Here is a 72,089-nt window from a genome sequence, read left to right as displayed (position 1 = left end):
GATTGAATCTGCCTCTACACTGTCCCATCGAACTCACTCATGTTAGATACAGTATTATTTAGATGCAGAGTTAAGCTCCCTCCAAAATGTTCCATCGAAAACTCCCAGGTCAAGTTCGGCAGAATTTAGGTACAAGCAAACCGCCATCTACACAGTCATATCGAAATATCCCAGTGCATCTACACTTTCCCGTAAAACTCGTCAAGATCAGCAACAGCACTTGTTAGATACAGTGTAAAGATAATTCTACACCGCCACATCAAATCCTCACAACTAAGTGCAGTAAACGTTATATACCGAGAAAATCTTCCCATACAATTTCCACCAAACACTGCCAGGCCATCGAATGTTAAAGAAACGTTTTAGTGTAAACTACCCTCTATTTGGATTCCAATTCATGTAATTAGATCCATTTGGTTAGAAGCCCATGATTGGGCTGAGAGAAAACATTGGGTGGAAGTTAACTTCATGCTGCGGAGCAAAGGCAATGACCCATCGTGAAGAGACAAGACATAGAGGAAGCATAAAGCGCCAGAAGCGCAATCATCATCAGGGTGAAAAAAAAACTAACGTACAAAACGCAAGAGAGGAAGAAAAAGAGAAAATGACGAAGTGCCAGTGATCCAAAGTTGTTTACTCTGATCAATCCTGGAGACTGTAAAGTGTCTGATGGAAAGGTGAGGAGCTGTTCCTCGGGGTTACCTTAAGATTCATTGTAAGAATGTAGAGGTCCAAGAACATAGGGATCAAAGTGGGAGCGGAGCTGAGAATAAGAATGTCAAGCGGCAGCTCAGTGTCACACCTGTGGGTCGAATAGACGTGATCCACAAAGCGGCCAAACAAACTATCCACTGCAGGGCAGACTTCATCTTGAGCAGGGACCTTTGCACCTTTAATTGAAAGGAATACAAGTAAATCACTGTTTCACCGGGCATGTAGATACGGAGACTTGGTCTGTGAGAAGGGCAGAGGTCAAACAGCAGGAGTTTCTATAACTTTGATTGCATGCGAAGATGATGTGGGTGGGCGTGTTGTTGCTGTCGTAATTAGGGAATAGGCATGGGTGGCCTGGAGCGAAGGGTTCCTACTGAAGGCTTAAACAGTGAATGGTCAGAATTATTTAGTGGTGACATTTATAATCAGATCGTTGAACTATTGACCCAAAATAGATAAATGGTTTTGTGTTCAAGGCCATTATAGAGTCATCGTTATATGGTTCCCATAGTTGGGAAGTAAATATTCCAGGTACACAATATTTCGAAAAAAACAAAGGCAAAATACAGCGGATGTTGGAAACCTGTTACAAGAATAAATAGTGCTGGAAAAATCTCAGCAGGACTGGCTGCATCTGTGGAGAGAGAGAGAGACAGACTTAACGTTTCGAGTCCTTATGACTCTATTTCAGTTCGGAAAGACAGACAGAATGGCAGAGCAGGAAGGATATTCCTGAGGGTAAAGAATGACATAAGGGCATTAGTGAGAGACGATCCTGTTTCAGAAGGTCATGAAATAGAATCAACATGGGTGAATATTAGGAATATCCAGAGATAGATAACACAGGTTGGAATTGTTTATAGACACATGAAAAGTTGTTATGTCTTTCGATAGAGCAGTGAAGATTCAAGCGTTAATATGTGTTACAAAGGCAAACTAATAATTATGATGGGCATTAATCTTCACATATATTAGGCCAATCAAGTTGGAAACGGTGGTCAAGATGAAAAGTTTGTAGATGGTTTCAAAACAGTCCCCTGGAGCAGTATTTTATGGAACCGTTTTGGGAAACGACCCAATTTCTCCTCAGACGAAAATACTGCCATCGAAGGAATCAGCCTGGCGAGCCTTCGCTGTGCTCCCTCTATGGCAAGTATATCCTTTCTGAGGCAAGGAGACCAAAACTGCATCCAACAGTTCAGCTGTGGTCTCACGCAGGCTCTGTGGAGCTGCAGGAAAACATTATATGAGCAATCATGTGAAATGTGAGCAAAATTACTGTGACCGTTTTATGAGTGACCTGCATTTCCTACAAAAGCAGAGTGCAGTGTTTCAACTCTCAGACTCTAACAATGTTTCGTTCCCCCGATTAGTCTCTTCCACGTTATTAGCTGCTGTCTGTTCTACAGTGCCTTTTGTTGTCTGGATTTCCCTTTTGCCCTACTATCTGGCAATGTCCCGCAATCTTCCATTCTTCATTATTTTTCTCCACATTGTGTTTCTCCGCATAATTCAAGGTATCTGTCGCATGTGAGGCACGCAGTTGTACTGTCAGCACCTACTATAGGACGAAGTTCGTGATCAATGCCAACGGTGCAGAGCAATATTGAAGATGTAATGCCTTGTGGGAGGGGTCTAAATCCGAATGAGGCCTCAGTATCTGTCAGTTTCACTCGGTCAGTAGGACTTTAAATTTCATGTTAACTGTCTAAAGATCTCACTGTTGCTACTCAACAATATCGCTCCTCAATGTCACAAATACAATGTTCTGATCTCTCCTTTCTGATCGGGGATTTATTGAGCAAGCTTAATGTCATATTTCCCATCAATTAGTAATTCTACGATAGTTTAGGTGACGAGAGGTTTAGTGACCTCAACGTTCTTGTAAGTTTCCACGCTTATTGTTAAATGTTTAGTTGTCTATTATCTGAAAATGTTTTCTTTATAATGCTGAAGTAATCTTTTTTTTCTGTCTGACTTTAGACCCCGCGTTGAGTTCGCAGCATTTACATTTTATTCTTCTTCTTAGCTAGTTGTAACATTCCAATTTCATTTCTTTATCTTATATTTTATTTGGATAGTTATTTTAAGCACAGGAACAGGCACACACAGAGAAAGTGATAATTTTCCAACTCAGTAAGGCGTCTCAAATCTACAAAGTTGCAACAGATCTGGGAAAATGAATCATTTTGCTGAGTCCTCCTGAACTTTTCTGTTCTCCGTCCTCTGTCTCGCATTCCTACCATTTTTCTTTCTCTTTCAGCCTGTCGCTATCTTTCTGTCCCTCTTCCAGCTAACTTTGCAGTAATTGTGATCCTCTCCCGAGGAAGATGTGATCTCTCCAGATGTTTCCCTTACTACCAGGTGTCCATGGGTGTGATAGACGTTTTGCTCATTATCATTGCCATAATATTAAACCGGAGTGTTGGGATTTATTTCTCATTCAATTCCCTGTTCATCACACAAATATGCAGCCTCCGTATTCCCCTAAGACATGCAGACATAGACTGTTCTGCTTGGATAACAGTCGCTTTTGCATTTGATCGATTTGTGGCCATTTGTTGCCAGAAGCTGAAAATAAAATACTGCACCCCGAAAACAGCCCCTCGGATTATAGGGGCGGTCTGTACATTGAGCTGTGTACGGAATACCTTCTTGTATTTCATATATGAACCGTTGTACATAATTAACAGTGTACACTGGTTCTGCACCATAAAACTAATATTTTTTACGTCACCTGCATGGGCTGCAGTTGAGTGGGCTCTCGCCATTTTAACCCCTTGCCTCCTATTCAATCTGATTTTACTGCTCAATGCTTTGACCGTCAGACAGATTCCAGCGGCCAGTCGAACAGGCAGGAGACTGCGGGCCCCGAACAATGTTGAGAATCAGCGTGACCCAGAGATGGAGAAACGGAGAAAGACCATTGTTTTACTCTTCGCCATTTCAGGCAGCTTCATCATATTATTTTTGCTGCATTTTATAACAAATCGTCTATGTTTGAGTTGCGAAAGTTACATATTTCTCAGGTTCCGATTCTGGTGAATGTACATTTATTCTCGAGGAAGTTGGATATATGCCGCAGTTTCAGAGTTCCAGCGTCAACCCGTTTATTTATGTGGGAACCTAAAGTGAATTCAAAGCGGAGTTACCGAATGTGATCATATAACCAGTACATTTAATTTTTAAATGAGTTAAATAACGTGGACCTGGTTAAGTCTAGGGAAGGCTCGGACTTTTCTTGCCCATGATCACACGCGGCCTGCTCTCCTAATCCGTCATCACTCCCTGTGGGATTCTGAGCACTCTGTGAATTTAATAACGTATAAAGAAAGCATAATTTATCTACGAGTTAGGTTTCTAACGAGTTACCAATTGGTTTGCCATTCTATTCCCTGTGCTGCACCAATTCAGCCTTGTTCTGGGCCCAACAGCCTCGCGCGCTTTTGAGTCATCACGTTTTTTTTAGTACAAAAACAGAATTACCTGGAAAAACTCAGCAGGTCTGGCAGCATCGGCGGAGAAGAAATCAATTAACGTTTCGAGCCTTCATGGCCCTTCGGCAGAACTGAAGCATAGTTAGAAGAAGGGAGAAATATAAACTGGTTTAAGGTGGGTGGGTGGGTGTGGGGGTGGGGGGGGGGGGAGAGAGACATTGAGGGTGTGGTGATTGTGGAGATGAGCAGATAATCAAAAGATGTCACAGACAAAAGGATCAAAGAGGTGTTGAAGGTGGTGATATTTGTCTAAGAAAAGTGCTAACTAAGAATGGAAGACAGGATATTCAAAGTACAGCTCTAGTGGGGGTGGGGTGGAAAGACTAACAAGGTTTTAGTTTTAGATTTAAAAATAATGGAAATAGGTGGGGAAAGAAGAATCTATATAAATTATTGAAAAAAAAGCGGGGGAGGGGGGTGGGGGTTGAAACGGGGTGGGGATGGGGTGAGGTGGAGTTTAAGATCTAAAGTTGTTGAATTCAATATTCAGCCCGGAAGGCTGTAAAGTGCCTAGTCGGAAGATGAGGTGCTATTCCTCCAGTTTGTGTTGGGCTTCACTGGAACAATGCAGCAAGCCAAGGATAGACATGTGGGCAAGAGAACAGTCCCTCACGTCTTCTCCTCCTTCCCAGAAACATGAAAGGGTCCCCCTTGTCCTCACTTATCACCCCACCCGCCTCCGCATTCAAAGGATCATCCTCCGCCATTTCCGCCAACTCCAGCATGATGCCAAAACCAAACACATCTTCCCTTCACCCCACCTGATGGCATTCCGTAGGGACAGTTCCCTCCGGGACACCCTGGTCCACTCCTCCATCACCCCCTACTCCTCAACCCCCACTTATGGCACCTCCCCATGCCCACGCAGAAGATGCAACACCTGCCCCTTCACTTCCTCTCTCCTCACCGTCCAAGGGCCCAAACACGCCTTTCAAGTGAAGCAGCATTTCACTTGCATTTCCCCTAACTTAGTCTACTGCATTCGTTGCTCCCAATGCGGTCTCCTCTACATTGTAGAGACCAAACGCAAACTGGGCGACCGTTTTGCGGAACAACTGCGGTCTGTCCGCAAGAAAGATCCAAACCTCCCTGTCGCTTGCCATTTTAGCACTCCACCCTGTTCTCTTGCCCACATGTCTGTCCTTGGCTTGCTGCATTGTTCCAGTGAAGCCCAACGCAAACTGGAGGAACAGCACCTCATCTTCCGGCTAGGCACTTTACAGACTTCCGGACTGAATATTGAATTCAACAACTTTAGATCTTAAACTCCACCTCCCCCCATCCCCACCCCGTTTCTACCCCCCCCACTCCCCCGCTTTTTTTTCAATAATTTATATAGATTCTTCTTTCCCCACCTATTTCCATTATTTTTAAATCTAAAACTAAAACCTTGTTAGTCTTTCCACCCCACCCCCACTAGAGCTGTACTTTGAATATCCTGTCTTCCATTCTTAATTAGCACTTTTCTTAGACAACTATCACCACCTTCAACACCTCTTTGACCCTTTTGTCTGTGACATCTTTTGATTATCTGCTCATCTCCACAATCACCACACCCTCAATGTCTCTCTGCCCCCTCCCCCACACCCCCCCCCACCCCACCCCCACCCACCCACCTTAAACCAGTTTATATTTCTCCCTTCTTCTAACTATGCTTCAGTTCTGCCGAAGGGCCATGAAGGCTCGAAACGTTAATTGATTTCTTCTCCGCCGATGCTGCCAGACCTGCTGAGTTTTTCCAGGTAATTCTGTTTTTGTTTTGGATTTCCAGCATCCACAGTAGCTTTTAGCTTTTTGTTTTTATGTTTTTTTTAGTTTCTTTTATGCGATGTGGGCTTCACTGCCAGAACCAGCATTTTGTTCCCGCCTCTGATTGCCCTTGAGTGAGTGGCCTACTGGCCCATTTCAGGGGGATGTTCAGAGTCATCCACATTCCTATGTGTCGGTCGTCAAGGATGGCAGGTTTCATTCCCTGAAGGACAATGGTGAACCTTTGTTAAGAGCAATCGACGATAGCTTCGTGCTTGACATCATTGAGAGGAGCTTTTAATTAGAGATTTATTACTGGAAATTCAATCCCACCAGTGGTTGTGGTGGGAATTGAAACGATTCCCTGGAGAATTAATTTTTCTATGGCATTAACATTAAACCACCATTCGCGCCCCCCATCTGGGCAGTAGAGTGTTCAACCTCTATTGTTGAATACAAATGCCAGATGTTTGATCAGGGGTGCTCATTATGCCCAACCTCAGCATTTATTGTATGTTGACGCTAAGAAATAGGAGGACATACATTTGTCCCACACTGTTCTCTGATCACTGTTCCCTGTCCCACAACCACCCATCTCCCTCCATTACTATGGAAATGAAGGAACTGTTGGTTAAAAAACACGACAAAACACATCTACTTCACCTCCTTAACTTTCCATTAATAAGGGTGACATCCCGAGTGAAATTCCAAATGAAAAAACCTATTTAGCAATAATGTGTAAATGGGTGCAGAGGGTTAATACTAACTAACAAAGCAATAAGAAATAAACAACTAAAGGTATCAAACTTGAGGGCTTCATCATCGCCATTGACAACCCATTAATTTACTATTCGACACCTTGACTGTCTCATGAGACAATAACAAGGATTTATTAATTATTGATCACAACCAATCTTTATCAATTATGTAATAATCCACCGAGAAGCTACGCCAGGAAAACCCAGCGTTGGACAACGGTATGACCAAATGGCGCAGAATGAATTGCAGTTGTGCAATGGAAACCTGGTTTTGCGTTCTTGGCGTGCAAAGCAGTGAGGACATTCGTGCATGAGTTCCATTTTAAAAGGACTAACGCTGGGACACAGTCAGCGATTAATAAACATTATCCTATTACTCGCGAGCTGGTATGAAACGTAATACCTTCATAAATCCCTCTAAATACATGGTGCAGAGATGTAGAATGGGCCCAAACTAACATTTCTAATCCCTAATTGCGTAAGCTGTAATTTTGAAGAATTTTTGATGGCCCGGAACTCTCGCTGCTTGGAAATCACCGTCAGCTTTTTTACTTACCCAAGTCTGGAGTTGCACATTTCCTGCCTGATCATTCTACTCGGACCACCTAGGAAAGGTGCAGCACAGCTGTTCTGGTGTTCAGTGCAGGGACAGCGGTGTCGTGGAAAGTCAAGCTGTGCATCCTTTTTAGGGGGCGACGGGGGTCGGGAGGTCGGAGGGTTTGTCGTTTTGTGGGCCGGTAATCAAGGGTTGGCTTGTAGTCTTAGGGTGGAAGTTAGTCGTGGGGTGGGCGTGTAGTTGGTGTAGACCTTAGTCGGGGTGATGTTAGTAGGGGCTCGAGGTGAGTACTCGGGTGATCTGGGCTAGCTGGGAGATCGGGAAGGTGATGGCTTTAGTCAGGGGATGCGGATGGGCAGTTTGTTAGAGGGTGCAGTCAGACGGTGTTGCGAGCATCTAGTAGGACATCTGGGGAAGGAAGTACCTTAGTCACTCAGGCGGTAGAATGTCGTCTAATCCTTCCAACCTTTCCTTGGAAAAAAATCCTGCTAATAGACTCGGAGCCAGCTGAATTCTCCGACTTAAATTGGAGCATGGGAATGTTGCATCTGCAGGGCAATTGCCGAACAGAAGATTAATGTTCCCGGGTTATTCCCATGCAGCCCTTATCCGGGGGCTTCTTTGTAGGATGAGGGGGATGGCGGGGGAGGGCAGGGAAGGACTCCCAGCGGATCTTCTCTGTTGCCACTGGCGTTTGAGACCGCAGAGATTAGAAGTTCCGGGCCATTGTTTCAACGTGGTGGAAGTTTGTTGGACCGTTTATCTACAGGTTGTGGTGAGTTACTCCATTTCCAAGAGAGGATTATTGCATAGTCACAGGATCTACTGTGGAATATATAACCTTCCATTTCACAGGCTGGAACAGGTAAAAGGCAGCAGTTGCAATGCCGCTGAGTAGAAAGCACCGCAGAGAGGTTAAAGTGGAGGTTGCACAGTCGGGAAGCACTGCACAATGCAGTCTGCCGACTGCCACCTGAGTTTGACAAGAGGCTGGTTGGTGGATTAGTTAATACAGCCAAGATGTCGATGTGCAATATGTTTTATTCTTACTGAAGCCAGCTCCATGCTGAGAGCAATTCTATACTGGCCCCTAAAGTATATGCAGTGTGATTAACTGAACTGATAGCTGTGAGTGTCAGAGCAGGTGATGGGCCTTCTTCATTAATGCTGTGCCGTTTTCTCTCCCTCTCTCAAACTATTCACCTTTGCCTACTCTGCCTGAGCAGCAGGCAGTTCATGCATGCCTGGGACAACAATTCATGGGGATAAGTTGAGATGGGAGATTTGGTGTGTGCTGGCAAACAAAGACCCAGGGTTTCAGCACATGCAGCCTGCAAATCCTGACAGAAAGTAGGGTGATGATGGGTGAGAATTTGAGAAGGCACATGAAACAGGAAGCTACCAAGAACAACGTGCCACCGACGCTGTTGCAATCAATCCCAGGATTCCAAGAGCCAACTTCTCCATAGCGAGAATGAACTCGCCAGTTCCTCCTTTCTCGGTTTGGTTGTGTGTCATGATCCCCGTCAAGAGAGATGGCAGAATGTCAGTGATTGTGCAGAGCTGTGTTTCAGTGATGTTCCTGCCATTCCTCCCTGCTGGGTATAAATCTGGCAGGCGGTGTGTGAGGGTGAATTGGAGCATCTGGATCTTACGCTGGCGCCCTGAGTGCAATAAATGCTGCAAAGTGTGTTGTTTCGATGTTGAGCATTGAGATGTGTTGACGGGTTGAGATGTGTGCGTAGGCTTTACAGCATTGAACCGATGGGCCGAGTGTCTTCCTTCCTTTCTGTAATCATAGAATCACTGTATCACAGAGTTGTCACGGTGCAGGAGGAGGGCACTTTGGCCCGTTCTGACTGCACTGGCTCTCCGAATGAGCAGTTCACCCAGTGCCATCCAAATGCCTTCAATCCGCAATCCCACACATTCCACCGTTTCAAACAACTGCAATAACCTTTAAAATGCCTCGACTGAATCAGCCTCCACCACACACCCCCAGGTGGAGCATTCCAGATCTGAACCACTCGCTGCGTGAAGAATGTTTTCCTGATGTTGCTTTGCTTCTTTTACTAATTAATTTAAATCTTTGCCCCCTCGTTCTCCATCCTTCCACCAATGGGAGAAGTTTCTCCCTAAATATTCTATCCATATCTCTCATGATTTTGAATACCTCTATCAAATTTTCTCTCAGCCTTTTCTTCAAGGAAACAGTCCCAAATATTCAAACCTATTTTCATAACTTTAGTTTCTCACCCCTGAATCCGCTCTCGTGAATCTTTTCTGCACTGTTTCCAATGCATTCATATATATTTGAAAGTATGGCGTCCAGGCCTGGGACACAATACCCCAGCTGAGGCCGAACTAGTGTCATGGACAAGTTCAACATTAGCTCATTGGCCTTGTAATCTATGCCGTTACTGATAAATCCCAGGGTGCTGTGTGCTTCATTAAACCGTACTCTCAAGCTGCGCTGCCACCTTCATTGACGAATGCAAATTTTCGCGAAGAGTCCTCTTATGCTGCATCCCCTTCAGAGTTGTAACCGTTATTTTATATTATCTCTCCATGTCCTTCCTAGCAACATGATTCACTTCCCCTTTCTCCTCATTGATTTTCCTCTGCCACTTGAGCAGCCATTCCACCAAACCGGAGATGTCCTTTTTGAAGTTTCACGTGATCCTTATCGCGGTTCACAACGCCTCTGAATTGTATGTCATCCGCATTTTCTTGAAGTTATGCCCTGCATGCACATTTATAGGGTATTAATAAACATCCGGAGCTTCACGGCTCCCAAAAGTGACCCCTTGGGATCTCCACTTCAAACCCTCCCATAGCCCGATTAATATCCATTAACCACTATTGGCCTGCTTCCTCTCATACAAGTATTTTCAGATCCATATTGCCACTTTCCCTTTAATTCCAAGAGCTGTAACTTTTCTCAAAAGTCTTTTGAAACGCAATGTACAAAATTCCTTTTTGAAGTCCATGTAAACCACATCAACGACAATGCCATCATGAAATTTTCGGTTAAGCTCTTCATTTTCATTAAACAGTCACAACTTCTCAAATTTATCTTCATTTTAGCGAAGCAAGATTTTCGATTAACAAATCCACGCTTGCTTTACTTAATTAACCATTATTTATCCGTGTGAGTATTAACGTTTTTCTTAAGTACTATTTCTGGAATTTTCACACCACTGAAGTTAAACTGACGGACCTGCAGTTGCTTGGCTAATTGTTACAAAATTTTGATCAGAAAAGGTGTAATATTTGCAATGCTCAAGTTTGTTTTGGAACCACCCTTGGATCTAAGGAATACTAAAATATTATAGCCTAACTAATATCTCGCCTATTTCAAATTTAAATCCATACAGTGTAATATTTACCTCCTCTTTCACCGTAGGCTGTGTAGCATCTTTATGTCTTGGTAAAAACAGATGAGAAGCATCCAATTAATACCTAAACCATTTCCCCAGTTGCTGAACGTTAACCACATTTTTGGTCCCGAATCGGCTCTTCTCATCCTTTGGCCATTTTTTCTTTTACTATTAATATGCCTATAGAATCCTCAGAGATTCTATTTTCTGTTAGCTGCCAGTCTCTTTTTATACTACCTATTTGCATCTCTTATTTGCTTCTTCGCTTCCCAACTGAGCCTTCTACGTTCAGTTCTGTTCTCCATTGTTTTTATCCACCAGACATCTGTCATAAAGGCGCTTATATTCTTTCCTCATCTTAATCACCATCAATTTTTGTCATCCAGGGAGGTTTCTATTTGATTACGCTACCTTTCCCTTTCGACAGAATACACTATCAATATGTAAATAATCTCTTTTATTTAAGGTAGACTCGCAATGTGATTTTATGAGGAGATGTCATGCGAAGATGCATTCACTGAATTTCATCACGCAGCAGAGGTCATGGGACGCTTTCTGGAATTGCTGCCATACCCTCAAGCCTAGACTCTGAACTTTGAATTTCTTGTCCACCGAATCTAATTCCACCCTCATGCTGGATCTACTTGCCTTATGGTCTACCTTGAAATAAAGTCCGCTCTCCTTTTGTACAACTTCATATCTGATGCAGTGGCTTTCAGGCCTTTTTGAGAACACAAAGAAGGCTTTGCGTGTTGGTTTACGCACAAATTCACTCACAATGCCTGACAGTTATTTAATTGAATGTAAGTTGGTAGCTGCTCATTTAATTAGTTGATAAGTGCAATGAATTCTTGTATTAAAGTCACAGGACAAGATTTCAAATTGTTTCACAGCAACGTTGAAACTGGCAAATATCATCGCACAGATACAGCAAATGGACAAGGCAAAATCACTTGGGACAGTAGGAAATGTTCAATGAAGAAAGGCCAGCTCGCCAGGATGTGTTGGGTGGTAAATTATTGAGGGTGCAATAGTGGAAATAGGGAAGGCACTGGAAGCAAGATTTTAATTTCCTATGAATACACCAGAGGGCCCAGGACCTGAAATGTTGCGAAGGTAACACTAATTTTTTAAGGGGAGAGGCATAAACCCAGCCATCCAGGTGAGCCATTCTGATATTAGTGGCAGTAAAAATTCGAGCGAGCAAAGTTCTGGAAACATAATGTGTTGGAACAACAAATCGATCAAATGGTGGTGGACTAGGTTTTGTTCAAAACAAAGATCACGTTAAACAAACTTCATTGAGAATTTCAATAAAATGAAGGCACTGACTGGTGGGCAGTGGTAATGTCACTGGACTAGTCATTGAAAGGATCAGGGCAATGCCCTGGGGACATGCTCTCAATCAATACAAACCTGGAATTAAAAACTCTTTTCAATAATAATCACCATGATGCACTTGGCAATTGCCATAAGAACCCATTTTTTTTTTCACTGTGTCCTTCAGAGGAGGAAATATGCTCCCCTCACCTGGTGTGGCCTGCATAGGACTCCAGACCCACAGCAATGCAGTTAATTATATAAATATTGTGGCTACAAGAGCAGGTAAGAGGCTGGGAATAGTGCTACGAGTAACTTACCTCCTGACGCCCCAAAGCCAGTCCACCGTCTACAAGGCACAAGTCTGAAGTGTGATGGAATACTCACGAATTGCCTGGATGAGTGCAGCTACAACAACACTGAACAAGCTTGACACCATCCTGAACAAAGCAGCCCGCTTGTTCAGCACCCATGCACAAAAAATCACTCCCTTCACCACCGATGCACAGTGGCAGCACTGTATGCCTTCTACAAGATGCACTGCAGGAATTCACCAAGTCTCCTTCGACAGCATCTTCCAAACCCACGACAACTACCATCTAGAAGGACAACGGCAGCAGGTAGATGGGAACACCACCGCATAGAATTTCCCCTCCAAGTCACTCACCATCCCGACTTGGGAATATATTGCCGTTCCTTCACTGTCACTGGGTCACAATCCGAGAACTCCCTTCCGAACAGTTTGGTGTACCTACACTTCATGTCTGCAGCGGTTTAAGAGGGCAGCTCACCATTACCTTCTCAAGGTCAACTTGGGATGGCCAATAAATGGCTGGCCCAAGCAGCAAAGCCTATATCCCGTGAATGAATAAGAATAAATCAACTCCTAACTACCCTCTGAAATGGCCTAGCAAGCCAATCAGTTCACGGGCAATTAGGGATAGACAAGAAATGCTGGCCTTGCATTCGGTGCCCAAGTCCTATCAAAAATAAACAATGTTAGACATAAAAAGAAGTTTGTGGATCTTTTTCATACTGAAAACAGTCGTCTTGAACAGACAGTGAAGCTCTGAAGAACCGGAGTAGCTGACAGTGAACTTAAATACATTGAACAGGAGCTGTCCACTGTGAAGGCAATGGCGCTGAAACACACACATTCATGCCGAATGCCACTGAGGGACTGGGCATTTTTCACGTTGGGCTTCACCTGTCCACATTGATGGTAGTGATAATGATCTGGGCAATTCTGCATTGGAAGCCATCATGAAGAACTGGGCCTGCGCACAAGATGTGAAATGGAACGGCATTGACCACACTGATTACACAGAATGTGACAGTAAAGACAGTGGACAATCTCAGGGAGAGTGGAACCAGGTGAACGCGGCCCGTGAGCACACGGACGGAATGATCCTCGAGAACTGCGAGAGTTTTCCTATTGGTTGAGAATATCTCTCGTCAGATATTCCTGGGGCGATTAACTCAACATTAAATTGTTCAACCTCGTAATTTCTCGTGTATACATACTGACTTTGAGGCGGCCTGAGTTAATAATTGATCTGGGAACAGAATAACAGAAGCGAAGTGATGAGAAAACTTTATTGGATGAAGCCAGAAAAAACTTATTAAGTCAACTGATAAGCTATCACAATACAGGCAGTGATTTTCGGCCTAAGGCGGTGCATATGCTGGCAGGAACTACATGATCACAGAATCACAGAAACACAGTGCAGAAGCGACCCTTCGGCCCATCGAGCCTGCACCGACACGTGAGAAACACCTGAGCTACCTAACTAATCCCATGTACCAGCACTTGGCCCCTAGCCTTGAATGTTATGACGTTTCAAGTGCTCATCCAGGTACTTTTTGTAAGATGTGAGGCAACCCGCCTCCACCATCCTCCCAGGCAGTGCATTCCAGACCGTCACCACACTTTGGGTAAAAAAAAACCTTTTCCTCATATACCCTCTAATCCTCCTGCCCCTCACCTTGAACTTGTGCCCCCTTGTGACTGAGCCTTCAACTAAGGAGAGCAGCTGCTCCCTATCCACCCTGTCCTTGCCCCTCCTAATCTTGTACACCTCGATCAGGTCGCCCCTCAGCCCTCTCTGCTCCAACGAAAACAACCCAAGTCTATTCAACCTCTCTTCATAGCTTAAATGTTTCATCCTAGGCAACATCCTGGTGAATCTCCTCTGCACCCTCCCCAGTGCAATCGCATCCTTCCTATAATGTGGCGGCTAAAAATGCAAACAGTACTCCAGCTGTGGCCTCACCAAGGTTCTATACAACTCCAACATGACGTCCCTACTTTTGTAATCTATGCCTGCATTGATCAAGGCAAGTGTCCCAAATGCCTTTTTCACCACCCAACTAACGTCTCCCTCTATCTTCAGAGATTTATGGACACATACGCCAAGGTACCTTTGATCCTCAGAACTTCTTAGTTCCATGCCGTTAATTGAATACTTCCTTGTAAAATTACTCCTTTCAAAGTGTATCACCTCACAATTTTCAGGGTTAAATTCCATCTGCCTCTGATCTGCCCATTTGACCATCCCGTCTATATCTTCCCGTTGCCCAAGACATTCAACCTCACTGTTATCCACCCGGCCATTCTTTGTGTCATCTGCAAATTTATTAATCCTACCCCCCACGTAGCCATCTATGTCTTTATATAAATGGCAAATAATAGTGGACCGAGCACAGATTCCTGTGGTATGCCACGGGACACTGGCTTCCAGTCACTAAAGCATCCTTCTATCATCACACTCTGCCTCCTACAACTAAGCCAACTTTGTATGCACCTTATCAAATTACCCTGTATCTCATGTGCATTTGCCTTCTTTATAAATCTCCCATGTGGGACCTTGTCAAAGGCTTTGCTGAAATGCTTATAAACTACATCAACTACATTACCCTCATCTACACAACTGGTCACATCCTCAAAAATTTCAATCACATTTGTTAGGCATGACCTCCCTGTGACAAAGCCATACTGAATATCCCTGATCAAACCTTACCTCTGCAAGTGGAGATAGATACCCTCCTTCAGAACTCTCTCCGATAGTTTCCCTACCAATGACATAAGACTCACTGGCCTGTAGTTCTCTGGCTTATCTCTGCAAAGCTTCTTAAATAGTGGAACGACATTAGCTGTTCTTCAGTCGTCTGGCACCTCCCCCGGGGCCAGAGAGGCATTAAAAATTCGGGTCAGAGCCCCTGCGATCTCCTCCCTTGCCTCCCTCAGCAGCCTGGTACACAAGTCATCCGGACCTGGAGATTTTTCCACTTTTAAGCCTGCCAACACCTCCAATACCTTGCCACTCCCTATGTCAATTTGCTTAATAAACTCGCAGTCTCTCTCCCCGAGTTCAATAACTTCATCCTCATTCTCTTGGGTGAAGACGGATGTGAAGTATTCATTCAACGCTCTAAAGATGTCCTCTGGCTCCACACATATATTACCCCCTTGGTCCCCTCTGGGCGTTACTGTTTCCCTGTTTATAATCTTCCCATTGATATACTCATAGAATATGTTGGGATTTTCCTTACTTTTACCAGCCAGAGCTTTCTCATATCCCCTCTTTGTTCTCCTAATTGCTTTCTTAAGCTCCAACCTCCACTAGCGCCTCTGCTGATTTGCTTCCCTTGAACCTGCTAAAAGCCTCTCTTTTCCTTCTCATTGTAACCTGAATATCTCTGGTCATACATGGTTCTCCGGGCTTGTTACTCCATCCTATCACCCTAGAGGGAACATGTTGAGTCCGTACCCTCCCCATATCCTTTTTGAACACCCCCCACTGTTCCTCTGTAGATTTCCCCTCAAGTATCTGTTCCCAATCTATCTTGGCCAGATCCTGCCTTATTTTACTAAAAATCCAGTCTCCACCAATAAAAAACATTTTTTTGCAAATTGTCGATATCTTTGTCCATAATTAACTTAAACTGGAGCATGTTGTGATCGCTATCGCTAAAATGCTCTCCCACCAATACCTCAGCCACCTTCATTCCCCAGAATTAGGTCCAGCAATGCACCATCCCTTGTTGGACCCTATACTTACTGACCTAAAAAGTTCTCCTGTACATATTTCAAGAAATCAACTCCATCCAAGCCCTTAACATTATGTCTATCCTAATTAATGTTGGGAAAGTTAAAATCACCAAATGTAATTACCCGATTGTTATTGTTTTTACACACCTCCATAAATTGTGCTCATATTTGCTCCTCAATTTCCCGCTGACTATCTGAAGGTATATAATAAATACCTAATAATGTGGTTGCCCCTTTTTTATTTCTAAGCTCTAACCACAAAGCTTCATTCGATGCCCCCTCCAAGATATAATCTCTCCTTACTGCAGTAACAGACTCCTTAACTAATAATGCAATGCCTCCTTCTCTTTTACCCCCTCCCCTGTCTCGCCTGAAGATTCTGTATCCCGGAAAATTGAGCTGCCAATCCTGCCCTTCCCTTAACCACGTCTCTATTATATCGCAATTCCACGTGTCAATCCTCAACCTTTACTCATCCGTTTTACCTTTAATACTCCTGGCATTAAAGTAGAGGCCATCCTGCCTTGTCTTAATCTCTTGAATTTATTGCAGCTGTACACCCTCTGAGTTGATTGTTTTACTCTACTGTTATGTGTCCCTATTCTGCTAACATTCTGTGTCCCCTCCCCCTGCTAAATTAGTTTAAACTCCTCCCAACAGCACTAGCAAACCCGCCCGCAAGGATGTTAGTCCCGCTCTGGTTCAGATGCAGACTGTCCCGCTTGTATAGGGTCCACCTTCCTCAGAAACGGACCCAGTGATCCAGGAATCTAAAACCCTCCCTCCTGCACCAACTCTTAAGCCACATATTTATCTGTGCTATTCTCCTATTTCTGAGCTCGCTAGCACGTGGCACTGGGAGGAATCCAGAGATGACAACCCGATGACGTCTTGCTTTTTAGTCTACTGCCTAACTCCCTGAATTCTTGATGCAAGACCGCATCCCTCTTTCTACCTGTGTCGTTGGTAACAACATGTTCCATGACCTCTGCCTTATCACTCTCCCATTTCAGGATGCCTTGCAGCCGTTCAGTGACCTCCCGGGCCCTGGCACCAGGGAGGCAACGCACCATCCTGGAGTCACGTTGATGGCCATATTAGGGCGTATCTGTTCCTCTGACCATAGAATCCCCGATTACTATTGCTCTTCCTCACTTTCTCCCCTCCTGTACAGACAGGATGCTTGTGTGCCAGAAGCTTGGCTCTGACCGCACTCCCTGGAGGAACCAGTGCCCTCATCAGCCTCCAAAACAGAATACCGATTTGCGAGTGAGGCCCCATGGGACTCCTGAAATACCTGCCTTTTCTCTTGGACTGCCTGGTGGTCTCCCATTCCCTTCCTTCCTCAAGTCCCTTCATCTGTGGTGTGACGACCTCTTTAAACGTGCTAACCACGATGCTCTCAGAATGAAACCCTTGCTTCCAAGAGCTGCAGCTGGACACATTTCCTGCACACAGGCTGGTCCCGAGCACTGGGAATGTCCCCGCCTTCCAACATGGAGCATTATGAGCACACCACGGCTTTGAGCGCTCCTGCCATGACTTATCCCTTTAAATTAAACCTTTTAAGTCAATTGCTCTAGGGCCCTTATTTCCTGATCCTCGTTACTGTAGAATATACAAACTGTAAACCACAAAAACCTTAAACTATAAGCGATTAAAGAAGTAAATACCTTCCCCACTACTTACCAGTGATTCCTTTACCTTGTAACCTCTCCTGCTGCAGCACACTCTGAAGATTTAAGAAGTTGGATAGCAAGGAAAAAATACAAAGAGCACCTCGGCCCCTATGTACCGAATTCCTGCTTTGCACGAAATTCCGAATACCCACTCTGGCTGTGCCGCACTCAGGATGTGCTCTCTCGCCTGTTCGTGTGCAAGAACACTGTAGAGTTTATGTTCTTGTAGGTTTTGTCTTTTTTATGGGGCTCTTCTTCTCTGTTTCTCTGCCTTTACCCTGTCTCTCATTCAGTTGGCTCTAGTCATGGATGGGTTGTCCCCGCCGTACAGAGACAAATAGCTTAATTACCCAAGCCCACTGGCGGTGGGCGTGATAGGTGGCGTGTGCAGAAAATATGGTGCGATCAGCATTACGGCGGTGAGAAGAGACATCGCGATCGTCCACTCAGCCCGAAGATGGCGGACCGCGTTTTCCGTCATCAAATGGCAGGGAGCTCATTGTGGTACATCGGCATATAATTAAAAGGCCTCCCCTCCTGGCCCTTGGAACCCTGCCGGATCATCCACCCACGTTGGAAGCAAAGCACGGTGACATGTTTCAAAACCGCATGCAGGAGACGTGCACTTGGCGGCTTTCACTTTGGGGGAAATAAGGTAAGTGAGCGGCACCATTTTCAAAAGCTCGCCTGCTGTTTCCAGGCCTCAGTGGGCACGGGGGCGGAGCTAACTGATGTCTGGCCCCAGAGGCGATGGCTGATGGGGCTTTGTTTCTGGGGGGAAAGTGCTGGCCAGGCTCGGAGGTGACTGCTGAAGAGGAGGCGGGTAGGCCGCTGGTGGAGTGGGGGCGGGTGTGTGCCCGGGGTCAAGTGCTGGCCAGCCTGGGAGGCGGTTGCAGGGGAGGGAGGGGTAAAATTCTGCCCAGGCGCTGCATCCCTCGCCCAGGCAATTGAGGCGGATGGCAGGGTATGCGAGGGGAGCGGCCTAGCATTAGAGACACCTTATAAATTGACCATTTTTCCGCAACTGAGATAGATCAGGCGCAGCCACAGTGAAATGATTGGGGTTATGCTGATAGCCTGCGAGCAGTACGGAGACAGCAAAGAGTCGACAGGCGCTCCATACGTTACCACCACCACCCTCCGCCTCTGCCTCACCCCCACCCAAACCAGCATAGATTTTGAATCCGCCACCACTTTATTGGAACGCAGAGCAGTTGTACAAACTCCTCGCCAACGCTGGCCATGTGGCAGTCCATGCTGGAGGCGCTTACAGTCCCTTGCAATTTCAGCATCATGGTTTGGGCCAGTGTCCCACATGACACAGGTTAACAGGGCAGTCAGGCAGTGCACTCATCTCTGGCCTTCCGAGGGGTGACCAGCACTTTCTGGGAAGCGTTAAGAGACAGTCACACAGGGCCAGGAAAGGTAGTCTTTGCAATCATGAAAAACACGTCTCTCTCTCTTTCATGCTGCAGGAGGACCACGTCAGGTCCATGGATCCTGGTGACCTAGCTGTATGCATATTGGCCAATAGGGAACGTAGAAGGAAGATGGGAGAGCACCTGAGGCTCTTGGCTGCACAAAGACAGGAACAACAGCCTCAAGGAGAAGAGGAAGCAGGTGCTCCTGTACGCGATGCCCAGGAGTGAAAGTGAACCATGACTGGTTGTCGCCTAGCCCAGGGTCTTTGGACGCCTCGTGCCATTCCTGCATCTGACTGAGAATCAGTGGCACCAACGACTGCAGATGTATAGGGACCTGGTGGCTCACATCTGCTACTTGCTGTATGACTTTTCACCTAGAGTATATGGAGAGCATCAACTGACAGTGACTGTGAAAGTGACTGCGGCACTCAATTTCTATGTTAGTTGCCCGTTTCAGGGCTCCTCTGGTGACCTTTGTGGGATTTAACAATCCTCCACTCAGAAATGCATCCATAAGGTCATTGATGCCAGCTTCTCCATGGCAACACAACTTAAGACAATTTGCCTGGACTGGGCAGATTGGATTCGGTATGATCCCAGGATTCGCACAGGTGCAGGGTGCTATTAACTGCACTCATGTGGCGCTCAGGTCTCCATCATTACACCCGGTCCACTTCTTCAACCACAAGGGCTTCCACTCACTGAACGTGCAGCTGGTATGCGGCCACCAGAAACATATCCTGCAGGTGTGCTCACGGCTTCCAGAAAGTGTGCACGACGCCCACTCCCTGAGTTGCTCGCAGATCCCTGCAGTCTTCCAGGGTCCACAGAGGCTGCAAGGTTGTGTCGTTGGGGACAAGGGCTGCCCGCAGGGGCTGTGGGTGATAATACCTGTGCGCTGGCCTCAGACTGCAGCAGACCGACACTATAACGAGGCTCATGTAGCAGCTCGCAACTTGGTGGAGCAGACCTTTGGGATGCTGAAGATGAGGTTCAGGTGCCTGGGTCGGTCTGGTGCAGCCCTGAAATACAGTCCGCAGAGGGTGTCACACGTCATCTTCACCTGCTCCACCCTTTACAACCTGGTGCTCTAACGGGGAGAGGAGCTGGCAGAGGAGATGATGGAGGAGCTGCACGCTCCTGGGTGAGGATGAGGGGGCCTCGGTGGTGAAGATGACGAGGATGATCCTCTCCCACTCGCCATACGAGGCAGTCGCCCTCGGGAGGCTGTCATAGCTGCCAGACTTTTGGACTATGATGACGACATGCAGTGAGGTGCCCCCTTAGATCATCACATCACAGTTGCGGAAGTTTGATTCCAGTCTGGTTTATGGCAGCACCAGCGTCTGCGATAATGCGCCTGTCATGAAGATACAGTGGAGGCCCTAATAGTCGCTCTATCACAGGAGGATGATGACAATATGTCGTCAAGAGACTCCATAGGTCTTCACATAGCCTCTGAGAATGTCTGACTGCTGTCTGGCCGAGGGAAGCACGCTTGCACTACAAGATCAGGGACATCTCAGAGACGCAGCCATGGAAACGTAGACGCATCTGAAGCTGTATCCTCCTACAACACCTCAGCCCTGCAGGGGCTGGTGCAGAGTATCACTGGTAGCAGATGCTATTGTGATGGGGGCCAGCCCCACCTTAAAGGCGCTGAGATGACACCGAGACAATCAGTGAATGCTGTGGCGCCAGCCCACCACATTCTGGAAGCAATGACCAGCACCCTCGAGGGGCAGATATCAATAATGTTTCCAGGGAGTGTGAGGCTGGACCATCACTGTGGTCTTAAAGCTGCACAGAGCACAGGGAAGAGGCCCTGAACTGAGTCACCTGCCTTTTACCTTGTTCAATAAGCTTTCACATCTGAGTGACGAGAACAGTCCTCATCAGAACAGGAATCCACAGGCAGGGAGACATTCTTACGGGTTTATTGACAATAGTGAGCAATATGTACAGGTGATCAACACCCGTGCCCAGGCTGTGCAACTACTTTTACCTGACAATGCTAACCCTGCCACTATGTCTTGGTGCTCCCCGGACATCCACAGCAGAGCTGGAGGCATAGTGCTCTCTGTGGCGCCCTGTCTGTGATGACTTTGGCGGGCTTCCTCTGGAGTGCCAAGGCTTGGTGGGCGGGGGGGGGGGGGGGGGGGGGGGTGAAGAGAGAGAGAGAGAGAGAGAGAGAGGGGGGGCCCGGCCTGATTTTAGGATCCTGTTGTGCAGCAGTGGCACCCCCATCAGCCTAAAAATCTGGAGCTGCAGAGTTCACAAGAAGAGGGAGTCCGGATGGGCCTGTCGCTCCCAGAGTCACCTGGGTGGATGGCCCAGAGTCTGCATCTGCTGACCCTCCTCCCTATGGGTGCCCGAGGGCCGTTGGCTGACTCCGTGAGCGGAAGGGCCAGCTGGAGGATGCTGGAGCTGCCCAGCACTCCTCCCGCTTACAGACGGTTGGAGGCCAACTGTGGCTTCAGTAATGGGGCTATGCCCCCGCAGCAGTGCAGGAGGGACGACCTGGACCATTTACGTGACTGTTGCAGATCTTAAACATTGATTTCAGCAATGCCAATTGCATTCCCTACTGTATTTAAACTTTTCTTTTTGCATCCACAGGTTTCTTATCTCATAAAGAGAGACATGTATATTCCACGCTCACACAAACAGTTCCTTCAGACAACTTCAAGATATGTTTGCAACGAGTAAACTATTTTAAAAATTGACAAAATTTTCCCATGGCTCCACTACCTTGACTTCGTTCTATATTGTACCTTATTTCTAATTGCCATCCTTTACTGTCCTACAGAGCGGAGTAGCCAAAAAGGAAGATTTTACTTAAAAATGAAGCTAGATGTTAGTTATTTTTTTCTTCTGAGTTGGGTCTTGGCAATTAGTATTATGTTTGTGATCAAATAATCTTACACAGCACTCACTTCCATTTTTGAAATAATCTATTTAACTTTTAATTGTTTTTTAAAAATATAACAGAACAATAACGGGACCATACTGTACACCCTGGATATTTCATTATGGGGCCTACCAGTGCCATGGGGAACATTTAATTCCAGCTGCTCACGTGCATGGGACTGGCAACAGCTTCACAGCGCTGTTTTTTTTTTCAATTAGTGTAATTCGTGGAAAAGATGAAACCATTTAATTGCCTCCCTGGAGCGAGACAATTGGTATAAATTCCACAACTTTCAATTGTCTCCCTGGAGCCAGACACGAAATATTAATGTGACAATATTCGGTTAAAAAGGGAACACACTCCGAGCTTCATCTCGAGTTGCACGCCGCACCAAAATGTCTTGCCTTTGCCATTTACTACCCCGTACTAGCAGTCATCGCTGTTCCAGGTAACGTGTTTTGCATAGTTAGCCGTTTTTGGAGTCATTGCTTACCAGCATCATTGTTCTCATTAACTTGCAGTGTTAATCACTGGTACTAATATCCCTCATGTCCTTTAACGGGATAATTTCTCCTATTCAACGGAACAATTGCTTCATTTTAATTGGGATAATTTATCTCTTTGTACAGTTTAACGGCATTAATTATTCACGTTAACAATATCATTTTACTGCTTATGGACACAATTGCTCGTCATTACAGGTGTGCTTTGAACTTCAATGGTGCCATTTCTCCCCTGTAACGGTTTTTTTTTCATTGCCGGTACAATTCCTCACCTTTAACGGCTATATTATCTTCCATTTAGCTGAAAATTTCCATTCTTTTTAATGTACCCTTTCTAGCATTTAGCTTTACCACTAGATTTTACTGAGGTGGAGGGTTGCATCCAGTTCTCGGCACAGCCCTTTTGGAAAGCTGTGAAGTCATTCGGGAGGGTGCAGGAAAGATTCACGGGAATAGTTCCGCGGATTAGGTGTTCAGTTCAGAGAAGAATGCCAACTAAGCTCCATCAGGAAGATATGAGATATTTTAGTTGATGCCTCAATTGGTTAACAATCAGTTGTCCAGGTTGCTTTTATTTCCCATGCACCGGGTTTATTTCCACTTAAATAATATTATTATTGTCCCCATGTGAAGCAATTTGTCTATACCGAATGCAATTTTCTGACTTTCTGTCCATCTGGCCGATATAATATATGTGTTCCTTGACAATTTCCAGCAACTTGAACTGTCATTGTCTTTGCATATTTTATTGTATTGAATCGGTGAATGATAAATTTCATTACTCATAGCTGAGTTGCAAGTTCACAAAGTTGAAAGTTCATTTATAAAGTTGATTCTGTAGCCTTCCTGACAGTACTGTGCAGTATTGAGAATGGGATGTAATTTTTGAGTGAACTTAATCCAGTAGCACATATAGGTCATCAGCAGAAATGTTTTCCTCTCTGTGTAATTATTGCTCAGTAAATGTTTCCCAGATTGTCGGTTGTACCACAAAGTCAATTCATTGCTTATTCATTCGCTGTGTTTCTCTGTGTTCCACAGCTAATTTGTTAGTGATCGTGATCCTATCCAGAGGAAGATGTGGTCTCTCCAAATGTATCACTTATTACCTGGTATCCATGGCGGTGACGGATTTCCTTGTAATTATGACCTCTGTGATATTAAATCAGATTGTTGGTATTTATTTCCCATTTAGTTTCCTGTCCATCACTTCGGTATGTAGTCTTAGTTTTGTACTAATTTATGGAATCAGAGATTGTTCTGTGGGTGTAGCTGTTGCATTCACCTTTGATAGATTTTTAGCCATTTGCTGCCCGAAACTGAAAAATAAATTTTGCAACGAGAAAGTGGCTACCCTGGTTATAGGCTCTGTTTGTGTTTTTGGCTGTGTGAGAAATATTCCCTGGTACTTTGTTTATGAGCCTACTTTTATAATTATCAATGTTCCCTTTTTCTGCAGTGCGAAATTAATATTTTATACATCACCACTATGGGCTGCATTTGACTGGGTTCTCGCTATTTTAACCCTGTGGCTTCCATTAATTGTTATTTTGCTGCTCAATGCTCTGACGGTCAGACACATTCTACATGTAAATAGAGCGCGGAGAAGACTCCGGGCCCAGAGCAATGGAGAGGATCAGAGTGACCCAGAAATGGAGAGGCGGAAGAAATCCATTGTTTTACTCTTCACCATTTCGGGCAGTTTCATTTCATTATATTTGTTATATTTTATTAATATCATTTCTGTCCACACTGCAAATGTTACTTATTTCTCAGGTACAGGCTCCGGTCAATCAACGTTTCTTCTGGAGGAAAGTGGATACATGCTTCAGTTCTTGAGTTCCTGTATAAACCCGTTTATATACGCAGGGACCCAGAGTAAATTCAGAGACGAGTTAAAGAATGGAGTGAAATATCTACTGAGGCTTTTTTGCTGCAACATTTAAATGATGAAAATTTAATAATATGCACGTTACTTTCCTAAATTTTAACATGGAAACCCCCAAACATATTGTTTATAATTGGCATTTAAAATAAACAGTGATCTTCAAGTCAAGGGCAACATTGCACTCTAATGAGCACATCGGATTTTTCTTCCTAATGTTCCATATTCCTCTAATCCTTGCTGAAAACATTCCGGAACTGAAGCAACCTTCTGTTTGTGTCAGCATCCAGCACTTCTGGAGTGAGCAGTCTATGGGCTAAATGCTGAGCAATTCTATTCACAGTTCGCAGCATTTCTCAGATCCTAAAAACAAAACACTGCGGATGCTGGAAATCCAAAACAAACACAGAAACAGATATACCTGGAAAAACAAAGCAGGCCTAGCAACATCGGCGGAGAAGAGTACAGTTGACCTTTCGAGTCCTCATGACCCTTCAACAAAACTAAGTAAAATTAGGAAAGGGGCGAAATATAAACTGGTTTAAGTGGGGGGGGGGGGGGGGGGGGGGGTGGCGTTGTTTGGACAAGCAGCCAGTGATAGGAGGAGATAACCAAAAGAGCAAAGAGGTGTTGAAGGTGGTGATATTATCTAAAGGAATGTGATAATTAAGAGTATAAGACAGGACAGATATGGTACAGATAGCTCTAGTCGGGGTGGGGGAATACTAAAAGTTAGAAATAAACAATGGTGGAAATACATTTAAAATTAGTGGAAATAGGTTGGAAAAGAAAAAAGATCTATATAAATTATTGGTAAAAACAAAAAGGAGGGGGAATAAACGGGAAGGGGTGGGGATGGAGGAGAGAGTTTAAGATCTAAAATTGTTGAACTCAATATTCAGTCCGGAAGGCTGTAAAGTGCCTAGTCGGAAGATGAGGTGCTGTTCCTCCAGTTTGCGTTGAGCTTCACTGGAACAATGCAGCAAGCCAAGGACAGACATATGGGCAAGAGAGCAGGGTGGAGTGTTGAAGTGGCAAGCGACAGGGAGGTTTGGGTCATTCTTGCGGACAGACCAAAGGTGTTCTGCAAAGCAGTCACCCAGTCTGCTTTTAGACTCTCCAATGTAGAGGAAACCGAATTGGGAGCAACAAATGCAGTAGACTAAGTTGGGGGAAATGCAAGTGAAATACTGCTTCACTTGAAAGGAGTGTTTGGGCCCTTGGACGGTGAGCAGAGAGGAAATGAAGAGGAAGGTGTTGCATCTTCTGTGTTTGCATGGGGAGGTGCCGTTTGAGGAGGAGTAGTGGGTGATGGAGGAGTGGACCAGGGTGTCACGGAGGGAACGATCACTACGGAATGCCGCCAGGGAGGGGGTGAAGGGAAGTTGTGTTTGGTGGTGGCATCATTATGGAGCTGGTGGAAATGGCGGAGGATGGACCTTTGAATGCGGAGGCTGGTGGGGTGATAAGTGAGGACAAGGGGGACCCTATCATGTTTCTGGGATGGAGGAGAAGGTGTGAGGGTGGATGCGAGGGAGATGGGCCGGACATGGTTGAGGGCCCTGTCAACTACCGTGGGTGGAAAACCTCTGTTAAGGAAGAAGGAGGACATGTCAGAGGAACTGTTTTTCAAAGTAGCATCATCAGAACAGATGCGACGGAGGCGAAGGAACTGAGAGAATGGTATGGAGTCCTTACATGAAGTAGGGTGTGAGGAGCTGTAGTCAAGGTAGCTGTGGGAGTCGATAGGCCTGTAATGGATGTTGGTGGACCCTCTATCACCAGAAATTGAGACAGAGACGTCAATGAAGGGAAGGAAAGTGTCAGAGATGGACCATGTGAAAATGATGGAGGGGTGGAGATTGGAAGCAAAATTAATAAATTTTTCCAGGTCCTGACGAGAGGATGAAGCAGTACCGACGTAATCATCGATGTACCGGAGAAAGTGTTGTGGGACGGGGCCGGAGTAGGACTGGAACAAAGAATGTTCCACATACCCCAAAAAGAGACAGACATAGCTGGGACCCTTCCGGCTACCCATAGCCACACATTTTATTTGGAGGAAGTGAGAGGAGTTAAAGGAGAAATTGTTCAGTGTGAGAACAAGTCAGCCAGATGGGGGAGAGTCGTGGTGGATGAGGATTGTTCGGGCCTCTGTTCGAGGAAGAAGCAGAGAGCCCTCAGACCATCCCGGTGGGGGATGGAGGATGGTCTGACGGCTCTCTGCTTCTCCCTCGAACAGAGGCCCGAACAATCCTCATCCACCACTACTCTCCCCCATCTGGCTGAACTTGTTCTCACACTGAACAATTTCTCCTTTAACTCCTCTCACTTCCTCCAAATAAAAGGTGTGGCTATGGGTACCCGCATCGGTCCCAGCTATGCCTGTCTCTTTAAGGGGAATGTGGAACATTCCTTGTACCAGTCCTACTCCGGCCCCCTCCCACAACTCCTTCTCCGGTACAGAGATGCTTACTTTGGTGCTAATTCATGCTCTTGTCGGGACCTGGAAAGATTTATTAATTTTGTTTCCAATCTCCACCTCTCCATCATTGTCACATGGTCCGTTTCTGACACTTCCCTTCCCTTCCTTGACCTCTCTGTCTCAATTTCTGGTTATAGACGGTCCACCAACATCCATTACAAGCCTACCGACTCCCACAGCTACCTCGACTACAGCTCCTCACACCCTACTTCCTGTTAGGACTCCATCTCATTCTTTCAGTTCCTTCGCCTCCGTCGCATCTGTTCTGATGATGCTACTTTGAAAAACAGTTCCTCTGACATGTCCTCCTTCTTCCTTAACAGAGGTTTTCCACCCACGGTAGTTGACAGGGCCCTCAACCGTGTCCGGCCCATCTCCCGCGCATCCGCCCTCACACCTTCTCCTCCCTCCCAGAAACATGATAGGGTCCCCCTTGTCCTCACTCATCACCCCACCAGCCTCCGCATTCAAAGGATCATCCTCCGCCATTTCCGCCAACTCCATAATGATGCCACCTCCTAACACAACTTCCCTTCACCCCCCCAGGCGGCATTCCGTAGGGATCGTTGCTTCCGTGAAACCCTGGTCCACTCCTCCATCACACTCTACTCCTCCTCCCAAGGCACCTTCCCATGCAAACACAGAAGATGCAACACCTGCATCTTCATTTCCTCTCTGCTCACCGTCCAAGGGCCCAAACACTCCTTTCAAGTGAAGCAGCATTTCACTTGCATTTCCCCTAACGTAGTCTACTGCATTTGTTGCTCCCAATGCGGTTTCCTCTTCATTCGAGAGACCAAACGCAAACTGGGTGACCGCTTTGCAGAACACCTTTGGTCTGTCCGCAAGAATGACCCAGACCTCCCTGTCGCTTGCCATTTCAACACACCACACTGCTCTCATGCCCACATGTCTCTCCTTGGCTTGCTGCATTGTTCCAGTGAAGCTCAACGGAAACTGGAGGAACAGCACCTCATCTTCCGATTAGGCACTTTACAGCCTTCCGGACTGAATATTGAGTTCTACAATTTTAGATTTTGAACTCTCTCCCCCACCCCCACCCCATTCCCGTTTCTTCCCCCTCCTTTTTGTTTTTTCCAATAATTTATATAGATTTCTTCTTTTCCCACCTATTTCCACTAATTTTAAATTTATTTCCACAATTGTTTATTTCTACCTTTTAGTATTCCCCCACCCCCACTAGAGCTATTTGTACCTTATCTGTCCTATCTTATACTCTTAATTATCACATTCCTTTAGATAATATCACCACCTTCAACACCTCTTTGATCTTTTGTCTGTGACAGCTTTTGGCTATCTCCTCCTATCACTGTCTGCTTGTCCCAACAAACCTCCTTCCCCCGCACCCCCCACCATCCCCCCACCTTAATCCAACTTATATTTCACCCCCTTCCTAATTTTACTTAGTTCTGTTGAAGGGTAATGAGAACTCGAAACGTCAACTGTACTCTTCTCCGGCGATTTCTCAGTTCCTGCCTTGCATTGCCCCCGGCTCTGAGTAACACAGGAACACCAGGGCAGAACAGATAAGCACAGCGGTAAATCATACGTCCCAGTGGAGGCTGCTGAGGCTTTCTATACGATTATGGCTGATGTTGGACTCCAAAACCACTTTTTGCCCCCATCCCAGGTCTCTTGATTTACGGAGAGGATAGGTTTTCTCTATATTTGACCTAAATATATTTAACGATCCAGCACTTCCATAACTCTGTGGTAAAGAATTATGAAGCTTCGTAAATCTTTGAGTGAAGAAATTTCCCCTCAAATTAGTTCGATCTAGACATTCCCAGTGAACATTCGTCGCACTGCACATAAATCCTTCTTTAAAGATAGGGGCGAAAATTGCACACAATATAACCGGTCTGGTATCGCCAGGCCCTTGTGCAATTTTAGCAAGGCTTCCTTTTTTCCCGGTCATTAATCGGCTTGCATTTAAGGCTAACGTTCACAAAAATGCCGAAGAATTTTGTCAAGCAGCATTCCGTTTGGTAAAACAATGTTGACTTGTGATATTCAACCTGGACTTTTTCAAATTGCTTTGTTAAGACTTGCTTAATACCAGATTCCAGCTCCTTCCCCATGGCTAACAAAAGGTTCAATGGCCTGTCACTCCATGCTATCTACATCCTCCACACCACCCCTTTAATTGAATAATACAGCTACATTTGTGGAGTTCCAATCTGTTCGACCATAAGACATAGGAGCAAATATTAGTCCATTCGGCCCATCGTGTCTGCTCCGCCATCCAATCATGGCTGATAAGTTTCTCAACCGCATTCTCCCGCCTTCTCCCCGTAACCTTTGATCGCCTTACCAAGCAAGAACCTATCTATCTTGGTCTTAAATACACTCAATGACCTGGCCTCCACAGCCTTCTGTGGCAATGAATTCCATAGATTCACCACTCTCTGGTTAAAGAAGTTTCTCCTCATCTCTGTTCTAAATGGTCTTCCCTTTACTCTGAAGCTGTGCCCTCGGGTCCTAGACTCTCCTACTAATGGAAACATCTTCCCTACGCCCACACTATCCAGGCCTTTCAGTATTCTGTAAGTTTCAATGAGGCCCCTCCTCATCCTTCTAAACTCCATCGAGTATAGACCCAGAGTCCTCAAACGTTCCTCATATGTTAAGTCTTTCACTCCTGGGATCATTCTCGTTAACCTCCTCTGGACCCTCTCCAGGGCCAGCACATCCTTCATGAGATACGGGGCCCAAAATTGCTCACAATATTCTAAATGTGGTCTGACCCGAGCCTGATAAAGCCTCAGCAGCATATCCCTGCTTTTATATTCTAGTCCTCTGGAAATAAATTCCAACATTGCATTTGCCTTCCTAACTACCGACTCTACCTGCAAATTAACTTTAAAAGAATCCTGGACTAGGACTCCAAACTCCCTTTGCACTCCAGATTTCTGAATTCTCTCCCCATTTAGAAAATAGTCTATGCCTCTATTCTTCCTAGCAAAGTGCATGACCTCACATTTGCCCACGTTGTATTCCATCTGCCACTTCTTTGCTCATTCACCTAACCTGTCCAAATCCTTCTGCAGCCTCCCTGCCTCTTCAATACTACCTGTCCCTCCACGTAACTTTGTATCATCTGCAAACTTAGCCAGGATGCCCTCAGTTACTTCATCTAGATCATTAATGTATAGAGTGAAAAGTTGTGGTCCCAACACTGACCCCTGCGGAACTCCACTAGTCACCGGCCGCCATCCTGAGAAGGACCCCCTTATCGCCACTCTCTGCCTCCTGCCAGACAGCCAATCTTCTATCCATGCTAACCCCTTGCTTCTAACACCATGGTCTCTTATCTTACTGAGCGGCCTCCTGTGCGGCACCTTGTCAAAGGCCTTCTGGAAGTCCAAGTAGATAACATCCATTGGCTCTCCTTTGTCTAACCTACTCATTACCTCCTCAAAGAATTCTATCAGATTTGTCGGGCATGACCTGCCCTTGATGAAACCATGCTGACTTTGCCCGATTTTACCATGCACTTCCAAGTATTCTGAAATTTCATCCTTAATTATGGACTCTAAAATCTTAGCAACGACCGACGTCAGGCTAATCGGCCTGTAATTTCCCATCCTTTGCCTCACTCCCTTCTTAAACAGAGGGGTTACATTAGCGATTTTCCAGTCCTCTGGGACTCTCCCTGACTCCAGTGATTCCTGAAAGATCACCACTAACGCCTCCACTATCTCTTCAGCTATCTCCTTCAGAAATCTGGGGTGTAATCCATCTGGTCCAGGTGATTTATGCACCTTCAGACCTTTCAGTTTTCCTAGCACCTTCTCCTTGGTAATGGCCACCATATTCACCTCTGTCCCCCGACTCTCTTGTACTTTGGGGATGTCACTTGTGTCTTCCACTGTGAAGACTGATGCAAAGTACTATTCAGTTCCTCTGCCATTTCTTTGTTCCCCACTACTACTTTTCCAGTGTCATTTTCCAGCGGCCCAATATCCACTTTTGCCTCTCTCTTACCCTTTATATATCTAAAAAATACTCTTGCAATCTTCTTTTATTTTACTGGCTAGTTTCCTCTCATTTTTAATCTTCTCCCTCCTTATTTCTTTTTTAGTGGTCCTCTGTTGGTCTGTGTGGACTTCCCAATCCCCTGGTTTCCCACTGCTCTTCGTCGCATTGTATGCTTTCTCTCTAGCTTTTTTGCTGTCCCTGACTTCCCTTGTCAGCCATGGTTGCCTCGTCCTCCCTTTAGTATGCCTCTTCTTCCTGGGGATGAACTTTTGCTGTGTCTGCCAAATTACTCCCAGAAACTCCTGCCATTGCTGTTCCACTGTCTTTCCTGCTAGGCTCATCTCCCAGTCAATTCTGGCCAGCTCCTCCCTCGTGCCTCTGTAGTTGCCTTTATTCAACTGTAATACCGTTACATCTTATTCCAGCTTTTTCCTCTCAAATTGCAGGGTAAATTCTATCATATTATGGTCACTTCCTCCTAAGGGTTCCTTCACCTTCAGCTCCCTTATCAAATCTGCCTCATTACACATCACTAAATCTAGAATTGCCTGTTCTCTCGTGGGCTCCACCACAAGCTGCTCCAAAAAGCCATCACGTAAACATTCAACAAATTCCTTTTCTTGGGATCCCCTACCAACCTGATTTTCCCAGTCTACCTGCATATTGAAATACCCCATGATCACTGTAACCTTGCCTTTTTTACACACCTTTTCTATCTCCTGGTGTATCTTGTGCCCAACATCCTGACTACTGTTCGGAGGCCTGTACATAACTCCCATTATGTTTTTTTTTTACCTTTGCGGTTCCTCAACTCTACCCACACAGATTCTACATCATCTGACGCTACATGATTTCTGGCTATCGATTTAATTTCATTTCTTACTAACAAAGCAACCCCACCCCCTCTCCCAACCTGCCTAACTTTTCGATAGGATTTATATCCTTGGATATTTAGCTCCCAGTCCTGATCCCCTGGCAGCCATGTCTCCGTGATGCCCACCACATCATACATGCCAATTTCAATCTGCGCCACAAGTTCATTTACCTTTTTTCGTATACTGCGTGCAATCAGATACAAAACTTTAAGTCCTGTATTTCCCGTCCCCTTTCTCATTGTCGTCCCTTTAGCTGATGTGCTTGAAGTTAGATTCCTAGCCCTGCCCAAAAACTCTGTCCTATTTTGTGTTCTGGAGACTTTAATAGCCTCTCCTGGGCTCTCCTTTCTTTTCAGTTTTTTCATAATTTTCCATGAAGTTGAATCCACCCACCCACACGCTAACCTGCTGCCTTGTCTCCCATTAGTCATACTTCTTGGAGTTTTACCCTTCCCTCCCCCACCCCCCCAGCGCCCCCCCCCCCCCCCAAACCCCCACCACTTTCTAGTTTAAAGTCCTGTTGACCACCCTATTTACCCTTTTCGCTTGAACATTGGTCTCAGATCGGTTCAGGTGGAGACCATCCCAACGGTACAGATCCCTCCTGACCCAATACTGATGCCAATGCCCCATGAAATGGAACCCCTCTTTCCCGCACCACTCCTTTAGCCACGTGTTTAGTTCCCTTATTCTCGCGTGCCGAAGCCAATTTGCACGTGGCTCGGCTAGTAATCCGGAGATTATAACCCTGGAGGACGTGTTCTTTAATTTAGTTCCTAGTTCCTGATAATCCCCAAACAGGTCCTCTTTCCTAGTCTTACCTCTGTTATTTGTCCTGACATGGACCACAACAACTGGATCCTCCCCCTCCCTCTCCAATACCCTTTCAAGCCGGTCAGAGATGTCCCTCACCCTGGCACCGAGCAGGCAACGTACCATGGCGGGACCCTCTATCCTGCTTACAAAGGAAGCTATCAATTCCCCTAATTATAGAATCCCCTGCAACTACCACTTGTCTTTTTGGTCCCCCCTCTTGAATGGCCTCCTGTGCCACGGTGCCGTGGTCAGCTGGCTCATCCTCCCTACAGGCCGCTTCCTCATCCACACAGGGAGCAAGTACCTCGCACCTGTTGGACAAGGTCAAGAGCTCAGGCTCCTCTGTTCCTGAACACAGGATCCCTCTATCTGCCTCACTTGCAGTCACACCCTCCTGACCCTGACTACTAACCAGACTTGATGTGCTTAATCTACCGGGTGTGACCGCCTCCTGATATAAAGAATCCAGGTAATTGTCCCCCTCCCGGATGTGCTGCAGTGTCCAGAGCTCGGACTCCAGCTCATCAATTCTGAGCCGGTGTTCCTCCAGCAACCAACACTTGCTGCTGATGTGGTCACTGTGTCTCGCAATGGGATCTCCCAGCTCCCACATCATACAGCTACAGCACATCACCTGCCCAGCCATCTCTACTTAGATAATTATTTTTTTAATTAGCTTTGCAGTGTTTTTTTTCAAATTTGGTGCATATTTCCTACCAACCAATCAGGTCACAGCATTCCTGTGACGTCACTTTTTTCAGTTTTGGCTTCAGTTACTCTGTGCCCCGAGGTCACCGCTCCAGTGCTCCTCCCTCCAATTCTCCTCCCTAGTGACAAGGCCGCGAATCTCCAAGTTAAGCTAAATTTATACTCACCGCTCCTGTGCTCCTCCCTCCGAGTCTGCTCCCTGGAGACAAGGCCGTGAATCCCTGAAGTAAGCTAGATTTATACTCACCGCTCCGGTGCCCCTCCCTCCGAGTCTGCTCCCAGGATTTAATCATCAATCAGCTGCTTTTTCTTTAAAATCCACTTTCAGAAGATTGTCCCTCGCAGGTCTGGTGCACTCCTGAAGGCACTGCCTCTTCCTCTCTCTCTTTTTTTTTAGGTTTCAGGAGGAGGGAGGGATGGAAAAACTACAGCAATGTAATGTTTGGGGCTATTCCGTTCTTTGTCAGTGGGTCCTCCTCGATTCCCTCCTGAGTCACGGTGGCTGCGATGACTTCTCCCAGAATGCTTCAGTCACTTATCACCAGCGCCCTCTGTTGGATGCCGTTCCTCCTGTTGAGTGCAAGAGTCCTTCTCCTCGATTCTCTCCTGAGTCGTGGTGGCTGCGACGACTTCTCACAGAATGCTTCAGTCACTTCTCACCAGCGCCCATATGAAGCCTCCGTGCACACTCCGCTGGCTCCATTCCTCCTCATACACCCACTAACTCTGTTAGTTTGCTCCACTCGACATTCTCTCACCCGCTCTGATCGGCTTCAGTCACAGACCAGCACTGCGCATGCGCGTGAAAAAGATCGAAATGCGCATGCTCCACGCCCACACCGTAATGCGCATGTGCGACGAGCTGCTACAATGAGTATGGAGCACGTTCTGTACCGTAGTGAATGCTGGCTGACCGCTCCGCCATTGAAAGCTAATATTGTAGAATGAAACTGAAGTCTAGTAATCCGAATACGATGGGTGCTATTGGGACAAGATATAAAGTCTTCGAATCAATTGTTACAGCAATTCAAATGCTCTGGACTCCAACATAATTCTCTCCTCGATATTATGAACAGCAGAACAAATACCATGCAGTTAGATCCAAACTCGATGCAGTCTCAGCAGATGGATTATTTTTCACCATACATGGAACACTAAAACTCTGCCAACAAGAATGCTCTGACGGTGGATTAAATCCTTTGAATTTTAAAGTTGGTGTGTTGACTCCTTTGCAAACTGAATAAATCCCTTCACACATGTGAAGTATCTGGATGGTCTCGGACTGGTGTGACTGTGTTGATGAGTCAGTAACTGTGACAAAGGAGTGAACCCATTTGCATTTTCAGCTTGTGCACATGAGCTTACTTGCACATTTTCAGCTGAAATATCGATCTCAAACCTTATGGGTTCCACATTCTTAACACTAATTAGTTAAAGAAAATCAAAAAGCTGCAGATGCTGGTTTTCTGAAATAGAAAAAACAGAAAATGCTGGAATTCTCGGCAGGTCTGGTCGCGTCTCTGGAGAGAAAAAACATAGCTTTTATTTCAGGTCTGTAACATTTCCTCAGAACTGCACTACATCATTGCACAGATCTGACAGATCAGGAATTAAAACCTTAAATGGGCTTTGGGACAATATCAGCCAAGACACCAAAAGGCTCGAAGTGAGAATCTGTTGTATGACAGCTGGTTCCTGGTTACATGGATGTGTCTGCAGTGGGTGGGATCGGACTGTTTCCATGTTTCCATAATCAATGTCCCACCTACTCTTTTCGAATTGTGAAACTGATAGAAAACAACTGTCATTCCGGTATTGACAATCTGAAGCTTTAACTAGCTGAGTCAGTTTAAGATACCTTGCAGGTTTTGATTGTGTGAGCCTCTATTGTATGTTTGGTAGGAATTTGGAAGGTAACCGAAAGGTTTCTGGTTTCAGACCATCAGGGACGAAACCTTTACTGTTTTCTCCCCATTATCATTCATTGTCACAGAGTACCAGGATGACAATTGGAACTTTCACTGCAGGAAAATATTTGCCAAACATTGCCAACTCTGCTTTTATGCAATGGATCCCCAAACTGACAGTGTTTATTTCATGAATATTCATTTCAAATATAATGAGAAAACAATTAAACCTACCATGTACCTAAGTGTAACCCATTTGAAATCTATGAAGTTATTGGATTCAAACAAACCCATCAATTATTCTCTCTTCCTCTGCTCCACAGTGAGTGAGACAGGGAAAAGCAGAAAAGCAGCAATATTGCAGCCCCGCACTCTCTAATCACCCACTGCCAGCAGAAAGCGGCGGCTGCAGCTTCAATCAGCGGGTTACTGCCCATCCCTGGGACACAAGATACTCCAACGCGGGCCAAACCTCGTAATACACCGAGCACAGGCTCAGGAAAACACAGGTCACTAAACATCCGAGCAGCATTTACAGAATACCCGAGTGAGTGAGTCACAAATAAAAGTCACACCAACTTTGTATATCTTTTCAGTAAAAATTATGTCATTTTTTTGAAAAGCGGAGTGTTGTGACTCTGCAAATGAGGGCCATGGGATTAGTGTTACTGAGTGACTTGTTTTCCATTGTTTGTTCATCATGTTAGCATTTCAAATTGTGTTGGATATTGAAGCGAATCCCATTTCAAAATGAGGGCACAAAGCAGGTAAATATTAAATCCAGAAACAAATCCTGAGGAAAATTGAACCCCGTGAGAAGGAGGTGCAGCTAAGAAGCGGAAGCTGTGAATAATGCTATTGATTATTGGGGGGAAAGCAGTGGTCAATTTTCACAGCCGAGTGGTTAAATGGATGGTTTCAAATTCTATTGGGGTTTACCCAGGTAGATTCAAATCTTACCAACTGATCATTATGCTGATTTCAACCAGGTGTCCGTAGAACTAACTATCGGGTCAATGGAAGGAAAAACATCTAAAAATCGTCTTTAGCTCTGAAGAGGAGTCAAACGGACTCGAAACGTTGAATCCGTTTCTTTCTCCAACAGATGCTACCAGACCTGCTGAGTCTTTTCCAACATTTTCTGTAGTTTCTTCATGTTTCCAGCAGCCACAGCCCTTTCCTTTTGTCCAACAATTCTAATCATATTTGGACTCTAAGGGAATGAAGGATCATCGGGATCAGGTGGGAAATTGGTGTTGGGACTGGGGATCCGCCATGATCTTATTAAGTGACGGGGTAGGCTTGTGGGGCCATTCAACGTATTGCTGCTGCTTTGCTTCTGTTCTATTTCTGCATCAACACCAGCCAAGGACATGGGAAGTAACAGCCTGAGCTTGATAGTGTGGCTGAGCAGTCTAACGTGCATGATCGTACTTCTACTTTCTGTGGAAGCGTCGATTTGAAGCTTACAGTTACCAACATTGCACTTTCGGAACTCCCATTGGTCGAAGAAGTGCCAGCCTAAAGTTGGAGCAGGTGTGTGCAGTGTTTTATTTTAACAGGAAGAGCGAGGAGAAACAATACAAATATAAATTGCTGTCCAGAAAAGGCGGGTTGTCAAAGTCGCTGAATTCCTCTTCCATCGGTCGGCATGGACACCAGAGGCAGAATGTCATCCTCCTCTGCTGTCCCCATCTATGCTTGTATACCATAGGGCTAGACATCGTCGCCGAGTTGTTAATGCCATTGAGTCCAACTGCATTGGCCTTTCCCGTTTTTTACTATGCCTGGTTTTAACTGTGTGCTACAGAGTTTATTATTGGTTAAATGGAATAAAATTCATCCAAACACTCGGGCGTTTTCCTATTACTGTTCATTCACGAAACTATCAGTTGGAACTGGAAAATAAAGTTATTGGTCATGCTTGCTGTCTGGGTGTTTGTGTCTCCGTTGAAAAAATCCCTTGCCCTCTGTCGCTCTCGGTGCATATGTCGGTATTTGTTCCTCTGTGTGTGTCAAATTGGTTCAGTTCACAAGGGAGTGAGCACATTTTTACCATCACAAACTTTATTCACATGATTTGAGCAGCTTCAGATTAAATTGTTACAGTCAAAAATGCCGGGATGAAAGATGCAAGAGGAGTTTGCAATGTTTGGAAGGAGGTGCAGCTAAGAAGTGGAAGATGTGAACGATGTTATTGATGATTGAGGGGAATGCATTGCACACTTGGGGCATTTGCAGGTCGATGACCTTCTGCACTTTGAAATTCAGACCAATCTGAGATTCCAGGTGGAAAGTTGTTTCCATGTATATTGTTATATGGATACACCGTTCGGTGTTCCCGCCTAGCTCTGTCGCCAGAGCATGCGACCCAGCAACACAGGGTCGTGGTTTCGAACCTCACTTCTGCTTTTAATCTTGCTGCTTTTTACGCCAACCCAATCCCTGCGGCAGCTGTGAAGCTTACAAGGCAGACATTAAACATTGAAACCAACCGATGCACAAAAAAATTCAAATCATTGCCTTGTTGCATATCTTTCTGCTTCTGCCCCTCCAGCTCCCTCTAAACGGCCAACTCCTCGGACAATTACCTGCTTTATGACGACACAGTCAGTTGATGGGAATGGAAGACACAATACCATCGGTTTGCAAACCATAGAGTAAAAAGACACCAGGATCTCACAATCCTGATTCTCCCAGATACTGATTACAGGAATGTGCACAGTGCCGATTATCCACAGTAACACTTTCCTTCCAGTCTTGTGCACGTTTTTCAGCTTTGAAATTGCTCAAGCTTTCACACTGGAATTCAATGTGAAGAAAGCAGAGCTGTCGTTGGCTGAAGAATTGGTTTGTGCGGAATCTAAACATGCAGTTTTGTGGTATAAGAGATCTGAAATATTTATATAAATGGTAAAAGCTGCGTTCATAGGCCACTCCGGTAGAAGACTTGACAGCATTTCTGGTGGTCCAGTGGTTAGGCTTCGGTGCTTTTAGCGCCACAGGTGGTGTTGGATTCTAGGTCAGGGAATGAAGATTTATTGACCTTGTGAAATGGTTAAAGAAGAGTGTTGCGAATTTATTGATTGAAAACATTTCACATTTGCAACGGAGTCAGTGGAAGGTGAGTTGGAGTTTTGCCTCAGAGCACAAAATGGCACATTGGGAACAGGTCAAGAAAAAAGGCAGTAGCGGAGTGAAGAAATTAAAGGAGAATGAGGGGCTGATTGTACAGAACTGACAATAGAGACGGTGGTGCCAGGCATATTATGGCTGGGAGAAGGATACATTTTGCTGCCTCCTGTTTGCACTGGCACAATTATTACTCCTTATCGACCAAACAATCAGATCTGCTCTTTGAAAGCAGTACAAAGGGCCGAATGGCCTCTTCCTATGTGGTAACATACTATAATTTCATTTTTTCCAACACTACTGCTGCTACTTTTACAACAATTCTGCCATTTTATTGGCCACCACAGATAGATATACTTTCATACCTTGGAATAGACTCTTTTGAAACATAAACACGGAGCAAATTCAGTGTGTTTCCTTGTCACGTCGAGCACGAGATTTGTCACGAGACTAATTGAGCGACACATTAATGGTGCCAATTCTTCCCTGGAGCTCACCCCCTCCAGAGAACACTGTTACCATCAGCCTGTTCTGTTTATTCACGAAAATTACAGTTGGAACGGGATAATAAAGTTCTTGGTCATGCTTGCTTTCTGGGTGTTTGTCTCTCCTTAGAAATAATCCATTGCCCTCTGTCACTCTCGGTGTATATGTCTGTGTGTACTCCTCTGTGCGTGTCAAATTTGTTCATTTCCCGAGGTGGTGAACACATTTTTACCATCACAAACTTTACACGCAATAGTTGTGAAGCTTCAGCTTAAAATGTTACCGACAAAATGACAGGATGAAAGATGCAAGAGGAGTTTGCAACGTTAAAAAGGAGGTGCAGCTAAGAAATGGAAGATGTGAACGATGTTATTGATGATTGAGAAAAATGCATTGCGACCTTGGGGCTTTTGTTGGTCGATTACCTTCCACACTTTGAATTTCAGAACAATCTGAGGCTCCAGCTGGAAAGCAACTGTTGTTTCCATGTATGTTCGTATGTGGGCGCATTTTCCAATGTTCCTGCTTAGCTCAGTCGCCACCGCATGCGATCCAGAGTCTTGGGTTCTATGCCCCTTTTTGCTTTTAATCTTGCCACTTTTTACGCTAACCCAATCCCTGCGGCAGCTGTGAAACTTACAAGGCAGACATTAAACACTGAAAGCAACCGATGCGCAAAAAATTCAAATCATTGCCTTGTTGCATATCTTTCCGCTTCTGCCCCTGCAGCTCCCTCTAAATGGACAATTCCAGCTCAACTAGCTGCTTGATGCCGAAACAGTCAGTTCATGGCAATGGAAGACACAATACCATCGGTTTGAAGACCATAGAGTAAAAAGACACCAGGATCTCACCTTCCTGATTCTCCCAGATACTGATTACAGGAATGTGCACAGTGCCGATTATTCACAGTAACACTTTCCTTCCAGACATGTGCACGTTGTCCAGTTTTCAAATTGCTCAAACATTCACACTGGATTTCAATCTGAAGAAAGCAGAGCTATCGTTGGCTGAAGAATTGGGTTGTGTTGAATCTACACATGCAGTTTTGTGGTATAAGAGATCTGAAATATTTTTTTTAATACTAAAAGCTGCTTCCATAAGCGACTCCGCAAGAAGACTTGACAGCATTTCTGGTTGTCGAGTGGTTAGGATTCGGTGCTTTTAGCGCCTCAGGTGGTGTTGGATTCTTGGTCAGGAACTGAAGATTTATTGATCTTGTGAAATGGTTAAAAGCGAGTGTTGCGAATTTATTGATAGAAAAAATTCACATTTGCACCGGAGTCAGTGGAAGGGGAGTTGGAGTTTTGCCTCAGAGCACAAAATGGCACATTGGGAACAGTTCAAGAACAAACACAGCCGCGGACTGAAGAAATGAAAGGAGAGAGAGGGGCTGGTTGTCGAGCACTGACAATTGAGATGGTGGTGCCAGGCATATTATGGTTGGGAGAAGGATATATTTTGCTGCCTCCTGTTTGTGCTGGCACAAATATTACTCCTTAACGACCAAACAATCAGATCTGCACTTTGAAAGCAGTACAAAGGGCCGAATGGCCTCTTCCTATGTGGTAACTTTCTATAATTTAAATTTTTCCAACACCACTGCTGCTTCTTTTACAATAATTCTGCCATTTTACAGGCCACCCCTGATAGATATACTTTCGTACCTTGGAATTGGCTCTTTTGAAACATAAAAACTTATAAATTCAGTGTGTTTCCTTGTCACTTCCAGCACGAGATTTGTCACGAGACTAATTGAGCGACACAGTAATGGTGCCAATCCATCCCTGGAGCTCACCACGTCCAGATAGCACTGTTACCAGCAGCCTGATCTGTTCATTCACGAAAATTACAGTTGGAACTGGATAATAAAGTTCTTGGTCATGCTTGCTTTCTGGGTGATTTTATCTCCTAAGACATAATCCCTTGCCCTCTGTCACTCTCGTTGTTTATGTCTGTGTGTGCTCCTCTGTGCCTGTCAAATTGGTTCAGTTCCCGAGGGGGTGAACAAATTTTTGCCATCACAAACTTTATTCGCAATAGTTGTGAAGCTTCTTTTTAAAATGTTAGACAAAAATGACAGGACGAAAGATGCATGAGGAGTTTGCAACTTTTGGAAGGAGGTGCAGCTAAGAAATGGAAGATGTGAACGATGTTATTGATGATTGAGAGGAGTGCATTGCGCCCTTGGGGCTTTTTTTGCTCGATTACCTTCCACACTTTGAATTTCAGAACAACCTGAGGCTCTGGCTGGAACGCAACAGTTGTTTGCATGTATGTTCGTATACGGATAAATTTATCCGCATTCCTGATTAGCTCAGTCGGCAGCGCATCCCATCCTGATTCTGAGGGTCGTGGGTTCGACGCCCCCTGTTCCTTTTGATCTTGCTGCTATTTACGCCAACCTGCGGCAGCTGTGAAACTTACAAGGCAGACATTAAACACTGAAAGCAACAGATGCGCAAAAAATTGAAATCATTGCATTGTTGCATATCTTTCTACCTCTCTCCCTACAGATCCCTCTAAATGCACAATTCCAGCTCAATTTGCTGCTTCATGCCGACACAGTCAGTTCATGGCAATGGAAGACACAATACCATCGGTTTGCAGAGCATAGAGTAAAAAGACACCAGGATATCACCATCCTGATGCTCCCCGATACTGATTAAATGAATGTGCACAGTGCCGATTATCCACAGTAACACTTTCCTTCCAGACTAGAGCACGTTGTTCAGTTTTCAAATTGCTCAAATATTCACATTGGATTTCAATCTGAAGAAAGCAGAGATATCGTTGGCTGAAGAATTGGGTTGTGTTGAATCTAAACATGCAGTTTTGTGGTTTAAGAGATCTGAAATATTTTTTTAATTGATAAGAGCTGCGTTCATTTTCCACTCCGGAAGAAGACTTGACAGCATTTCGGGTGGTCCACTGGTTAGGATTCGGTGCTTTTAGCGCCTCAGGTGGTGTTGGATTCTTTGTCAGGGAATGAAGATTTATTGATCTTGTGAAATGGTTAAAAACGAGTGTTGCGAATTTATTGCTTGAAAACATTTCACATTTGCACCGGAGTCAGTGGAAGGGGAGTTGGAGTTTTGCCTCAGAGCTCAAAATGGCACATTGGGAATAGGTCAAGAACGAACGCAGTCGCGGAGTGAAGACATGAAAGAAGGAGAGAGAGGGGCTGGTTGTAGAGCACTGACAATAGAGATGGTTGTGCCAGGCATATTGTATTTGGGAGAAGGATATATTTTGCTGCCTCCTGTTTGCACTGGCACAAATATTACTCCTTAGCGACCAAACAATCAGATCTGCTCTTTGAAAGCAGTACAAAGTGCCGAATGGCTTCTGCGTGTGCGGTAACTTTCTATAAGTTCAATATTTCCAACACCACTGCTGCTTCATTTAAAATAATTCTGCCATTTTATAGTCCAACACAGATAGATATACTTTCATACCTTGGAATTGGCTCTTTGGAAACATAAACACGGAGCAAAATCAGTGTGTTTCCTTGTCACTTCCAGCACGAGATTTGCCACGAGACTAATTGAGCGACACATTAATGGTTCCAATCCTTCCCTGGAGCTCACCGCGACCAAAGAGCACTGTTCCCATCAGCCTCTTCTGTTCATTCACGAAAAGTACAGTTGGAACTGGATAATTAAGTTCTTGATCATGTTTGCTTTCAGGGTGTTTGTCTCTCCTTAGAAATAATCCCTTGCCCTCTGTCACCCTCGGTGTATATGTCTGTGTGTGCCCCTCTGTCCGTGTCAAATTGGTTCAGTTCCCAAGGGGGTGAAGAAATTTTTCCCATCACAAACTTTATTCGCAATAGTTGTGAAGCTTCATCTTAAAATGTTACAGACTAAAATGACAGGATGAAAGATGCAAGAGGAGTTTGCAACGTTTGGAAGGAGGTGCATCTAAGAAATGGAAGATGTGAACGATGTTATTGATGATTGAGAAAAATGCATTGCGACCTTGTAGTTTTTGTTGCTCGATTACCTTCCACACTTTGAATTTCAGAACAATCTGAGGCTCCAGCTGGAACGCAACAGTTGTTTCCATGTGTGTTCGTATACCGAGGAACGTTCCCATATGCCTGCTTAGCTCAGTCGGCAGCGCATCCGACCCTGAGTCTCAGGGTCGTGGGTTCGAAGCCCCCTTTTGCTTTTAATCTTGCTGCTTTTTACGCCAACCTGCGGCTGCTGAGAAACTTCCAAGGCAGACATTAAACACTGAAAGCAACAGATGCGCAAAAAATGCAAATCATTGCATTGTTGCATATCTTTCTACCTCTCCCCCTACAGCTCCCTCTAAATGCACAATTCCAGCTCAATTTGCTGCTTCATGCCGACACAGTCAGTTCATGGCAATGGAAGACACAATACCATCGGTTTGCAGAGCATAGAGTAAAAAGACACCAGGATCTCACCATCCTGATGCTCCCCGATACTGATTAAAGGAATGTGCACAGTGCCGATTATCCACAGTAACACTTTCCTTCCAGACTAGAGCACGTTGTTCAGTTTTCAAATTGCTCACATATTCACATTGGATTTCAATCTGAAGATAGCAGAGCTATCGTTGGCTGACGAATTGGGTTGTGTTGAATCTAAACATGCAGTTTTGTGGTTTAAGAGATCTGAAATATTTTTTTAAATGATAAAAGCTGCGTTCATTTTCCACTCCGGAAGAAGACTTGACAGCATTTCTGGTGGTCCACTGGTTAGGATTCGGTGTTCTTAGCGCCTCAGGTGGTGTTGGATTCTTTGTCAGGGAATGAAGATTTATTGATCTTGTGAAATGGTTAAAAACGAGTGTTGCGAATTTATTGTTTGAAAACATTTCACATTTGCACCGGAGTCAGTGGAAGGGGAGTTGGAGTTTTGCCTCAGAGCACAAAATGGCACATTGGGAATAGGTCAAGAACGAACGCAGTCGCGGAGTGAAGACATGAAAGAAGGAGAGAGAGGGGCTGGTTGTAGAGCACTGACAATAGAGATGGTTGTGCCAGGCATATTGTATTTGGGAGAAGGATATATTTTGCTGCCTCCTGTTTGCACTGGCACAAATATTACTCCTTAGCGACCAAACAATCAGATCTGCTCTTTGAAAGCAGTACAAAGTGCCGAATGGCATCTTCGTATGCGGTAACTTTCTATAAGTTCAATATTTCCAACACCACTGCTGCTTCATTTAAAATAATTCTGCCATTTTATAGTCCAACACAGATAGATATACTTTCATACTTTCGAATTGGCTCTTTGGAAACATAAACACGGAGCAAAATCAGTGTGTTTCCTTGTCACTTCCAGCACGAGATTTGCCACGAGACTAATTGAGCGACACATTAATGGTTCCAATCCTTCCCTGGAGCTCACCGCGACCAAAGAGCACTGTTCCCATCAGCCTCTTCTGTTCATTCACGAAAAGTACAGTTGGAACTGGATAATTATGTTCTTGGTCCTGCGTGCTTTCTGGGTGTTTGTCTCTCCTTAGAAATAATCCCTTGCCCTCTGTCACCCTCGTTGTATATGTCTGTGTGTGCCCCTCTGTCCGTGTCAAATTGATTCAGTTCCCGAGGGGGTGAAGACATTTTTCCCATCACAAACTTTATTCGCAATAGTTGTGAAGCTTCAGCTTGAAATGTTACAGACGAAAATGACAGGATGAAAGATGCAAGAGGAGTTTGCAACGTTTGGAAGGAGGTGCAGCTAAGAAATGGAAGATGTGAACGATGTTATTGATGATTGAGAGGATTGCATTGCGACCTTGTGGCTTTTGTTGCTCGATTACCTTCCACACTTTGAATTTCAGAACAATCTGAGGCTCCAGCTGGAACGCAACAGTTGTTTCCATGTATGTTCGTATACCGACGAACTTATCCATATGCCTGCTTTGCTCAGTCGGCAGCGCATCCGACCCTGAGACTCAGGGTCGTGGGTTCGAAGCCCCCTTTTGCTTTTAATCTTGCTGCTGTTTACGCCAACCTGCGGCAGCTGTGAAACTTCCAAGGCAGACATTAAACACTGAAAGCAACAGATGCGCAAAAAGTTGAAATCATTGCATTGTTGCATATCTTTCTACCTCTCTCCCTACAGATCCCTCTAAATGCACAATTCCAGCTCAATTTGCTGCTTCATGCCGACACAGTCAGTTCATGGCAATGGAAGACACAATACCATCGGTTTGCAGACCATAGAGTAAAAAGACACCAGGATCTCAAAATCCTGATGCTCCCCGGTACTGATTAAATGAATGTGCACAGTGCCGATTATCCACAGTAACACTTTCCTTCCAGACTAGAGCACGTTGTTCAGTTTTCAAATTGCTCAAATATTCACATTGGATTTCAATCTGAAGAAAGCAGAGCTATCGTTGGCTGAAGAATTGGGTTGTGTTGAATCTAAACATGCAGTTTTGTGGTTTAAGAGATCTGAAATATTTTTTTAATTGATAAGAGCTGCGTTCATTTTCCACTCCGGAAGAAGACTTGACAGCATTTCGGGTGGTCCACTGGTTAGGATTCGGTGCTTTTAGCGCCTCAGGTGGTATTGGATTCTTTGTCAGGGAATGAAGATTTATTGATCTTGTGAAATGGTTAAAAACGAGTGTTGCGAATTTATTGCTTGAAAACATTTCACATTTGCACCGGAGTCAGTGGAAGGGGAGTTGGAGTTTTGTCTCAGAGCTCAAAATGGCACATTGGGAATAGGTCAAGAACGAACGCAGTCGCGGAGTGAAGACATGAAAGAAGGAGAGAGAGGGGCTGGTTGTAGAGCACTGACAATAGAGATGGTTGTGCCAGGCATATTGTATTTGGGAGAAGGATATATTTTGCTGCCTCCTGTTTGCACTGGCACAAATATTACTCCTTAGCGACCAAACAATCAGATCTGCTCTTTGAAAGCAGTACAAAGTGCCGAATGGCCTCTGCGTGTGCGGTAACTTTCTATAAGTTCAATATTTCCAACACCACTGCTGCTTCATTTAAAATAATTCTGCCATTTTATAGTCCAACACAGATAGATATACTTTCATACCTTGGAATTGGCTCTTTGGAAACATAAACACGGAGCAAAATCAGTGTGTTTCCTTGTCACTTCCAGCACGAGATTTGCCACGAGACTAATTGAGCGACACATTAATGGTTCCAATCCTTCCCTGGAGCTCACCGCGACCAAAGAGCACTGTTCCCATCAGCCTCTTCTGTTCATTCACGAAAAGTACAGTTGGAACTGGATAATTAAGTTCTTGGTCATGTTTGCTTTCAGGGTGTTTGTCTCTCCTTAGAAATAATCCCTTGCCCTCTGTCACCCTCGTTGTATATGTCTGTGTGTGCCCCTCTGTCCGTGTCAAATTGGTTCAGTTCCCAAGGGGGTGACGACATTTTTCCCATCACAAACTTTAGTCGCAATAGTTGTGAAGCTTCAGCTTGAAATGTTACAGACGAAAATGACAGGATGAAAGATGCAAGAGGAGTTTGCAACGTTTGGAAGGAGGTGCAGCTAAGAAATGGAAGATGTGAACGATGTTATTGATGATTGAGAGGATTGCATTGCGACCTTGTGGCTTTTGTTGCTCGATTACCTTCCACACTTTGAATTTCAGAACAATCTGAGGCTCCAGCTGGAACGCAACAGTTGTTTCCATGTATGTTCGTAATATCGACAAACTTATCCATATGCCTGCTTAGCTCAGTCGGCAGCGCATCCGACCCTGAGTCTCAGGGTCGTGGGTTCGAAGTCCCCTTTTGCTTTTAATCTTGCTGCTTTTTACGCCAAGCTGCGGCTGCTGTGAAACTTTCAAGGCAGACATTAAACACTGAAAGCAACAGATGCGCAAAAAATTGATATCATTGCATTGTTGCATATCTTTCTACCTCTCCCCCTACAGCTCCCTCTAAATGCACAATTCCAGCTCAATTTGCTGCTTCATGCCGACACAGTCAGTTCATGGCAATGGAAGACACAATACCATCGGTTTGCAGAGCATAGAGTAAAAAGACACCAGGATCTCACCATCCTGATGCTCCCCGATACTGATTAAAGGAATGTGCACAGTGCCGATTATCCACAGTAACACTTTCCTTCCAGACTAGAGCACGTTGTTCAGTTTTCAAATTGCTCAAATATTCACATTGGATTTCAATCTGAAGATAGCAGAGCTATCGTTGGCTGAAGAATTGGGTTGTGTTGAATCTAAACATGCAGTTTTGTGGTTTAAGAGATCTGAAATATTTTTTTAATTGATGAGAGCTGCGTTCATTTTCCACTCCGGAAGAAGTCTTGACAGCATTTCGGGTGGTCCACTGGTTAGGATTCGGTGCTTTTAGCGCCTCAGGTGGTGTTGGATTCTTTGTCAGGGAATGAAGATTTATTGATCTTGTGAAATGGTTAAAAACGAGTGTTGCGAATTTATTGCTTGAAAACATTTCACATTTGCACCGGAGTCAGTGTACGGGGAGTTGGAGTTTTGCCTCAGAGCACAAAATGGCACATTGGGAACAGGTCAAGAACGAACGCAGTCGCGGAGTGAAGACATGAAAGAAGGAGAGAGAGGGGCTGGTTGTAGAGCACTGACAATAGAGATGGTTGTGCCAGGCATATTGTATTTGGGAGAAGGATATATTTTGCTGCCTCCTGTTTGCACTGGCACAAATATTACTCCTTAGCGACCAAACAATCAGATCTGCTCTTTGAAAGCAGTACAAAGTGCCGAATGGCCTCTGCGTGTGCGGTAACTTTCTATAAGTTCAATATTTCCAACACCACTGCTGCTTCATTTAAAATAATTCTGCCATTTTATAGTCCAACACAGATAGATATACTTTCATACCTTGGAATTGGCTCTTTGGAAACATAAACACGGAGCAAAATCAGTGTGTTTCCTTGTCACTTCCAGCACGAGATTTGCCACGATACTAATTGAGCGACACATTAATGGTTCCAATCCTTCCCTGGAGCTCACCGCGACCAAAGAGCACTGTTCCCATCAGCCTCTTCTGTTCATTCACGAAAAGTACAGTTGAAACTGGATAATTAAGTTCTTGGTCATGTTTGCTTTCAGGGTGTTTGTCTCTCCTTAGAAATAATCCCTTGCCCTCTGTCACTCTCGGCGTATATATCTGTGTGTGCCCCAGTGTGCGTGTCAAATTGGTTCAGTTCCCAAGGGGGTGACGACATTTTTCCCATCACAAACTTTAGTCGCAATAGTTGTGAAGCTTCAGCTTGAAATGTTACAGACGAAAATGACAGGATGAAAGATGCAAGAGGAGTTTGCAACGTTTGGAAGGAGGTGCAGCTAAGAAATGGAAGATGTGAACGATGTTATTGATGATTGAGAGGATTGCATTGCGACCTTGTAGCTTTTGTTGCTCGATTACCTTCCACACTTTGAATTTCAGAACAATCTGAGGCTCCAGCTGGAACGCAACAGTTGTTTCCATGTATGTTCGTATACCGACGAACTTATCCATATGCCTGCTTAGCTCAGTCGGCAGCGCATCCGACCCTGAGTCTCAGGGTCGTGGGTTCGAAGCCCCCTTTTGCTTTTAATCTTGCTGCTTTTTACGCCAAGCTGCGGCTGCTGTGAAACTTCCAAGGCAGACATTAAACACTGAAAGCAACAGATGCGCAAAAAATTGATATCATTGCATTGTTGCATATCTTTCTACCTCTCCCCCTACAGCTCCCTCTAAATGCACAATTCCAGCTCAATTTGCTGCTTCATGCCGACACAGTCAGTTCATGGCAATGGAAGACACAATACCATCGGTTTGCAGAGCATAGAGTAAAAAGACACCAGGATCTCACCATCCTGATGCTCCCCGATACTGATTAAAGGAATGTGCACAGTGCCGATTATCCACAGTAACACTTTCCTTCCAGACTAGAGCACGTTGTTCAGTTTTCAAATTGCTCACATATTCACATTGGATTTCAATCTGAAGATAGCAGAGCTATCGTTGGCTGACGAATTGGGTTGTGTTGAATCTAAACATGCAGTTTTGTGGTTTAAGAGATCTGAAATATTTTTTTAATTGATAAGAGCTGCGTTCATTTTCCACTCCGGAAGAAGTCTTGACAGCATTTCGGGTGGTCCACTGGTTAGGATTCGGTGCTTTTAGCGCCTCAGGTGGTGTTGGATTCTTTGTCAGGGAATGAAGATTTATTGATCTTGTGAAATGGTTAAAAACGAGTGTTGCGAATTTATTGCTTGAAAACATTTCACATTTGCACCGGAGTCAGTGTACGGGGAGTTGGAGTTTTGCCTCAGAGCACAAAATGGCACATTGGGAACAGGTCAAGAACGAACGCATTCGCGGAGTGAAGACATGAAAGAAGGAGAGAGAGGGGCTGGTTGTAGAGCACTGACAATAGAGATGGTTGTGCCAGGCATATTGTATTTGGGAGAAGGATATATTTTGCTGCCTCCTGTTTGCACTGGCACAAATATTACTCCTTAGCGACCAAACAATCAGATCTGCTCTTTGAAAGCAGTACAAAGTGCCGAATGGCCTCTGCGTGTGCGGTAACTTTCTATAAGTTCAATATTTCCAACACCACTGCTGCTTCATTTAAAATAATTCTGCCATTTTATAGTCCAACACAGATAGATATACTTTCATACCTTGGAATTGGCTCTTTGGAAACATAAACACGGAGCAAAATCAGTGTGTTTCCTTGTCACTTCCAGCACGAGATTTGCCACGAGACTAATTGAGCGACACATTAATGGTTCCAATCCTTCCCTGGAGCTCACCGCGACCAAAGAGCACTGTTCCCATCAGCCTCTTCTGTTCATTCACGAAAAGTACAGTTGAAACTGGATAATTAAGTTCTTGGTCATGTTTGCTTTCAGGGTGTTTGTCTCTCCTTAGAAATAATCCCTTGCCCTCTGTCACTCTCGGCGTATATATCTGTGTGTGCCCCAGTGTGCGTGTCAAATTGGTTCAGTTCCCAAGGGGGTGACGACATTTTTCCCATCACAAACTTTAGTCGCAATAGTTGTGAAGCTTCAGCTTAAAATGTTACAGACGAAAATGACAGGATGAAAGATGCAAGAGGAGTTTGCAACGTTTGGAAGGAGGTGCAGCTAAGAAATGGAAGATGTGAACGATGTTATTGATGATTGAGAGGATTGCATTGCGACCTTGTAGCTTTTGTTGCTCGATTACCTTCCACACTTTGAATTTCAGAACAATCTGAGGCTCCAGCTGGAAAGCAACAGTTGTTTCCATGTGCGTTCGTATACCGAGGAACGTTCCCATATGCCTGCTTAGCTCAGTCGGCAGCGCATCCGACCCTGAGTCTCAGGGTCGTGGGTTCGAAGCCCCCTTTTGCTTTTAATCTTGCTGCTGTTTACGCCAAGCTGCGGCTGCTGTGAAACTTCCAAGGCAGACATTAAACACTGAAAGCAACAGATGCGCAAAAAATTGAAATCATTGCATTGTTGCATATCTTTCTACTTCTCCCCCTACAGCTCCCTCTAAATGGACAATTCCAGCTCAATTTGCTGCTTCATGCCGACACAGTCAGTTCATGGCAATGGAAGACACAATACCATCGGTTTGCAGACCATACAGTAAAAAGACACCAGGAACTCACCTTCCTGATTCTCCCAGATACTGATTAAAGGAATGTGCACAGTGCCGATTATCCACAGTAACACTTTCCTTCCAGACTAGAGCACGTTGTTCAGTTTTCAAATTGCTCAAATATTCACATTGGATTTCAATCTGAAGAAAGCAGAGCTATCGTTGGCTGACGAATTGGGTTGTGTAGAATCTAAACATGCAGTTTTGTGGTTTAAGAGATCTGAAATATTTTTTTAAATGATAAAAGCTGCGTTCATTTTCCACTCCGGAAGAAGTCTTGACAGCATTTCTGGTGGTCAACTGGTTAGGATTCGGTGCTTTTAGCGCCTCAGGTGGTGTTGGATTCTTTGTCAGGGAATGAAGATTTATTGATCTTGTGAAATGGTTAAAAACGAGTGTTGCGAATTTATTGTTTGAAAACATTTCACAATTGCACCGGAGTCAGTGGAAGGGGAGTTGGAGTTTTGCCTCAGAGCTCAAAATGGCACATATAGAATAGGTCAAGAACGAACGCAGTCGCGGAGTGAAGACATGAAAGAAGGAGAGAGAGGGGCTGGTTGTAGAGCACTGACAATAGAGATGGTTGTGCCAGGCATATTGTATTTGGGAGAAGGATATATTTTGCTGCCTCCTGTTTGCACTGGCACAAATATTACTCCTTAGCGACCAAACAATCAGATCTGCTCTTTGAAAGCAGTACAAAGTGCCGAATGGCCTCTGCGTGTGCGGTAACTTTCTATAAGTTCAATATTTCCAACACCACTGCTGCTTCATTTAAAATAATTCTGCCATTTTATAGTCCAACACTGATAGATATACTTTCATACCTTGGAATTGGCTCTTTCGAAACATAAACACGGAGCAAAATCAGTGTGTTTCCTTGTCACTTCCAGCACGAGATTTGCCACGAGACTAATTGAGCGACACATTAATGGTTCCAATCCTTCCCTGGAGCTCACCGCGACCAAAGAGCACTGTTCCCATCAGCCTCTTCTGTTCATTCACGAAAAGTACAGTTGGAACTGGATAATTAAGTTCTTGGTCATGTTTGCTTTCAGGGTGTTTGTCTCTCCTTAGAAATAATCCCTTGCCCTCTGTCACCCTCGTTGTATATGTCTGTGTGTGCCCCTCTGTCCGTGTCAAATTGGTTCAGTTCCCAAGGGGGTGACGACATTTTTCCCATCACAAACTTTAGTCGCAATAGTTGTGAAGCATCAGCTTAAAATGTTACAGACGAAAATGACAGGATGAAAGATGCAAGAGGAGTTTGCAACGTTTGGAAGGAGGTGCAGCTAAGAAATGGAAGATGTGAACGATGTTATTGATGATTGAGAGGATTGCATTGCGACCTTGTAGCTTTTGTTGCTCGATTACCTTCCACACTTTGAATTTCAGAACAATCTGAGGCTCCAGCTGGAAAGCAACAGTTGTTTCCATGTGTGTTCGTATACCGACGAACTTATCCAATTACCTGCTTAGCTCAGTCGGCAGCGCATCCGACCCTGAGTCTCAGGGTCGTGTGTTCGAGGCTCCCTTTTGCTTTTAATCTTGCTGCTGTTTACGCCAACCTGCGGCAGCTGTGAAACTTCCAAGGCAGACATTAAACACTGAAAGCAACAGATGCGCATAAAATTGAAATCATTGCATTGTTGCATATCTTTCTACCTCTCCCCCTACAGCTCCCTCTAAATGCACAATTCCAGCTCAATTTGCTGCTTCATGCCGACACAGTCAGTTCATGGCAATGGAAGACACAATACCATCGGTTTGCAGACCACAGAGTAAAAAGACACCAGGATCTCACCTTCCTGATTCTCCCAGATACTGATTAAAGGAATGTGCACAGTGCCGATTATCCACAGTAACACTTTCCTTCCAGACTAGAGCACGTTGTTCAGTTTTCAAATTGCTCAAATATTCACATTGGATTTCAATCTGAAGAAAGCAGAGCTATCGTTGGCTGACGAATTGGGTTGTGTTGAATCTAAACATGCAGTTTTGTGGTTTAAGAGATCTGAAATATTTTTTTCAATGATAAAAGCTGCGTTAATAATCCACTCCGGAAGAAGTCTTGACAGCTTTTCTGGTGGTCCACTGGTTAGGATTCGGTGCTATTAGCGCCTCAGGTGGTGTTGGATTCTTTGTCAGGGAATGAAGATTTATTGATCTTGTGAAATGGTTAAAAACGAGTGTTGCGAATTTATTGCTTGAAAACATTTCACATTTGCACCGGAGTCAGTGGAAGGGGAGTTGGAGTTTTGCCTCAGAGTACAAAATGGCACATTGGGAACAGGTCAAGAACGAACGCAGTCGCGGAGTGAAGACATGAAAGAAGGAGAGAGAGGGGCTGGTTGTAGAGCACTGACAATAGAGATGGAGGTGCCAAGCATATTGTGGCTGGGAGAAGGATATATTTTGCTGCCTCCTGTTTGCACTGGCACAAATATTACTCCTGAGCGGCGAAACAATCAGATCTGCTCTTTGAAAGCAGTACAAAGTGCCGAATGGCATCTTCGTATGCGGTAACTTTCTATAAGTTCAATATTTCCAACACCACTGCTGCTTCATTTAAAATAATTCTGCCATTTTATAGTCCAACACAGATAGATATACTTTCATACCTTGGAATTGGCTCTTTGGAAACATAAACACGGAGCAAAATCAGTGTGTTTCCTTGTCACTTCCAGCACGAGATTTGCCACGAGACTAATTGAGCGACACATTAATGGTTCCAATCCTTCCCTGGAGCTCACCGCGACCAAAGAGCACTGTTCCCATCAGCCTCTTCTGTTCATTCACGAAAAGTACAGTTGGAACCGAATTATTAAGTTCTTGGTCATGTTTGCTATCAGGGTGTTTGACTCTCCTTAGAAATAATCCCTTGCCCTCTGTCACCCTCGGTGTATATGTCTGTGTGTGCCCCTCTGTGCGTGTCAAATTGGTTCAGTTCCCAAGGGGGTGAAGACATTTTTCCCATCACAAATTTTAGTCGCAATAGTTGTGAAGCTTCAGCTTAAAATGTTACAGACAAAAATGACAGGATGAAAGATGCAAGAGGAGTTTGCAACGTTTGGAAGGAGGTGCAGCTAAGAAATGGAAGATGTGAACGATGTTATTGATGATTGAGAGGATTGCATTGCGACCTTGTAGCTTTTGTTGCTCGATTACTTTCCACACTTTGAATTTCAGAACAATCTGAGGCTCCAGCTGGAAAGCAACGGTTGTTTCCATGTATGTTCGTATACCGAGGAACTTTTGCATATGCCTGCTTAGCTCAGTCGGCAGCGCATCCGACCCTGAGTCTCAGGGTCGTGGGTTCGAAGCCCCCTTTTGCTTTTAATCTTGCTTCTTTTAACGCCAAGCTGCGGCAGCTGTCAAACTTTCAAGGCAGATATTAAACTCTGAAAGCAACCCATGAGCAAAAAATTCAAATCATTGCCTTGTTGCACATCTTTCTGCTTCTGCCCCTACTGCCCCCTCTAAATGGACAATACCAGCTCAATTAGCTGTTTGATGCCGACACAGTCAGTTGATTGGCAATGTAAGACACAATACCATCGGTTTGAAGACCATAGAGTCAATAGACACCAGGATCTCACCTTCCTGATTCTCCCAGATACTGATTACAGGAATGTGCACAGAGCAGATTATTCACAGTAACACTTTCCTTCCAGATAAGTGCACGTTGTTCAGTTTTCAAATTGCTTAAATATTCACACTGGATTTCAATCTGAAGAAAGCAGAGCTATCATTGGCTGAAGAATTGGTTTGTGTTGAATCTAAACATGCAGATTTGTGGTATAAGAGATCTGAAATATTTTTTTAAATGATAAAAGCTGCGTTCATAATCCACTCCGGAAGAAGGCTTGACAGCATTTCTGGTGGTCCACTGGTTAGGATTCGGTGCTTTTAGCGCCTCAGATGGTGTTGGATTCTTGGTCATGGAATGAAGATTTATTGATCTTGTGAAATGTTTAAAAACGACTGTTGCGAATTAATTGTTTGAAAACATTTCACATTTACACCGGAGTCCGTGGAAGGGGAGTTGGAGTTTTGCCTCAGAGCACAAAATGGCACATTGGGAGCAGGTCAAGAACATACGCAGTAGCGGAGTGAAGACATGACGGAGTGAAGACATGAAAGAAGGAGAGAGAGGGGCTGGTTGTAGAGCACTGACAATAGAGCTGGTGGTGCCAGGCATATTGTGGCTGGGAGGAGGATATATTTTCCTGCCTCCTGTTTGCACTGGCACAAATATTACTCCTTAGCGACCAAACAATCATTTCTGCTCTTTGAAAGCAGTACAAAGTGCCGAATGGCATCTTCGTATGCGGTAACTTTCTATAATTTCAATTTTTCCAACACCACTGCTGCTTATTTTAAAATAATTCAGCAATTTAATACTCCAACACAGATAGATATACTTTCATACCTTGGAATTGCCTCTTTTGAAACATAAACACGGAGCAAAATCAGTGTGTTCCCTTGTCACTTCCTGCACGAGATTTGTCACGAGACTAATTGAGCGACACATTAATGGTTCCAATCCTTCCTGGAGCTCACCGCGACCAAAGAGCACTGTTCCCATCAGCCTCTTCTGTACATTCACGAAAATTACAGTTGGAATTGGATAATAAAGTTCTTGGTCATGCTTGCTTTCTGGGTGTTTGTCTCTCCTTAGAAATAATATGTTGCCCTCTGTAACCCTCGGTGTATATGTCTGTGTGTACCCCTCTGTGCGTGTCAAATTGGTTCAGTTCCCGAGGGGGTGAAGACATTTTTCCCATCACAAACTTTATTCGCAATAGTTGTGAAGCTTCAGCTTAAAATGTTACAGACAAAAATGACAGGATGAAAGATGCAAGAGGAGTTTGCAACGTTTGGAAGGAGGTGCAGCTAAGAAATGGAAGATGTGAACGATGTTATTGATGATTGAGAGGAATGCATTGCGACCTTGGGAATTTGGTTGCTCGATTACCTTCCACACTTAGAATTTCAGAACAAACTGAGGCTCCAGCTGGAACGCAACAGTTGTTTCCAGGTATGTTCGTTTACGGGCGTGCTTTTCCTTATGTCTGCTTAGCTCAGTCGGCAGCGCGTGCGACCCTGAGTTTCAGTGTTGTGGGTTCAACGGCCCATTTTGCTTTTAATCTTGCTGCTTTTAACGACAACCTAATCCCTGCGGCAGCTGTGAAACTTCCATGACAGCCATTAAACACTGAAAGCAACCGATGCACAAAATAATTCAAATCAGTGACTTGCATATCTTTCTGCTTCTGCGTCTCCCTTTAAACGGCCACCTCCCAGGTCCATGAGCTGCTTGATGCCGACACAGTCAGTTGATGGGAATGGAAGACACAATACCATCGGTTTGCAGACCATAGAGTAAAAGGACACCAGGATCTCACCTTCCTGATTCTCCCAGGTACTGATTGCAGGAATGTGCACAGTGCCGATTATCCACAGTAACACCTTCCTTCCAGTCTTGTGAACGTTGTTCAGCTTTGACATTGCTCTAACTTGCACCCTGGATTTCAACGTGAAGAAAGCAGAGCTATCTTTGGCTGAAGAATTGGGTTGTGTTGAATCTAAACATGCAGTTTTGTGCTATAAGAGATCTGAAATATTTTTTTAAATGATAAAAGCTGCGTCCATAAGCCACTCCGGAAGAAGACTTGACAGCATTTCTGTTGGTCCAGTGGTTTGGATTCGGTGCTTTTAGCACCTCAGGTGTTGTTGGATTCTTGGTCAGGGAATGAAGATTTATTGATCTTGTGAAATGGTGAAAAACGAGTGTTGCGAATTTATTGATTGAAAACATTTCACATTTGCACCGGTGCCAGTGGAAGGGGAGTTGGAGTTTTGCCTCAGAGCACAAAATGACACATTGGGAACAGGTCAAGAATAAATGCAGTCGCGGAGTGAAGAAATGAAAGAAGGAGAGAGAGGTGCTGATTGTAGAGCACTGACTATAGAGATGGTGGTGCCAGGCATATTGTGGCTGGGAGAAGGATATATTTTGCTGCCTCCTGTTTGCGCTGGCACAAATAATACTCCTTATGGACCGAACAATCAGATCTGCTCATTGAAAGCAGTACAAAGGACCAAATGGCCACTTCCTAACGGGTAAGTTTCTATAATTTCAATTTTTCCAACACCACTGCTGCTTCTTTAACAATAATTCTCCCATTTTATAGTCCACCCATGATAGATATACTTTCATAGCTAGGAATTGGTTATTTTGAAACATTAACACGGAGCAAATTCAATGGGTTCCCTTATCACTTCCAGCACGAGATTTGTCACGAGACTAATTGAGCGAGAAATTAATGGCGCCAATCCTTCCCTGGAGCTCACCCTGTCCAGCGAGCACTGTTACCATCAGCCTGTTCTGTTCATTCACGAAAATTACAGTTGGAACTGGATAATAAAGTTCCTCGTCATGCTTGCTTTCTGGGTGTTTGTCTTTCCTTAGAAATAATCCCTTGCCCTTTGTCACTCTCGGTGTATATGTCTGTGTGTGCTCCTCTGTGCGTGTCAAATTGGTTCAGTTCCCGAGGGGGTGAACACATTTCTACCATCACCAACGTTATTCGCAATAGTTGTGAAGCTTCTGCTTAAAATGTTGCAGACAAAATTGTCAGGATGAAAAGTGCAAGAGGAGTTTGCAACGTTTGGTAGGAGGTGCAGCTAAGAAATGGAAGATGTGAACGATGTTATTGATGATTGAGAGGAATGCATTGCGACCTTGGGGCTTTTGTTGGTCGATTACCTTCCACACTTTGAAATTCTGAGGCTCCAGGTGCAAAGCAACAGTTGTTTCCAGGTATGTTCGTTTACGGGCGTGCTTTTCCTTATGTCTGCTTAGCTCAGTCGGCAGCGCATGTGACCTTTTGCTTTTATTCTTGCTGCTTTTAACGACAGACCAATCCCTGCGGCAGCTCTGAAACTTGCAACACTCAATGCAACCGATGCTCAAAAAATTCAAATCATTGTCTTGTTGCATATCTTTCTGCTTCTGCCCCTCCAGCTCCCGCTAAACGGCCACCTCCCATGTCAATGAGCTGCTTGATGCCGACACAGTCAGTTGATGGGATTGGAAGACACAATACCATCGGTTTGCAGACCATAGAGTAAAAAGACACCAGGATCTCACCGTCCCGATTCTCCCATATACTGATTACAGGAATGTGCACAGTGCCGATTATCCACAGTAACACCTTCCTTCCAGTCTTGTGCACGTTGTTCAGATTTGACATTGCTCAAACTTTCACGCTGGATTTCACTGTGAAGAAAGCAGAGCTATTTTTGGCTGAAGAACTGGTTTGTGTTGAATCTAAACATGCAGTTTTGTGGGATAAGAGATCTGAAATATTTTTTTAAATCGTAAAAGCTGCGTTCATAAGCCACTCCGGAAGAAGACTTGACCGCATTTCTGTTGGTCCAGTGGTTAGGATTCGGTGCTTTTAGCACCTCAGGTGGTGTTGGATTCTTGGTCAGGGAATGAAGATTTATTGCTCTTGTGAAATGGTTAAAAACTTGTGTTGCGAATTTGTTGATTCAAAACATTTCACATTTGCACCGGAGTCAGTGGAAGGGCAGTTGGAGTTTTGCCTCAGAACACAAAATGGCACATTGGGAACAGGTCAAGAACAAACACAGTCGCGGAGTGAAGAAATGAAAGAAGGAGAGAGAGGGGCTGGTTGTATAGCACTGACAATAGAGATGGTGGTGCTAGGCATATTGTGGATGGGAGAAGGATATATATTGCTGCCTCCTGTTTGCGCTGGCACAAATATTACTCCTAATCGACCAAACAATCAAATCTGCTCTTTGAAAGCAGAACAATGGGCCGAATGGCCTCTTCCTACGTGGTAACATTCTATAATTTCATTTTTTCCAACACCACTGCTGCTTCTTTTACAATAATTCTGCCATTTTATAGCCCACCCCAGGTAGATATACGTTCATACCTTGGAATGGGCTCTTATGAAACCTAAACACGGAGCAAATTCAGTCGGTTTCCTTGTCACTTTCAGCACGAGATTTGTCACGAGACTAATTGAGCGACAAATTAATGGCGCCAATCCTTCCCTGGAGCTCACCCCGTCCAGAGAGCACTGTTACCATCAGCCTGTTCTGTTCATTCACGAAAATTACAGTTGGAATTGGAAAATAAAGCTCTTGGTCATGCTTGCTTTCTGGATGTTTGTATCTCCTTAGAAATAATCCCTTGCCCTCTGTCACTCTCGGTGTATATGTCTGAGTGTGCTCCTCTGTGCATGTCAACTTGGTTCAATTCCCGACAGGGTGAACACATTTCTACCATCACCAACTTTATTCGCAATAGTTGTGAAGCTTCTGCTTAAAATGTTACTGACAAAATTGTCAGGATGAATGATGCAAGAGGAGTTTGCAACGTTTGGAAGTAGGTGCAGCTAAGAAATGGAAGATGTGAGCGATGTTATTGATGATTGAGAGGAATGCATTGCGACCTTGGGGCTTTTTTTGGTCGATTAGCTTCCACACTTTGATATTCAGAACAATCTGAGTCTCCAGATGGAAAGCAAAACTTGTTTCCATGTATGTTCGTATATGGATGCATTTATTCATATTCCTGCCTAGCTCAGTCTGTAGGGGGTGCCACCCTGAATTTCGGGCTCGTGGGTTCGAGCCCCCTTTTTGCTTTTAATCTTGTTGCTTTTAACGACAACCCAATCCCTGCGGCAGCTGTGAAACTTACTAAGCAGACATTAAACACTGCAAGCAACCGATGCACAAAAAATTGAAATCATTGTCTTTTTGCATATCTTTCTGCTTCTGCCCCTCCAGCTCCCTCTTCACGCCCAGCTCCCAGGTCAATTAGCTGCTTGATGCCGACACAGTCAGTTTATGGGAATGGCAGGCACAACACCATCGTTTTGCAGACAATAGAGTAAAAAGAGACCAGGATCTCACCTTCCTGATTCTCCCAGATACTGATTACAGGAATGTGCACAGTGCCGATTATCCACAGTAACATTTTCCTTCCAGTCTTATGCACGTTGTTCAGCTTTGAACTTGCTCGAACTTTCACTCTGGATTTCAACGTGAAGAAGGGAGATCTATCGTTGGCTGAAGAATTGGTTTGTGTTGAATGTAAACATGCAGTTTTGTGGTATAACAGATCTGAAATATTTTTTTAAATTGTAAAAGCTGCGTTGATAAACCACACCGGAAGAAGACTTAACAGCATTACTAGTGGCCCAGTGGTTAGGATTCGGTGCTTATGGGGCCTCAGGTGGTGTTGGATTCTTGGTCAGGGAATGAAGATTTATTGATCTTGTGAAATGGTTAAAAATGAGTGTTGCGAATTTATTGATTGAAAACATTTAACTTTTGCACCAGAGTCAGTGGAAGGGGAGATGGAGTTTTGCCTCGGAGCAAAAAATGTCACATTGGGAACAGGTCAAGAACAAACACAGTCGCGGAGTGAAGAAATGAAAGAAGGAGAGAGTGTTGCTGGTTGTAGAGCACTGGCAATAGAGATGGTGCTGCCGGGCAAAATATGAGTGGGAGAAGGATATATTTTGCTGCCTCCTGTTTGCACTGGCACAAATATTACTCCTTATCGACCAAACAATCAGATCTGCTCTTTGAAAGCAGGACAAAGGGCCGAATGGCCTCTTCCTATGTGGTAACTATCTATAGTTTCAGTTTTTCGAACACTACTGCTGCTTATTTTACAATAATTCTGCCATTTTATAAACAATCCAGATTGATATACTCTCGTACCTTGGAATTTGCTCTTTTGAAACATAAACACGGAGCAAATTCAATGTGTCTCCTTGTCATTTCCAGCACGAGATTTGTCACGGTACCAATTGAGCGACACATTAATGGTGCAAATCCATCCCTGGAGGTCACCGTGTCCAGAGAGCACTGTTACCATCAGCCTGTTCTGTTCATTCACGAAAATTACATTTGGAGCTGGAAAATAAAGTTCTTGGTCAAGCTTGCTTTCTGTGTGCTTGTCTCTCCTTAGAAATAATCCCTTGCCCTCTTTCACCCGCGGTGTATATGTATGTGTGTGCTCCTCTGTGAATGTCAAATTCGTTCAGTTTCCGAGGGGGCGAATACATTTTTACCATCATAAACTTTATTCGCAATAGTTGTGAAGCCTCAGCTTAAAAGGTTACAGACAAAAATGTCAGGATCAAAGATGCAAGAGGAGTTTGCAACGTTTGGAAGGAGTTTCAGCTAATAAATGGAAGATGTGAACGATGTTATTGATGATTGAGAGGAATGCATTGCGACCTTGGGGCTTTTGTTGGTCGATTACCTTCCATACTTTGAAATTCAGAACAATCTGCGGCTCCAGGTGGAAAGCAACAGTTGTTTCCATGTATGTTCGTATGTGGACCAGCTTTCCCATATCCCTGCCTAGCTCAGTCGGCAGCGCATGCGACCCTGTGTCTATCGGTTCGGGGCCCCCTTTTGCTTTTAATCTTGCTGCTTTGAACGCGACCCAATCCCTGTGGCAGCTGTGAAATAAGAACTTTTGGTTTAAAGCCCGCGCGGGAAATGTGCAATCGCCCTGGTAATGCTGCAGACAAGGTTATGTTATACATCTTGTGATAATTTCAGGTCGCTGCCCGACCTGAGGCTCCATTGGTGAGTTCACACCGTAGCGAGGTCATCGCCTGCTCAGTCTACGGGAAGGAATTCACCCAGTCCCCTAACCTTCTGAGAGACTAACTGTTCCATTCAGGGGATCGTATTTGCGATTATATGACTTCTTAAAGAGCGACGTGAATTGTTTGTAGAACATAAAGAGAATGTACAACTTTCTAGTATTTTGTTTGTTGAAGACGGTTTAGAGACTCGACTCTTTTAGACACACTTTTTGGGAACATTAAACGAGTGAAATCGCAATTGAGCAGCATCTGAGAACTCAAGAAGCCATAACAACTGTTGGATCTGCATCAGGCAAAGAGATGATATGGAAAGAAAGATTCCATACTTGTAAATAATTCCTGAGGCTTCTTTAGGCACCTGTCGATTCTGTGTTTTTTCCATAACTCGATCATTAGATTACAACAGTGATTACACTTCAAAAGTGCTTCCTTAGCTGTTCAGCAATTTGAATTTCTGAGTTAATGAACGGCGCTATCTAAATGTAATTCTGGTTTTCTGTCAGTCAGTATAAGTAAACAAATGGACGGAATTATGAAATCTAGCTACAGCTTCCAGTCTCTGTCTGTCTGTGTCTCAGTGGGTGTATTTGTGTCTTATCTGCCTGTGCCTCTCTCTCACTTTCGTCCAATCACTGTCATTCCGTCTGTGTCCCTAACTCTGTTTTTCCCACTCGCATTCCCTCTCTTTCCTTGATGTTCCCGAGTGATGAAAACTCTCCCTATGCTATTAGTCAATTATCACAGGATTGTTTCCAGCTCGATTCGTGCTCTGACGCTTCTGTAAGAAAATGATAATGGCGCAATAGGTTAGTTCAGCTTTAATATATTCATGAAGAACTACATCTATTACTGGTGATTCTGTTTTCAGCTCGCTGATGAACATGGAATTATTTTGACGTGTCAAATTGCATTTATATTTCTTCTGTTTCATGTTAATTGTTACAGAAAGAAACAGAGGGTTAAATTTGCAAGAGGATAATGTGTCAGTGGTTTTTCCTCAGTGAAGTCGGTTAAACACTAAAACTAAAACAACAGATTTGGCAACTTTATTGCTGGCGGCTGGGATAACGAGAGTACGGACATTAAGCTGCTTTTATGGAAGGCGTTGTTAACAATGTGTTTGAGGTACTCCATTCAGCTTTGTTCTCCTTACCTAGGGAGGGATATAATTGCCATATGTTGCTGCATCTGGGTTCACTAAAGTCAGTAAAATGCACAGGGGGCAATCCGCCCATTCGGTCTATGCTGGCCCTACGCAGAGCAATCCCATCAGTTTATTCTCCCCATTCTATCCCCGTAACCCTGTATTTTTTTCTTCCTTAAGTGTCCATCATCATGATAATCATCATTAGTATCGTCATCCAAATCATCATCAGCACCATCATATTCAGCATCCTCATACACATCATCGTCATCATTATTATTTTCCTCACCCACACCAACATCACCATTATCATCAGCATCGCTATCATCATCATTATCCTGAGCATCAGCATTATCATCAACATCATCATCCTCATCATTGTCGTCTTCTTGCTCTTCTTCTTCTTCTTCTTCTTCTTCTTATTCTTCTTATTATTATTAGTATTATTATTACCATTATTCATTCTTATTCTTCCTCTCCATGTAGTCACCCACTTCTCTTCCACTGCAACTGCCCTTATGTCTCTCACAGCTGTATCTTTCCATCTGATCTTGGTCACTCATTTTCCCTTTGTTCCCCACAATCCAACCAACATCACTAAGCTCACCATGTGTCCTCTTGCCCAACGTGACTGCACAATTTCAACGCTGATCATGTGAATTCAGTATCCTCTTTCCTTTTTTCTCCTATTCCTCCAGAATCCTCAGTGACCTCTGACATGATGGCTTCTGATCCTTTCCTTCCTTATCACTTCAAACATCCATCTCCGCACCTGCAACACAGTCGTTTATCCTCACTTCCTGAAGTTACCTACGATTCCGCAGTGCATAAAAAATAAGCGTCTCCAATTTCATATATTCTATATTCAGCCTTGTTCTCAATGATTTTCCTCCTGACATCTGCCATAGGCACACGTTTTATTTTCATCTTAATTTATATCTATTTCTTTCCTCCACGGAGTTCTGCCTTTCTTGACGAACTTCCCATTTGATGGACTGTACCTTCACTGTACCCGAAATACTCATCCTTGAAGGTATCCCATTGTTCAGTTAGCGTTTCGCCCGACAACCTTTGGCTCCAACTTATACCGCTCAAATCACTGCTTACCCGATTGAAGCTGGCTTTCCCCCAGTTAATTATTTTTACTCTGGATTATTCTTTATCCGTTTCGAAAGTCAGCCGAAACCTTATGATACAGTGAACACTCTCCCCTAAACGTTCTCCCACTGACACTTGATCCAATTGGCCCACCTCATTTCCAACAACCACGTCAAGCAGCACCACAGTCCTGAACGCAGCGGAAACGAATGCTGCCTAAAATAATACCTCAAAACAGTCTAGAAATTATTGCACCACCCCCCTCATCCCACACCAAACCCTCTCCCCCCCAAACCCAGTTTAATTAACGCTACTACTATCCCAGCATATATTTAGATGGTTAAAGTTCACTTTTATATCTGCCCTATAAATTCCTTGATAATTCATTACGATACACCCTTCCCACTATTTTGTGTCTCATTGAACAATGTAATTGTTCCTTTATTTTTTTGTTACCTTGCTCTAACCAAGTAGATGCTGTACTGACCATCCCTGGACAGTCTCTTTCTCCAGCACTGCAATGTTCCCGCCGCAATTCTGGCCGCTCTGCTAGTTCAACTCACATCGCTTCTTGGTCCCGCTACTCGCTGAAAGCTCGCCTTCCTTATGACCTCTTGGCTCGCTGAATAATCGCCCTTTTTCTGGACACTCTGGTCGTTCGAAGAATCGCCGCTTTCGTGTCTCACTTAGCTGAACTCAAGCCGCTTTTGTGGATCATCCATCCCCGTCCCTTTTCTTAGTTCTTTTTCTCCAGTGGCAGTGATTGCTGAAGTTGCACCTTCAACTTTTCTCCATGAATTTCTTAGATTAAGGGTCTCCTCTACTGTGATGGCAGACGCAAAATATCTGTTCCAGTTTTCTGTCATTTCCTTGCATTCCTTTGTTATTGAGTCAGTCTGGTTCACGCGGAATGCAGCACTTACTTTAGCTTAGCATTTTAATTTTAGATGATTGTAGATGTCTTCATTCTTTTCTCTTGCGTACATTTCTTGATAGTTAAATGTAATATTATAAATGATCGAACTTGATCACGTTATTATTTTCAACGTTTGCTGGTTTCCTTGTTTCCCCCAATCTTCTGGCTGACCTCTGGGCACTCTGTATTGCTTTTCCAAGATTCATCTCCAAACACAAAGGATAACTTGAACACTGGCACTCGATAGTGCTGGCGAGTGGCACATTTTATACCGTGCAATGCATGATCAATTCTCAAGAGACTAGATTAGATTTTTGGAAATTAAAATGGAAAGCCATTTAACTCAGAATGCGCCTGGCACCAAGGGGAGTATTTTTGCGTTATTGAAACGCATTGTAATCTAACGACTGAGTTAAAAGATAAATACAGATTCAGAAAATCGCAAGTAAAGACTTCAGAAGTACATTTAAACATGGAATCTGATTTTTCACTTCTAGAAATATTCACTTTGTCTGATACTGTTCAATGAGGAGCACAAAAGCGAAAGCGAAATTTGATCGAAATCACAATTACCCAGTCCCCTGCCGAGAAAGGGCGCTTCATGTTGTGATGGCCGGGGTTTTGTCGGTGGCCACAAAGGGGAGCCGCAGGCGTAGAAGTGGGAACGTGATCTTCTCAGGGCTACTTAATTAAGGCCTGCAATGTGGGGGACCCGGGCAGTTAAGCCTCGCTTGTGGCTGGAATTACCGTCGAAGGCAAGGCGCGCTCCATGTTTAAGTGTAGGCCACAGGACTTTCAAAGGCAGCAGCGTCGACAAAACTGCCACTGATAGCGTCCTGGAAGATGGTAAAGGAAGGCTTGCGCCCTGTGCTCACTGATGCGCCCTTGGTCGTGCTCTATCAGGCCATCAGACACAGAGGAATGTTATGTTAACCTGGGGACATTAGCAGGAGATTGCTTCGCCAAACTGAGCACGGTGGCGATAGTGAAGGACGTGAGAAGCTGTGTGCCGGTCCCGCGTACCTACGTGGCTGCAATTCTGAAAGAGGATCAATGGGCCGAAGCTTGCTGTCAAGGTAATTGAATAGTAATAAACCTGCAACCATAAATCCGAGGAAAATGAAGGGGCTGCCCATTCAAATGATTCCCAGATATCAACATCGGCTGCCAGAGGACTGTTAGCCTCTCTGTGAAAGCCACTAGTGAGGCATTGGTGATTCTTGCACAGCGCTGAATATGGAAATGCAGGAGCCACGCCATTGGCACCAAGATGGGAAGTTAGTTATCCACCATTTTCATCATTTAATTAGTTTTTGATGGGTGTTCACGAATAGGAGGCTACATGCCTGCAGGAAAAGGTAGCTCAAAACACATAGGACACGGCAAGAACTGAATGTGGTGTGCCAGGCATGGCCACCCACAAAGCGGGGAGAGAGAGGCTCTGGAGCTGGAAGCCAAGGAAGCAGGGTGGGTATTCAGTCATGATGGAGGCGGGTGTGAAACCCCTGAGTAACGAATAACGTAAAGGATGGAGTATAATACTTCATGCCCACGTGAGCTCCGCTGGTCATACAGAGCTCCAAATGATGAGTAGTCAGAGGGAATTGTTGTTCTCTCATCTCTCTTCTTTCTCTTTGAGAGCATGAAAGAGAGCAGCCAGACTGCGTTGACTAGAAAACATTCCTCCAACACTCAGGAAGAGAAAGAGATCTCACAGGGTGTACGTCCCAACCCCGCTTCCATCCAGCAGAGCAGGTACACTCAGTTTGGTGGTGGGTGGAATGACTGCAGTAGCAGGGTCACAATCTCGAGAGCCAAGGGCAGACTCACTCAAGCACTGAGAGGGGCAGTGACAGTTGAGGCCACTCACACTCGGAAGGCTGCTGGCTTAAGCTCAGCTTCAGACAGACGACATGTCTCTAGAGTCATCAGCAAGGCCGCAGATGCAGTTGCTGCAGCGGGAAGTGTAACAACATCTGGCACGAATACAAGAGGCTATGCACTCCTATTCGTGAACAATGGAAGCGCCAATGAAGGTGAAAAGCACAGCCAGAACGCTGGCATGATAGGGAAAATCAGAGTTGGCCACGGAGTGGTGCTCTTGCCAGCAATGCTCAAATCGCATGAAAAATAAATAAATAACACAATAAACAGAAAAAAAACAAACAAACACAGAGGCATGCAGAAAGACAGAGAGTCAACCAGGCAGGCAGGTATATAGATAGGCTAATGGATGGGCTGACAAATGGGCATGCAAACAGACAGATAGACAGATAGATGGACAAATAGATAGAGAGAGAGGCATACCGAGAGATATATGGATAGATGGATAACTAGATAGATAGATAGATAGATAGATAGATAGATAGATAGATAGATAGATAGATAGATAGATAGATAGATAGATAGATAGATAGATAGATAGATAGATAGATAGATAGATAGATAGATAGATAGATAGATAGATAGATAGATAGATAGATAGATAGATAGATAGATAGATAGATAGATAGATAGATAGATAGATAGATAGATAGATAGATAGATAGATAGATAGATAGATAGATAGATAGATAGATGGGTAGACAGATAGATAGATAGATGGGTAGACAGATAGTCGAATAGAAGGATGGACTGATTGACAGAAGGAAGGAAGGATCGAAGGAAGGATGGATGGAAGATGCCCTCGAGGCTGATGGGATGCACCAGGTCTGAGTAAGTACCGGTAAGAGTACAGGAAACTAACTGTGATCATTTCTCTCACTCAATCTTGTGGTGATGCTGTTTTCCTTATTCATTTTTATATTGACACATTAGGAATGGATTTGAAACCGAGAGGTCCTTGGATGCGTGGCCTTATGTGGCACGGAGAAGGAGATGAAATATTGGGAAATAACGTACAGTTCAAGCAGGATTTTCCGAAGATCCAATTTTAAATAATTTAACGAAAAGATTCAGTGAGTGTTTCAGCCCATTCTTTAACTCGGCCCTGAATTTACTCTGGGTCCCTGCATAAATAAACGGGTTGATACAGGAGCTCAATAACTGAAGCATAAATCCTTTTTCCTCAAGAGTAAATGTTCCTTGAGTAGAAGTGGATCCTGAGAAATAGGTTACTTTCGTAATTCGGACATAGAGGATAGTTATAAAAAATAGCAAATATAACAGAATGAAATTTCCCGAGATGGCAAAGAGTAAAGCTATGGACTTTCTCCGCTTCTCCATCTCTGGGTCACTCTGACTCTCTCTATTACTCGGGGTACGGAGTCTCCTGCGGGCACTATTGGCCGCTAGAATGTACCTGGCGGTCAGAGCATTGAGGAGTAAGATCAGAATGAATGGGAGACAAGGAGTTACAATGTAACGAATCCAGTCATATGCGGCCCATGCTGGCGACTCGTAAAATATTACTTTCACGCTGCAGAACCAGGGTATATTTTTAATTGTGTACCTCGGTTCATATATAAAATACAGGAAGGCATTTTTTACACAGGTCAGTGCAGATACGATTCCTATGACCCATGCTGCCACCCTCTCGGTGCAATATTTTAGCTTTAGCTCCCGGCAACAAATGGCCACAAATCTATCAAAGGTGAAAGTGACCGTTAACCAGGCAGAACTGTCTATAGCTGCAAAAATTAGTGCAGAACGGAGACTGCACATTGGTGTGATAGAGAGGAAACTGAATAGGAAATAAATCCCAGCAATTCGGTTCAATATTACAGCCGTAACTATGACCAGGAGATCCGTCACCGCCATGGACACCACGTAATAAGTGATACATCCAGAGAGGCCGCATCTTCCACGAGACATGATCACGATCACTGCCAAGTTCGCTGCAATAGAGAAAGGGAAGAGAGATGTATGTGAGTTAGATTGAGAAGAGGAAAATGACTTGCTCGCCTCCAAACAAAATCATCCTTTTTAAAGTTGTGTGTGAAACTTATAGCTTCGAGACTTGATACTCAGTTGGAAGTTATCTCTCATTCTATGGACGATTATTCTGCGTTTGAAATAATCATTCTGTTTCAAAGGAAATTGAGCCAATGGTTTGGGAATAAAAAATTGTCTTATGAAACTTAATGGAGAATGACAAGGAATTCAAAACTTATCGAAAACAACAGAGAAAAATGGAACACGCAAAAACGAAAACCGCTCAGCGAAGAATTATATAACCTATTGAAGTAGACAAATAAAGCAACCATCAACAAGTGTGAAATCTAACAAGAACACGGATTATGTCTCATTGAGGATCAGAAGCTGGTCCTACAAATAAAATTCTGTAAACTTATTCACTGTTGAAAATGTCTGTAATGAACAGTGTAAAACATATTCTCAAACAGCAAAGCGTTTGGAACATTAGCGCTTCCGCTATGCAGTGGACATTTTATGCAGAATGCAGAGTATGTCGGAACTCTTCGCCTGATAATCACCTGATAATTTTGGGTGTCGATCTGAACCAATGGAATCAAAGGCAGTTGACGTGGTCTCGTTTAGAGAAATAACCTTTCACAATGCAACATTTCCCCCGTCCTGCACTCCACATTCGTTATAACGGCCACGTGTAGCCGAGAACGAATATTTGAAATAAAAATATTGTATATTGTCTGAGAGGGTACCGCCACTTAGGGTCCTCAATTAATGCTGAGAATTTTTGAGAAATTACCGCGTGCTAGGAGCAGAAGGGAATCCCACACTCAGCAGTCATCAATTTAGAACCGACAGCAGCAGCGCATGTGGAAGAGGAGAGTCGGATGAAGCAGTGAGTGTAGTGAGTGTGATAGACTGAGTGCAGAAACACTATGCTCTGTGAGTGAGGGACATATGCCAATTATTCATCAATGGAGAATTCTTTACTTTTACATCTTTCAGAATTTCACTGCCCAATAACTTGCCTTCAATGAAGTCATTCGGGAATTGGTTGTGTGATTGCCCGTCAAAGTGAGGAGGGCGATGGCCATGAAGTACATCCCGTGAAGTGCAGGTGAACGTGGAACCTTTTAACGTCAGGAGGTTCTTGCACTACAACTACCGCACTCTTCTGGCTGATAAGTAGTCTCTCCTGGGCTTACCGGTTGTAATTGACGTGATGGAAGGAGTTGCAGCTTAATGCTCAACCTATTTAGCCATTTATGTACGGACCTGCCCGAGATCATAAGGCATTGGGCTCGAACCCAGAGCATCTAGCTCACAGGCAGAGACACTACCCGCTGCACCACAAGGCCTACCAGTCGGGTAACATTCACAACTCAATCAATGAACAACATTTGGGAATTATTCCCCCATTATCGAAGTCAATATATCTACACACACAGTGACCAAGCTATGATTATTCTCCCACAGTAACAGTGGCAACAAATCAGTTGAATTGCACTTGCACCGTGATAACGGCGTGTGAATTCATTCACAAAAGAAATGTCTGTATCTCAGTTGATCCAATTTGTCACAGAGATGACACTGTAATACTCAGTCTGTAACAGAGACAATGGCACATTTGAACTCCAATTACGCTGTGATCACAGTTTGAAAATTTAGCCACAGAGACAGTACCAGTGTCACAATTGAACACTCTTTGCACCAGAATAACTTAATGGCAATCCCCCCACAACAGTATTGTCAAAAATGCAATAGAATTGCCTTCATATTCTGATAACAGTGTATTAATTTTAACACAGTAACAGTGCCAAAACAGCAATCCAATTGTACTTACATCGCGAGATGGCGTGATAATTGGAACAAATTATTCAATTGATGTGTTGAAATGATGCTTAACACGATAAAATCAGCTAAAGAGTTGAAAATATGCAGGTAATGTAAATAAAATTCGCTGGTAAAAGGGTTAAGTAACACTGTTGAAGGGGAGGAATTATAGGATTAATACTGCGCAATTATGCCAGTAAATTGAAAGAAATATGGCGTCAAATGGAGAGATAATACCATTAAAGTGGAAGAATGATAGCAGAAGAGAAATTATGCCAGTTAATTGAAAAAAAACAGAAAATATATTCCATTAGATTGGAAAATGACATCGGTTACGTGGAGATGCGCTACTAGTAAAATAGGAGAATTGATGTAGCTAACCATTAATTCACGCAGCTACTTACTAACTACAATATTTTACCTGGAACCCCGTTAGCTGCAATGGCGGGATAGTAACTGGCAAACAGCTGGCCTTTTGGTATTCCATGCATTTCAATCAGAAGGTCTTACCGCGTTCAGCACTGCACCAAAAATTAACAATTTTATACCTGATGTCAGGCACCAGGGAGATAATTAGATGGTTTGCAATAACGTTAATTAATTTTGTAAGAAACAAATAAGTGCATCTGCTGCTGGGACAGGTGTTTGTATTGTTGCAGTTGAATGGAATGTTTTTCATGAATCTGACACGGATCTAAAGTGAAATGTACAAGATGATCACAGTTAAATGTCTGCATTAAAACAAAAATAGGTAGGCATGCATTTTGGCCAAATCAGCCAATTTCACTAGTGACAGGCCGATTTCTACATGATTACATTCCGTCTCCAGTTCAGCACAGTTACATTCGGTGCCCATATATCATGTTCAGCATGTGCGAATTCAGCAATAACTCGCCAAGCGCAGCAGGGTCACATCCTATATGTGTGGAAATTCAGTTGATCATGGTTCCATTCACTATGAACGCGAGTTACTCCAAATCCCAAACAGTGTTGGACATTCAGCATATCAAGGCTACCCTTTTTCGATCGTAAAGCATTAAGGCAGGAACGATTTCGTGCTTGGAGTTTTGAAATCTGGTCTCCCCCTTAACTGGTGTAGGTGCTAACCACTACATTAACGTGGAACTAACTAGGTTATCCAATAGACCGACGTTATACCTCTAGTATGTGAGCGAAGGGAGTTGACATGCTCTTTGCTTCTGTATGCTGGTTTGTTCATCATTTTTAAGCCAGGCTGCTGGCTAGCAGAGAGCCAAATGTGTAAGTCTCTGTCTGTTAGTAAACAGCTTGTCTATTGACAAGTACTTGTCTGTTGCTGCTCGTGAAGACACATGGGAACTCGTGGCCCTTGGCTAAAGGGTCAGAGGAATTTGAACCAGATATGACTCTAGGATGGCATGTTACCCCCCTGGTTATAGGGTCAAGGATGTTACAGATTGGCTGCAAGACATTCTTCGACGTGGTGGGGGGTGGGGAAGGGGGTGGGGGGGGGGGGGGGGTGGGGGGAGTGTTGGTTGTGGGGTTTGGTGAACAGAGAGATGTCGTGGTCCACATTGGTGCCAAAGACTTAGGTAGGAAGGGGGCATGTGGTCCTGCAATCAGGATTAAGGGAGCTAGGTAGAAAATTGGCAAACAGGACTTCAAATGTAGTAATCTCTGGATTACTCCCAGTGGCCCGTCCCTATGAGCACAGAAATAGGAGGATAGGGTAGATGAATACGTGGCTGGAAAGATGGTGCAGGAGGGACGGCTTTCGAATGCTGGGACACTGGGGTTGGCTCTCGGGGAGATGAATCAGTACAAGCTGTACAAGTAACACCTGCACAGAACTGGGACTGAGTTCCTTGCGGGGTGTTTGGCTAGTGCTGTTGGTACGGTGCAGGAACCAAGAGAAGATATTAAAGAGGTGCACAAAACCAGGGTGCACAAAATACTGGGAGGGGCCGATAGCTCTAGAATAGGGAATAGAAAGTTAACAGGTGGAATCGGGTTGCTGGAGAAAGTAATAAAATTCAAGCCAGGGTTACTATGCTTTTTTTTGATTATGCAGAGCATAGTAAATAAGATTGAGGAGTTATAGGCGCAGACCGCCATGTGGAAACATGATGTTGTGGC

Source organism: Cetorhinus maximus, chromosome 23 (genome assembly GCF_964194155.1).
Source record: "Cetorhinus maximus chromosome 23, sCetMax3.hap1.1, whole genome shotgun sequence".
NCBI classification, from domain to species: domain Eukaryota; kingdom Metazoa; phylum Chordata; class Chondrichthyes; order Lamniformes; family Cetorhinidae; genus Cetorhinus; species Cetorhinus maximus.
Note: the sequence above shows the minus strand (reverse complement) of the source record.